Source organism: Mytilus californianus, unplaced genomic scaffold (genome assembly GCF_021869535.1).
Source record: "Mytilus californianus isolate M0D057914Y unplaced genomic scaffold, xbMytCali1.0.p SCAF_6, whole genome shotgun sequence".
NCBI classification, from domain to species: domain Eukaryota; kingdom Metazoa; phylum Mollusca; class Bivalvia; order Mytilida; family Mytilidae; genus Mytilus; species Mytilus californianus.
In genome coordinates, this window is record NW_026262712.1 from 79,801,407 (window position 1) to 79,873,495 (window position 72,089).

A 72,089-nucleotide genomic window follows, 5' to 3' on the forward strand; every position below is an offset into this window, starting at 1 on the left:
TCAGATATCAACTACAAAATCATACATTGCTAGTCTAGAATTAAAATTAAAAGAAATGGATGACTCTAATAGACATCTTAAAACAAAGCTCATTTTAATGCAGGATAACATTCCAAAAGTAACATTGGATCAACAACATACATCATTCCAACACGTATAGATATATATAGCTCAAATGACATTAAATTACTGCTACATGAACAGCGAATAAGACAACTTGAGAGTGAAAACATAAAGATCAGTGTACGTATGGAGAAACTAGAAACATTGACTTCACTGAACCTGCCATACACAAAGAAGCGTAACAACAAGAAGATGAAACAACATAATATAAAGAAGTCAAAAGAACCCACTTTACACACTGAGACTCATAGTGGTCAGGACACTAACCGTCTATCTGATACAATAATGGATCAAAATCTTAACTCGAATAGATCTTTGACACAAAACCTAGTCATGCAATCACCAGATATTCTTAGTCCTCCAAGCCAGTATAGCTCAGAAACATATGCCCCGGCAGCCAACTTATCACAGGGTTCAAATCAGTCAACCATGGCATACCCCAACAGAAATACAACAATACACCAAAATCATCCTTTTTTAGCGGGGCCTCGGTGGCCGAGTGGTCTAAGTAGTTACTACTGTAATCACTAGCCAGTCAACACTGAGGTTGTGAGTTCGAACCCCGCTCGTGCGGGTGCACTCGACTCCAATCTTAATTGACTAGGATTGTCAGTTTTCCTATCGAAGGTCGGTGGTTTTCTCCGGGCACTCCGGCTTCCTCCACCAATAAAAACTGGCCGCCACGAAATAGCCCAAAAGCGGTGCTTAAAAGTGGCGTTAAAATACCAAAAATCAAATCAAATCCTTTTTTAGCGACAGGGATGACTTAAATGAAACCACCATGGATACTGCCAACAACCTCTCAGAGCATCCCCATATCAGTGCCACGAACGGATCAACCGAAATTGCAAATGAGAGCATATCCAACACAAATGCCGATTGTACGCTCAGCTTTATATCATACAACATTGAATACTTCCGTAGCAGTAAACCGTATTTAGATAAACTGTCAAATATGGGGAATATTATAATACTCCAGGAACATTGGCTTTATAACTTTGAAAAATTTGAACTACAGGATTTTCTTCCAGGGTACAGCTGTTTCGTTAAGTGTGTTGATGATGCAGATCCTCTGCCTCCATCTCAGCGTCCAAGAGGGAAAGAGGGCACTGCTATCTGTTATAAGAACAACATTGCGCATTCCATAGAGGAACAACAAGATGGTAGTAGTCGTGTTACAGTAGTAAAATTAAACTGTGGGATAAAACCACTCATAATTATTGGTGTTTATATGCCCTGTAGTGGCTCGAAAAATGCAAATGATGAGTTCATAGCGGTTTTAGAAGAAATTGGAGAAATAATATATAAATGCAAGCCAACATGTGATATAATAATGGCCGACGACATAAATGCCTCAATAATGCAATAAACATGAACAGGAGAGACAAGTTGTTTTTAGCTTTTATGCATGAGATTGAACTCCACATACCAGAAAGTAATGAATGTGACACCTATTTTCACCATAGCGGGTATTGTTCGTCTAGAATTGACTATATACTACAAAGTAACCATCGTGTTATTGATCAGTTCGTGAACTTGGAAAGAGACTATATGAATACTTAACAACACGATCCTGTTATGCCTCTTGTCAGAACGATCCTATTATGAGTCTTTATCACTGCAAAACAGCATGGAGAAAACGACCATATCAGATCGAAAAAGATAAACTGGGAATAAGTAAACTTAACACACTAACAGTCTATAGTATCTGAAAAACTTCAAATACTTGATATTGACAATCTTGATGTTAACATTAACAACGTAAATATCTTCACGGAAATGCTCTGTAACATCATAGACACTTCAGCTAAGGAATGTGCGAAACCGAAAAAGCATAAAATCCGCTCACGAAAGAGATTCTGTCTTGATCAAATAAAAAATGCATGCAAAGAAAAAAAACGCCATTTCTGGAATTGGAAGGAGGCTGGACGACCAAGTGATCAGGAGAACGTATACTTTAAAAATATGAAAAATGGAAAACGCAAACTAATGTCAACCCAGAGACAACTAGAAGCGGTAGCCAGAAAACAAAAGTCTGAAAACATTATGACAGCTATGGAAAACGACAAAAAACTTTCCTTCAAGCTGGTGAACGATCAACGAAAACTGGTATGGAAAATACCTCACATTTGAAATTTAAGAACGGTACCTACGACAACCCTGAATCAATAAGGAAAGGGTGGGTTGATTATTTTGAAGAACTGGCAACACCTTTATGCTCTAATAGTGAAGATGCCTCGTACAACAACCAAGTGGAGCTAGACTGTCTGTTGTTTGAAGATATCTCAAAGCTGCAAACTAGAGAAAAAATATCTGTGACTGAAGAGCAGGTCGAAAAAGTTATTAACACATTAAAGAATGGTAAAGCAGCCGATTGTGCAAACTTGACAAGTGAATATTTAAAGAAGCTTTGATGTATGTTTAATACCAGTTTTTCCTTAAACTTGGTATAGCAACTCCGGTGTATAAGCGAAAAGGGAAACCACTAGATGATCCAAACTCTTATCTAAAAATTACTGTAACCAGTAAAATATTAGAAAAATTATATTTGGAACAGAAAGATGAAACACTCTAAAACATACAGAGCCCACTGCAAAGGGGTTTCACTAGGGGTATATCTGGTCTATATGCAGCCTTGATACTGAATGAATTAATTACAGAAGCGCATGACCTGCGCATTCCATTATATGTTGCCTTTCTTGACGCCCAGAAGAAATTTGACTTAGTTTGGCACACCTCATTACTACGAAAGCTTCTTCAAAGTGGTATTGAAAGTGACTCGTGGCTAATGTTTAAGGAATGGTATAAAGATCTACCATCATTCAAGAATAAAATGGGAAAGTGAGCTATCAAAAATCTTCTCTGAACATGAAGGGGTACGACAAGGTGGAGTTACCTCCCCTGTAGCATATAAACTTTTGCTTGATCATATAGAGACCCAAAATTTAGTTTATTGTGGCACACCAACAGTAGCAGATGATGTATGTCTGGTCTCAAACAACCTAGAGGATTTTCAAGCAATGTTTGACATACAAGGGGATTATGCAAGTAAAGAACACTACTGTATAATTAAAACAAAATCATTGGTGGTTCAATTAAATGACAAACAATCCAGAAACTTCACCATGAACTCAGAAGAGATTCCAACGTCACAATCTGCTGTTCATCTAGGTATTGAAAGAGATAACTGATCAAAGTTTGGCACAAAGAATGTTAGCAACACAAGGATCAGTGCTGCAAGAAAGGCAACCTATGCACTAATGGGAGCCGGCCTTCACGGTCTGAACGGTTTAAACCCCACTGTATTAATTCATATTATCCGTTCATTTGTAATACCAAGACTCATACATGGACTAAAAGTAGTTTGATTAACGGTTAGTGACACAAAAGCACTGTCATCTTATTTTAAACAATTACTAAAACGTATTCAACATCTACCAGAAAGAACAGCTGACTCAGCAACTTACCTTTTGTCTGACCAGATGCCGATAGAAGCGGAAATTGATAAAAGAACTTTTAACTATGTTCGAAAATATAATTAGAAATCCAAATACAGTGAAGTTTAAACTAGCACAGAGACAATTAGCCGTCAAGGACAAGAAATCAAAAAGCTGATTTATTTATGTGCAACAGCTGTTGGAGAAATATAACCTACCTTCATCATCGGTACTACAACAAGAACCACCAGGAAAATTCACATGGAAGACCCTAGTATCTAAATCTGTAAAAATATTTTGGACTAAAAAAAAACAATCTGAAGCCCGTGAAAAATCGTCTCTTCAATATCTAAACATTGATCAACTAACTTTCGATAAACCATACCTAGTACAAAGTGCAAAATTTGAACATTTCTCAATTCAGAGGGCAGGTATTAAATACAGACTTATGCTAGACACTTACTCCATAAACAAAGATTTAATAAGTATGAAGTAGACTCAACCTGTTTTATTATGTCATAACGACGCTGAAGATAGGAAAAAAAATTTATTCAATGTGTCGCTTTAAACAGTATAAGAAGTCCATTTTTGAAACTATTGCAGGGAAAAACCACTGAGGTGCTAAAAGATGTAAAACTCACTGATGTAATTTTTGAATAACCAGATGAATAATTGTCCTTGATTCTTGACTGTACAAGATATAAAGTTATCCCTTCATCTAGACATGAAGAATTTGAGCTAGTGACCAGAGGTTTGTGCTTTGCACTACATACTGAGAGGAGTAAAAAGATTAAGACTTTACAATAACAGACTTTGTTTCTAGCAGAAGTGCGACTTGGTGTCACAAGGTGACAGGAACATTACTTTTAAATGTATATAGGGAGAGTATACAAAGGGTTACCGTGAGAGTGACGGGTGATTATCGATCTCATTAGAGGGATTTTGGAAAATTTATATTCTAGGATTTATATTTTTACTAATTACTATCTCCCTGGACAATTAGTTGGTGTTTCAGTTCATATTTAAAGAACAGTAGTGGACGTATTACGTTGTGTATTCGACGGTTCTCCAAGATAGTGGAGGAATAGTACTAAACAAAAGCTTCTTCTGCAATATTTGGCAAATTTCAACAAAATGAAAAAGGATAGCAAATTGTATGACAAGTAAATGTGTACTTTCATAACTTCAAATATTTGCATAATATCACTGACCCTTCTTCTCATAGCAATAAACGAACTAACAAAGCCAGGCTTCAGAGTAACTGTTGAACTGCGTCCTCTAGTAGCAGTGTTAATGTGGATACTAAAACAATCCACAAATATGTTAGAGTACATACCAACTACGTTTCTTTCCTCATGCAACAATAATATAAAAACATTTGACTACTCTACCCTTTACGCTAGTATTTTCCATTCTAAACTTAAAGAAAGATTGAAAGAATTAGTTCAACTTTGTTTCATTAAATAGAATGGCTAACGTAGGTACAAATATCTTATTTTTTGACGGAATAAATCATACCTTGTAAAAAGTCACTCTGATTTTAAAATAAAAAAGAGTACTGTGAAACTGACGTCATCAAGTTGCTTGATTTTTCATTGTCAACCTATTTGTTACATTTCGAGGACGTGTTTTCAACAAATAATCGGCAATCCTAACTAACTAACAATGCTACTCTTCTTGCAGACTTGTTAATTTCTTCATATGAGACAGATTGTATACAGAAGCTTTTCAGGAAGAATGAAAAGAAGCTAGCATTATCCTTAAACTTCACGTTCCGCAATATAGATGATGTTCTCTCACTAAATAATGCAAAGTTTGAAGACTATGTTGAATGCATCTATCATAGCAAACTTAAAATAAAGAATACCACATAAACAGTTTAGTCTACCGCTGCCCGATCGCGGACCGGACAGTGTTTTACATAACACAAACATACACATCTGGACGGACATCTAGTACGAAAACCAAAAAGTTGAAGGGTTAAAATTTCAGTTTACTACGGGGATAGATCATGTGTGACAGTGACTGCAAAACCATTTTGTACCAAATGTAGGTACTTATATAAATCAACGAGAAATGTTTTCAACTCACAGCGACCTTATATAAAGCACACAGTGGTTGTATTAACATTATGAAATAGTTGTTTTAACTCACAGCCACTTCATATAAAGCACACAGTGGTTATATCAACATAATGAAATAGTTGTTTTAACTCACAGCCATCTCATATAAAGCACACAGTGGTTATATTAACATTATGAAATAGTTGTTTTAACTCACAGCCACCTCATATAAAGCACATAGTGGTTATATTACCATTATGAAATAGTTGTTTTAACTCACAGCCACCTCGTATAAAGCACTGTACAGTGGTTATATCAACATTATGAAATAGTTGTTTTAACTCACAGCCACCTCGTATAAAGCACACAGTGGTTATATTAACATTATGAAATAGTTGTTTTAACTCGCAGCCACCTCATATAAAGCACACAGTGGTTACATTAATATTATGAAATAGTTGTTTTTACTCACAGCCACCTCGTATAAAGCACACAGTGGTAATATTACCATTATTGAATAGTTGTTTTAACTCACAGCTACCTCATATAAAGCACACAGTGGTTATATTAAAATTATGAAATAATTGTTTTAACTCACAGCCACCTCATATAAAAGCACACATTGGTTATATTAACATTATGAAATAGTTGTTTTAACTCACAGCCACCTCATATAAAGCACACAGTGGTTATATTAAAATTATGAAATAGTTGTTTTAACTCACAGCCACCTCATATAAAGCACACAGTGGTTATATTAACATTATGAAATAGTTGTTTTAACTCACAGCCACCTCATATAAAGCGCACAACGGTTAAATTAACATTATAGAATAGTTGTTTCAACTCACAGCCACCTCATATAAATCACACAGTGGTTATATTAACATTATGAAATAGTTATTTTAACTCACAGCCACCTCATATATAGCACACAGCGGTTATATTAACATTATGGAATAGTTGTTTGAACTCACAGCCACCTCATTAAAAGCACACAGCGGTTATATTAATATTATGAAATAGTTGTTTTAACTCACAGCCACCTCATGTAAAGCATACAGCGGTAATATTATTATTATGGAATAGTTGTTTTAACTCACAGCCACCTCATATAAAGCGCACAACGGTTAAATTAACATTATAGAATAGTTGTTTTAACTCACAGCCACCTCATATAAATCACACAGTGGTTAAATTTACATTATGAAATAGTTGTTTTAACTCACAGCCACCTCATATAAAGCACACAATGGTTATATTAACATTATGGAATAGTTGTTTTAACTCACAGCCACCTCATATAAAGCGCACAACGGTTAAATTAACATTATAGAATAGTTGTTTTAACTCACAGCCACCTCATATAAATCACACAGTGGTTATATTAACATTATGAAATAGTTGTTTTAACTCACAACCACTTCATATAAAGCACACAGCGGTTATATTAACATTATGGAATAGTTGTTTGAACTCACAGCCACCTCATATAAAGCACACAATGGTTATATTAACATTATGGAATAGTTGTTTGAACTCACAACCACCTCATATAAAGCACACAGCGGTTATATTAACATTATGAAATAATTGTTTTAACTCACAGCCACCTCATATAAAGCACACAGTGGTTATATTAACAGTATGAAATAGTTGTTTTAACTCACAGCCGCGTGATATTAACATTATGAATTGTAATTCGTAATGTAAAGGATGGGGACATTAAACGAGTTCTGGTTTTCGCTTTACGAGAATTCAAATATATAAAAATAAGATGTCAAAATATACAAAAAGTTTTGTAAAGTTACATGTAAAGCAATATTACAGTACAATACCAATTTTGGTTCCTAGTAACAGTTTTAATAGTATTACATAAATTACTAAATCGTCAACTTTAAAAGGCGATTATCAAATTTTCAAAATAATTTTCTGTTTTCATTTTTCATCATTCTATTAGTCCAAAGTCAACGATGTAATTGAATTGTCGCTCTTTTTATTGAACTGTTGTCCTTATGGTGGATTTAAATCTAAAACAAATGAAATCAAAATATATCAATTTTTATTAAAAGATATTTAAGCGAGGTCATAATTTAATGTAAAGCAAAAACGTTGTCATGTAAAGTGTGTGGGTGTTCGTGTCAACTATCTTGTTCTAACAATATAATTAACTGTCTAGTCTGGATCGAGCTCTAACTTGTTTTATATCTTTTCCAAATTAGTATCTAGCTTAAGTGTGTTGGAGAAAAGACACCAGTAACAGGAGTGTTGACTCTAGTTTGTAGGATTATTTTACCATGCTTTTCACATATATTTCAAATTATATCTTTCTCTGTAACTTCTTTTTTTTTCCCCCGTTTTGGTCATATAGCTCTTAAAGTTTATACGTATTTATACATTCCTAGGGGGCTTTCAGATGTTAATCTTTGACGGCGGACCTGATGAATTAAGGTAAATCCAGAAAAGCGCTTCAGATGCGCTATATTTCTAAAGTGTTTATTTCATTTACTAGCAGTGGATCGATATCACTGCTGGTGAACTGTTAGTACCCAAGGGTATCATTGATCGATACCACTGCTGGTGAACTGTTAGTACCCAAGGGTATCATGGATCGATACCACTGCTGGTGAACTGTTAGTACCCAAGGGTATCATCAACTTCGGTACTGACATGAATTATAACATTCTTTTCTAAAAATTGCCCATTGATAAATTAAGAAATTACTAGTTAACTAAGTGTACAACTCCCTTACGAAAAGATGACCTTAGAAGTATTGGCTACTTTTAGGTCAAATTTGTTATATAGCTTCTAACGTGTATACGTATTTCTCTAATTCTTCGTCAATTTATCCCTTTCTGCACCCATCGTATAAAAACAAATTAATCAACGTGTGGTTCGTTTGATCTCAGTTCTTCATTGGTTAAAACCGATTATGGCGTCGAATTTTCTTGCTTTCCTCTGAATTTCCTATGTGACGGCATGAAAAAAGGCGACCATGCCTGATGACGTCACATAGAAAGAACACATATTTTTGCAGATCATTCGAAAAGAAGGAATAAATTTGCCTGCGTATTGTAGGAAAATCATTAGAGAAACAGATTCCACCACCAAATCTCGTGTAATACGATATTTATCCACTCTCGACAGTTAAATTTTAAATATTTAAAACGCTCGGCGAGCCTCGCGTTTTAAATTTGAAAATTTAACTGTCTCGAGTGGATAAATATCGTATCATACTCGATGCAGTGGTAGAATCTATAATTATACATCCCTGGCTTTATAACTTTTAGCTTTAAGCGCTCCGGATCCTGATGAAGGTAAATCCAGAAAAGCGCTTCGGAAGCACGAAATTTCTTAAGTGTTGTTTTCTTTTACTAAAACTTGGTCGGTACCACTAGTGGTTGATTATAGTCACAAGTGTATCAACCGCACAAAATGCAGTACTTCGGTAATGACATGATTTATGACATATTTTTTTCTAAAATTTCCCGTATATAAATTTAGAAATTTTTAAGAAACTAGAGTTCCAACTCCCTCAGGCAAAGGTGACCTTAGATGAATTTGAATATTCTTTTTAGGTCCCTGTTGGTCAAATGGCCTTTCATGTTTGAACATCCATAACTTTTAAATGTTTACCTTGGAGCTTTCTAGTTGAAGGTAAACAATGACGCACACAATTTCTAAAATACATCTTGTAGTTACTTTCTTTTAGTTTTACAAACTGCTGAAATCCCAATCAAAATAGCTATTATATATATATATAACGTATATAAAAGTATGTATTAAAAGCCATATGTTGTTAATCAATGCGACTGTAGTTGTCTCATCGGCATTCATATCACATCTCCTTATTTTTTTATATTGAGTGACAACTTTTCGCTACCAACAAAAACGTTGAACAAGACTGTCCATTAAATCCCCTAATAACGCAAAATGTGTTGCCGTACCCCTTAACGTTTTTATCAAGAGTATTCTCGAGAAGAAAACCCAGCCTTATCATCGGCGTATGAAAAATAACAATTTTATGAAGTGAAACTGCAATTTGGTTACAGCTGTTGGTTTCTCATCACTGGTCGGATTTTTATGATAATATTTATGTTTGGTAAATGTAATAGATTCCCAGTTTAAATAAATTTCCTCGCCTTAGAAGGTTTTGGCTGTTCTATTAAAGTCCTGTATAGTTTTGATGCCCTCAAATATTTGTTATGATTGACTTACAAACTTTTATTCTGGGCGTACTATATAGTGCCGTGAGCACTGAAATCAGCAGATAATATCACGTGCTATCACTGGTATTGTATGTTTTGTGACTCCCCAAATCTATAACCATCCATAAAAGTAGTCACAAAAATCATTAATTTTCAGATGATGAATTATGTGATTGTAATAAGGATGCAAAGTTAACAACATAATGCAAGGAAGCTTATTGAATTAAGGGCTCTGGTTGGAAAAGTTGAAGTTATCTCTTAGGAAGTTTTACTGGCGCTTTCGTGATCTGGTTCCATGGCCGGTATGAATGCCACTTACCACCGGAATTTCACATGAATTGAACAACACGACGGCCAAAACAAGATTTGCAAGAACTGTTAACCTTTCCAGAGCGCCTAAATTTTAAAAGTACCGATATTATATAGGGTTCGTATTACCTCTTTAGTTTTCTGTTGTGTTTTGTAGATATGCATTTGATCGTCTTTTCGTCGTTTTTTTTTTTTTTTTTGTCGTGGTGTTTTCTATCTGTATTTCTTCGAATTATTTTTTGTTGTTGTTGTCCATTCTTGCTTTTTTTTGTAATCTTAGTAAATGTCTGCGAGGAAGATTGATAATCCAACACCGGTGGAGAGTTGTCTCACTGGCGTTTATACCACATCTTCTTATTTTATATATTCATAAGGGAATACGCCGGCTACTAAAAGCGTTTGTGGTACAGAAATAATCCGTCCCTCTAAAGCTAACGTATCGTGTATACATTATACTATCCTATCAAATGACTATATGTTTGTGTTTTAAAATAATGCTTAAAAATAAGTATAATTTGTATAAACGATTTATTTCTTGTATATGCACAAATATCAACAAGTTTAAATATCTGATAAGATAACAGGAGGAGAAAGAGAGAGAAAAAACGAGACGACAGATAGATTCAAAGAAGAATTACAGTATGAATAAACATTCAGTTAGGAAGTTTGAAAAACTGAACACAAATGGTGCTAACGCGAGGTACTGAATGCTATAATCGTTGCTTACACGTATGAGTATTAATGCTTAACTTGAACATTTTCCGTCTATATCTAATATGCATCTATATGTATATATTTTTCAAACATCAATAATTTGTCACATTCGAATCAAACTGTGGCATTTCCATGGTCATATTACTATTGTTAAAATGTATTTCAGTTATAATTTAAATGTCAGCGACGACTGTGAATGGACACGTACATGTAGGTACTATGCTTGTCATAGAAAATTTCGTTTATATCCCTTTTTAGATGTAAACCAAAAAATAGCAAAATAATCTCACCTATTACCAAACATAGTCATTAAATATCCGCCTATATGTAAATTGATTTAAACAACAGAAGTGGAAATACATATTTTTTCGCAAAATTATCCCAAGTCAAAACACAAGTGTTCCAAGCTACTCTAACAATTGTCGTAACATCCAAATATTTGTACCAGAAAATTTAATTATCTCACCACATCCCTTTTCCCAAAAGATTTTCACGCGTACGTGGTGAACGTTTCAGCTGTGCAACTTCAAGAAACAGGAAAACTAGTTAAGCGATTTTTGTCTAGACATCGGTCAATGTTAATTATACTAGTGTTTCTAGAAAATTGTATGGCGTCGTGGCATCGTCACTATGCATAGAACTAAGTCCTGTGTCGGAATTTGAATCGTCGTCAACAACTTTGGCACAACAGTCTGACCGAGAATTATTGTTCACTGTAGCACTAACAAAACCATCATTTTTTAAGTGACATTCTGATCTAGACTTATAAGAATAAATCTCAGATTTAATTCGTTCACTAATTAAACTATCGTCAAACATTTTGCCATGTGGAATAAACAAACAATTCCGCCGGTGTCCATTTTTAGGTGTACTTTCTTTACTATACCCGAATTGGGAATCGTTAGATGTATTGTCTGTATCGATCGAAAATGTATCGTCGTTGTCAAGGAAACTCTTTTTAAAAGGATCAATTGTTTGACCTGATGCACCGGGTGCTGAAGCATAATCCTGACTAGGCAACATTGTTACAGTTTCTATGTTTGCATAGTCTGCAGAAGAGTTCGAAGGTAAATCTACTGCCCTATATTCTTGCATATCACTCGAAGCTTTGCTTTCATTTTCAAACCGGTCTAATATTTCCAGTTCCTTTTGAAGGGTTTGAATGGTCTTTTGTTTATCCGATAATACTCTATCACACGTGTCAATTTCACGAGCGATTTCAGCTGCCTCATATTTCTGCATCATATTAGCAGATACAATTCTATTAAGTTCGGCCTGTAAACTTGATAGCTCCGTTTCAAGTTCACTGTTACAGAACTCCTTCTCAAAAACATTATCGTCACCACAAAATGCTTGATTAAAAGAAGTTTCTTCATTGATTTGGTACGATAATTCCTCAACTATAGAATTCTCCTTTTTGATTTTGGATTCTAATTGAAGAACTCGTTCACAAAATTCAATATACATTTCTAAACTTTCTGGGCCAATCTTGCGAAGAAATTCGTCCATGCTATCCTCCAAACCCCCCTTTAAATAAGCATCTTGAACATAATCCGTACCATTTGCTTGCATTCGAGTCTGATGCATGTTTGTTTCGTACAATTCTATTTCCTTATCTATTCCTTCCAATCTATATCCCATATCGTGTAGTTTTCGTTCTTGTTTTATCACTGTTTTTGCTAAATCGTCAATTGATTTCAATCTTTCGGATGACTTGTGTTTATGGGCGTTTTCTTTGGGGTTATTGTTATGACCATCACGTGTTTTGTGACGCGATCGTCGCCGGTGCCTCCTAGCGTGCAGGAATTCGCCGTATTCATCAAATTCGTCAACATGTCTCATTGAAAGTTGAACATTTCTCTGCTCATCACCCCAAGCCTTCCATATTTTTAGAATTTTTGTTCGTCCTTGTAACGGCCTTTCTACATCTCGCCATCTCTCGTAAATTGTATATTTGTCTGTTCTTTCGTCTTCGTGTTTTCCGTCGTTGTAGAGTAGCGCATAAATGACATCATCGCACGTTGTTCGTTTAGTCAAACCAGTCACCCAGCGCTGAGTTCCAGTAAACCACACTGGTATTTCGGTAACCGCCTCAGCTCCGTCCATCTGTAAAAGATACGAATCATGGTTATATGTTTAAAATAATATCGGACCCTAGTAGTTTATTCTAGTAGTTACTATTACTTGATAGATATGATCATTAATGATTATATCATATTTTAAGACTAAGTTGGAGACGTACTTTATAAACCTATGCAAATCATATGCTTTTCTCGAAACTGGATTACCTGGCGCATTTTATTTAAAAGTCATTTTGTGTGAGAAAATTACGTGTGAACATTTTGAAATAAACGATGCACTTGAATTGTAGAAGTTAAGCTACACAAACAACTCTTCACAAAGCTGTAAAAATAAACATTAGCAAATAATAAGGTATTATTATGATTGTGCATGCGTACCGTTAAGCGTTAACTATTCAATATTAAGTAAAGATTACACCATGATGTTCACTTTTTGCCTGTCAAAAGCACAGCTAATTCTTTTATGCCAAATTCAATACTGTTCATTTGTATAGAGTGCTTTCAATACATGTATTTGTATGCCGTTTTATTCGGATTGTATAAGATACAGACCTGTATAAATACGGATACATGTTACACAACTGTTTCACTAATAAATTAGGTAAACAAGAAATGTTTACGAAACACACATTTCGAAAAACAATTTATATCATTTTTTTTCCATGAAAATGTTCATTAAACATTTTGAATCCGCAGTTCCCAAGAATAAGATACATGTTTTCTTTAAAATTGTGTTTCGCGTAATTATTGTTTTTTTTTTTTCCCTGTATAGACAAAATAAATCTAGATATATGTAAAACTGCTCACGTCTTACTTTGGTAAAATCCAGTAAAATAATTTCCGAATTCATATGTTACCATACATCAGTTCACGACTAAATGGTAGATTTCTATAAATGCGTGTGTCTATAATTATCAACGGCGGAGGGCTTCATTAAAACAAACTTTTATGTTGCTCATAGAGTTAAAAATGTCCCCACCTGAGAAAATACTGTGGCACAATGGACAATCTCAAATGTCACATACAATATACTGTTATGTATATTTAAAAACTGTTTTTCATGGAAAATAATTCTCCTCTTATTTTGAGGTTTCTTAATCTGTTCATATACGTAACAAATTGTTTATCTTTCTAGATTTCAATTTATGAAAAGTTGAACTTTAAATAATCATCTTACGATGATTTTTCTGTATACAAAAGACTCTTGAGTTTATTCAAATTAAAGTGAAATAACTTTTCTGTTTGAGAACTCGGTAATACATTTCGGTGGACTATAAGCATGATTAAATTTAGATTAGTAAATATTTAAAAGGTCAATTGAACAGGACTTTAATTGAGCAATACTGGAAGTTTTAAATTCTTACAAAACCTCAAATTTTTAGAGTACACTCGATCTGAGAACAGAGGGTTTATGTATATTTTGCCGACACATTGTAAATTGTAACTATGTTAATTATTTTTTCGTCGCTTTTTATGTTCATTTGTCAATATCAAAGGCATATCCAGAACTAAAGAATGTATGTACAAACAAGACCTAATCGGAAAAAATAGAAAAAATATTTAATCTTACTTCTTGAACAATAATTGATAGCTATATGTAGAATATTACCATATTACCGGTGTCACTTTCATGTTTAACTAACAGGATAATATAGACGAAAAGAAGATGAAAAATGATTGTTTCCATTACTTATGTTAAATTCAAGATATCCATTAAAATGTTGATTCTGTATGAACTAAACAAATTAGAATAAAGATATGTACGTCTTAATTTTCAACAGAAATACAAAAAGATTATTTTCAGTTACGGGAACCTCCTTTTGACAAATATTTGCTCTCTTTACCTACTTATATGCCAAATATTGACAAGTCTAGAAGCAATATGCCACTTGAAATTATATAACGGTGTTTAATTTCTATAGTCATTAATGTATCAAATTTAATTACAAACTCTGCATAAAATCATTATTATGCATGAGAGTAGAAAAGACTTGTCAAAATACACCGTAGTCGGCTATATGTGGAATATTACCATATTACCGGTGTCATTTTCATGTTTAAATAACAGGATAATATAGACGAAAACTGAAACTTAACAATTAATAATTCAAGTCAATTATACTCCAATAATATCGTTTACGTGCGGGTTTCAAAGGAATTTGTAAATAATGCAGCGCTATTTAGCGACTAGAAATCCTGTAGATGCCAAGGCCAAAATAGTTAAGTGTTTGATTTCAAAAAAAGAAATGGTGCAACCTATAACTGGAAGTTATCACAGTTTAAGATTTAGATACTCTTACCTGAAAAACTGGTAAATCTAAAACGTACTAATGGGAGATGCCAAAACTTCAACAATGTTTAGTCCAAGGTGAATGTTCCCTTTCCATACAATATAAAGATTTTTTTCTTGTACGATGCAAGACTGCATACGGCAACTTAGATCTTACATCACAGACTGTTTACTCGAGTGAGACTTTTCAACTACAGACATAGGTGATTGGTGATTTTGAATGGAAAACACAATTTGCCTGTGGGATTTATGTCAAATTTGGCATAAAGCATGACATATATTTATTGCATTAATAATCTGTTTCTTTTAAATGCAGTATGTAGCTATTTAATTTAATAGAAAAAATAGATTTCCATCAAGAAAAAAAAATATATTGAAACAAATTTGTTATCAGATTTTAATTTTCCAATAATAAAGTTCATAACTTAGTAACAAAATTGCAATTTTATTCAAATTGTAAACTTATTTCTTGATAAAATCGAAAGCAAATTTGTATTTTATTGGTAACAATGAAATTTTTTATTTTTTTTAATATACTATCAGACATGGAGTCAATAGGTCTATTGAATGATGTTATAAATCACTATTTACAAATGAAATTCAAGAAAAATTATTAAATAGTACTGAAGTAAATTATGATATTATTTTACATTGACGATAATTTTCTTACAAAGATGTGTGTCCACATTCCGCAATGTAGCCAATGTGCCCGATAATGGACAACAATCCGAGATACGTTTCACATGTTTTAAGTTCGAAAACATTTACATGTACATGTAGTCAATAACTTTTATTTGCGAACTCAATTAATTTTATGTGGTTTTGTTTGGTTGTAAAAGAGTTAACCGTATATATGTATATGAAGTGTTTCATACTAGAAATGTGTTACATAAGTTTCGTTAAAATAAATAAATGAAATTCGTTCAAAAATCCGTTTTTACGCATTCGACAGTCTTACGCGTTTTCATGAAAGCATGTGCAACATCCAAAGACATGCATTACTGAGTAATGAAACACCGATGTGTAAGGTTGTATTATAAGTGGCTGCTAATATGACATCCTTCACGTCGGTCATTTCCCCGACATTCTGTAACTAATATCGTTAGCTAGTTTTACTGTATTGAATAAATTACTACAGGATCATGCCAGTATTTGTTACATGTAGAAAAGTCGGAAAGGATTCAGAAACCTTTTGGAACAAAACAAACATAGAAACAACCGTCTAGAAAATATGGATGAAATATTTACCACTTGGACTAAGGAAGGAACTAAAAGTATTGGGAAGACACGAACGCTTTCGTTTCCCGTCTAATTCCAAGGGCCGTAACTTTGTGAAAAGGAGGTCATCCAAATCCAAACGCAAACTCAATCTGTAGCTGACTTTATAGTTATACACAAGCAAATTAAAAAGAATGGATCAATATTTACAGACATAACAAAAAAACTTTGAACAACTTTTGGATTTCTGGAGTAAAGAATGACAGACTGACGGACATCTGCAATAACATATACCTCTGTCATGAATGGTGGGGTATAAAAATCCATCACTCATTTTTAACAATAAATCTGAAATGTCATATCTACAATACGTTATGCATTTAAGGGATCAACTGGCATTAATTTAACCGCTCCTAATCACTTTATCTTCAAAGCTTATCAATCTAAAACCAAATTTTAATCCGATTTTGACTTCGGTAAGTATTTATTTAAAAAAATAATTCATAATATTTAGATTAAGGTCGACGAATCGTTAAAATCTAAAAACCTCATTTGCTTATAAAGTTACTTAAATAATCCGAAAAATCGTGCTTATGTGGTTTACCAAAATGCAATAAGAAAAGAATTTAATCTTGTTTTGCATACAAAGATTAAACACCTTGCGTGAAACTTCTGTGCTATTAAATATTACAATAGACATGCAAGTGGCGTTAAAATGGGCATGGCAAATTCAGTCGCTCCCGATGTGTACTCGAGTGCACAAAATGTACTTAATATATATAAGGGCGCAGTTATTTTTACTTATATACGTATTCAGCTTTTAGTTATCAAGCTATGGTTATTACAGTATTATTATTATTGGTTTATTTTCTCCTACAGTGTCACTGAATATATCTACCGCAGTATTAATGAAGATGTAACTAAGAGTTTACATGGTGCATTCTATTTACTTGTAAATTGTCAAAATGTTCATTTGAAAATTATTTACCTGCTTTTGCTTCCTTAAAGTCCCAGTATTTTGAATATATTATTTGTATATGAGGTTATATGTCTGAAACTTAGAACTTTAAATACTACCATGGGTTTTATCTACCACACGAATATTCGACAGTTTGTCCGCAGATGCTGGTAAATACTTGATGGCAAAAAATGTCATTACTTATTTCTTAACCTGTCTAAACATACATTGTAATATTTACCTTGGTAAATAAAGGTTAATTGGCCCCATATCCAAGTTCGCCGTAGGTCCGAGATCGATTCTTAGGTATTGTGACAATTCTTTCACCTTTGTACAAAGACTTGACTTTTTCAGATAATAAGAAATTTTATCTCACCTACCTATGGTTTAACAAAAGGACCATTTCACACCGATAGTATACCTAATCTAAATAATGACGAAGGATTTTTCCATAACCTTTTATTGTGATTACCCGAAAGATGACCCGATATGTAATTTATCTTTAATCGAGGTATCAAAAATAACAGATTAAGTTATTAACTTAACAAAACAATAGATAAACACCGAGATATACTACACTTCCTCCCCATTGTGTTCGGGTGTCAACGGTAATTTAGGTTTACAAGTTTAGACAATAATATTTTTGCTTCTAAATTGACAAGCAGATGATGTACATTAGAAGTATAAGGATTGTGTTTAATTCGCTCATTGTCTTAGGTGTTCGAAGACTATTGCTGGCGGATATAAACTTCTGCTCACTGGAGGCTTTTATTTGTGATTTTGTCTTTTTTTTATGGATATTTTTGAACAATGACTGCGTTCTATTATGCACAAAAAAATGCGAATAAAAAAAGAACCCGTAATGTGTTCTGAGACTACTCTGGATCAGTTTAAACTACTATAAATTATAGTCTCAGTTCTGCTCAATGGCATAGATTTATAAAATATATATATATAAAACTTTTTTTATCGCACAGATTTCCGTTATCTGCAAAAATAAGTTTGCATGCTTAATATTAATTCTTGTTCATGCAATAGAAGTATGATGAATTAAATGTTAAAAGTTTATATATCATAAATAGAAGGCATAGTCAAAAGAAAACTTTACACTGCACTGACTTGCAAACATATATCATGTTAAAGGAAAAAAAGGGTTTTATTTCAGCAACACAAAAGAAGAAAATAATCGAGTTGTATATATGAACCGTAGTCCAGTTAACGATGAAATAGTACACGTCTCGTATGCAATTACAATACAAAATTCAACATTTGATATCAAAAATAGTTAAATCTGATATACAACTTCAAACATATCCTTGGCGAAAATATGTAGTTATATTATTTTTCTATCTTATATTCTGAAATTTAAATATATATTTAATTGTTTATGTCCATGTATAAGTAATTATTCTGGTGCACTCGATTCAATGCACAGACACAAAAAAGATTTCAGACGCAATAGAAGGCGGTATTAAACAAACATTATTTTGTTCCGAAGAACAATGAGAGCTACGAAGATGACTATGACAATATTTACTTATTTACTTTGCATTGTTATAACCTATCAATTATAGGCAATATCTCCTTCAGATTTGATGGTACTGGGCTAATCTATTAAGTTTTTGTGTTGTGTTTTCAAAAATTCTTTTATATCAACGTATGATATGACGAAGCGAAAGATAACAATGTAAACAGGAGCCCTAACTCATATAACAGATAAACATGACCAAGGATGCAGCTCAGATGAAAATCAAAAAAATTGCATTGTACTATGAAGAACAAATTGTCTTACCTAATTTGTAATTCCCAATTGAATAGGGAAGAATTACGCGGAATTCCAGTTAAATCTATCTCCTTCGAACAACTTTTTAAAAATGCACTTCCCGAAGTTAGACTTGCAATCCTTGTGAATGCCTGAAGGTAATTGAACTACCGTATCAATCAAGTGATCGGATCAATCGATAACAACGATCTTAGCGATCCAATCTTGATCTTATTTGTTAAAAGAACCGCTATGATTGACCAAGAATTTGTAGTTTTAATGTTTAAATTAATCTTGAGGGCGTATACGTTTCCCTTTCCATTCATTGTTTCCTAATCTTCATTTATAGTCTGTAAACAACAGTACACGAGTAAATATTATTGCTTTTATTGCACCTACTTATTCCAGACAAAAGTTTTAATTATTCGTAGGTAATAAAAATAGTTCTAGTATTCTTATGCTTAACAGTTTTAGATTCTAATTATTCGACCATAATGCTTTTGAGCAACGAACAAAGGTTCATTAATTTTACGTATTTAAGCAAAGTAAAAATTCCTGCGTTCAGTTTAAAACATTTACTAAAACTTTTTTGTAATGACATACGTATTTTTTATACCTAAAGCTGCAATGAAACGCCAAAAAACCTCAATGTCTTTTGATTCTATCGAGTAAAGATACTCTGAAAGATCCCAACTTGTTTGCACCACTAACTTCTTTATATTGTTTTAATTGGTATAATGGGGTACATGTAATACTACAAAGACAACATACGTCATTGAAGCAACAAAGTGCAATATTATTATGTAATAACAAAACGTATTTAATATTCCATAAAATTCTCTATAATTATACGGATATAAAATGGTGTTTTCGCGGTCTTTTTATGGCACCTAGTTATGAAAATAGGTTATAAATCAATTTTGCATATACAATTTGTAAAGACCAACACTATTTTACATAGCCATAAATTTTAAGTGAAATCTTAAAATTTTTGTCCATAATTCAATATATAAGATAAATGTCTGAAATAATTTTATACAGTTATTCTAACAAGTTAAAGGTAGTCATTTACAAGTTGATATATGGAATGCCAACTTTATATAGTACATTTAGTTAACCATGCAGTTCTGAACCGCTGTTATGGATTTTGCAATGTATGTATTTTCAAACTTGGAGTAGGACAATCGAAGTCATTGCAACTCAAGTGTTTACATGCTTTAAAAAAAACATTACATTGTATTTGATGTTGTTTGGTTTCTTAGTAGATACTAAGTTTGGACTGTTGACAATATAGCTGAGTTGTACAGCTAGGCTCCCTAAGAGAGACAATAAAAGATTGACAATACATTAATGAATATTGTACAGTTAAAGTTGTCAACTTATTTCATATATGAAATCCTGACACTTGTACTTAGAAGTGACACCATCTTATACACATGGCTCGTTATAAATCTTCATATATGTGAAAGTTCAGCTTTAATTCATGTACGTTTAAATGAGAAGACGGAGAACATTATATTTATAGACTTTTTTGTTCAATCTAAGATTTTTTTCAAATGGCTCTTCGCAACACTCCATTACTTACAAAAGGTTGCATAAAGATGTTTTTTTTTTCATACTATCAGTTTTTACCCAACTGTAGTATAAATAAGATATAATTCAGACTGCACTAGGTTGATTAAACGTCGGGACAACGTAAAACATTAATGATCTACAAGGGAAAATATATACCGATGTATTTACAGAAAACAGTTTCTTTATAAAACGAGGAGATGTGGTATGATTGAGACAACTATCCAATTTGGTCAAAATGAAGTGGTAGTAAGCAACTATAGGCCACCGCACGATCGTCAACAATGAGAAAAACCCATACCGTATAGTCGGCTTTAAAAGGTCCCGATGTTTTTCTTATTTCTTTAAACTTTTTAAATACGTACGTAATTTAACTAAGATGGATAAAATGATAACTTCCTAAAACAGATGTTGGTTGCCAAAGACATAAAAAACAAGCTATTACATGACTGGTAAACATTAAGGTTCCCTGTTATACAAGTTACTTTACCATCAAATTGATTGGAAAAGACATAAACATGTCAAGAAAACTGCTTAAGATGGTGATCGATGGTTCAAGTAAACATTTATAGTCCAAGTGTCGCCCAACCTTTAAACTTAAAATTCAAAGTCCACATAAAATTTCATTGCATAAGAAAAGTTGTAACTATGAATGAAAAATTCGTGTCAGATTGTAAACTTTGAAAGTCATAAATACACGACTAAGTATGTACTTAACAGTCCTTAGACATATATTGGAGGGTTTCTTGTCTATTATTATCGAACAAACTATTTGAACTGAGGACCTATGAAGAAATGGGATCCAAATGTTCTTTACGTAACCATGGCGCCAATGCTTTCATTTTTATTACTTGGTATGACCATTATATTACTGCACAGTCCGTTTCCGTTGCCTTGGACAAACACGATTCGTATGCTGTATGCAGTTACAAAAATACCTTACTTTTAAATAAATAAGATGGCTGACCTTCAATGATTCATTTAAAAAAAAAAATTGTAATACTGCCCATCTTGTCACAAAATAGAAGTCTGTACAAAATAGAAGTGTGTACGAGAAAATTGATTACAAATGTATTTGAAAATCATTGCTTCTATTCAATTAAGTTTGACGCTATTTCTTCAAAGAATTGATTTTTTGCGTGTACATGTCATTTTCACTTATAATAGATTTTATTTATTCCTATCCATATCAAAATTAAAATAGTCGCAATTAATTCCTTTAGTTTATTTATAATACAATAAAATAACAATAATCGGTCTCTTGAAGTATTTTTACAGAAAATCTATTTTACCTTCTTTGATGTTTGATTTGTCAATGCAGAAATTAATTTATAACGACACAAAGTGACAGTTTTCATTTAATCATCTTAAATTATTAATGATGACATTTTAACAGACACGCTATGATTTCTCTCAATGAATAAAACAGATCGGATAATCAGTTTTTGTGTCGGTGTCCGCAGGCTGGGTGTCTTGGTTATTTTTTGTAAGGAGTGGAAATTTATCATTGTTGGTTTTATTTTTGTTATGTAATTGATATTAATTGGTGATAATATGACTAGAATTACTTGTTTTAACCTAGCTGTTTAATCGTTGGTCAAACCCAGTACTCCAAGTCGTTTGGGATCAGTCAAAATCTTCTTTCGTTTCCGTATTGATTGTACATTATAAATATAATTTATTCACAAATACACCTCTTTTGGTATATATACTGTTCATACTAAATGTCATGATAATTTTTAACATATATACATGTATATATAATGGCTTCCAAAATAAGCTTCCATTTTGTTTGGTACCATACAATTTTACTTCTTCTATAAAGAAGCACACCATTTCAATTGTACATCTCAACTTTACTGTTCTTTTATCAAATTTCCTAGGCTCTGTGATGCCATGTAATTGTCAGTTTGGTTGTTATTGTTGGGGTTATGCATTTTTGTCGTGTGACGAATGAGAGAGTTTCTAGAAGTTTAACATGCAATTTATTGTTAACGTTTATTGTTAACGCCCTTATCTCTCAAAGACAGACAAATCGACAAATATTTATTGACGGTTTCGCAAAAAATCGCCTGAACTTGCTATTAAGTGCGAGATCTTCATCTTTTTTTTTTGCTAAAGGCATTACAGGGATGAAAATATGAAGCGCAAACTGCATTTAACCTTTTTTATCTTTTTATTTTATCTTAGGATGGGGGATAGTTTTTCAAATAAAACTGGCGAGAATAGCATCTGAAACCAAAATAAATGCTTTAAAAAAATATTTCTTTATTCCCTATTGATATTTTGTTGGAAATGTCCTTTCTATCGATTTTTATGTCTTACAAATACTTTAAAAAAAATCATCATTTAACCAGCATACGTGAACATTTGTAACTTGGTTTCATGTGTATGAGAAATGGGACAAAATATATACACACGAATCGATGATACAGTGAATGTTCCTAGAGGTTTTAGGATTTAAATGAACCGACTGATAAAACAAATGTAGGGTATGCCTTACTTCTCAGTGTTTACTCTAGTGAAGTAGTTGCGCTATTTTCTGCGTTGCATTGTTTACTACACCACGTTGTTTTTGTTCTTACTGCAGTACATTCCAGACAACTACAACAACATTTTATGATTCATCAAAGAAATTTTTGAATGACCTACAACACAAAGAATCACTCTTATCAGGTCTCTTAACACCTTATTAGCATTTTCGATTGTTCTGCATTTAACCTCTAACCAAATTAGGATGTTTGGGTGCAAATTATCTGATAAGATAATAATCAGTTTTGTTTATCATTTGCAAGATCTGTCCTTTAAACATCTTATGTTACACAACAGTTTTGCAGTGCATTTTATGAGTGTATATTCAGAGGATAAAGATGCATGTAATCGGTCAGGATACAATACTACTTCTTTGATTTTTTACGTGAAACTTTTAAAATCTTAAAAATGGAAACGGTTCGAGAAATGTTTAATGTCTCGAATTAGGCAATGAATTATGTTGTCTCTACCCGAATCATTGTGCTAATCTATTAAAATAGATTATTGTTTAGTATAGGTAACCGATATATCATATTTCTAAAATTTTCAAACTGGATATCTTTGAAAATAGTTTGACGTATTTCGTATCCAACATCCATTGACACATAAATAATGGATATATCTAGCCTGCGTAATAATAATAAACTTAATAAAGGCCGTACGGTGATCACTAATTTCTAACATCTATGTCATTTGGTCTCTGGTGGAGAGTTGTCTCATTGGCAATCATGTCACATCTTCTTATTTTTATAAATTAAAGATGCTGTCTAGTACCTCTGGGACACGTTAACATGTCTAACAATAAATTGGCTTTTAACTATTTAATTTTCCTCCCCCTGTTTCCTCATTAGAAAACTACATCCGGTCCTGTTTCATTAAACAATTCTACTTTCTGCTATGCTGCATCAAGTTTGCATTTATCCATATATAGTCGATGGTATTCAGACAGGTTTATCTCATTTATCAAAGTCACGTGATGAATTGAATCACAAACTGTTCAGCAGTTATAGTAAAATTTGCATCTTAATTGTGTCACCTTCAATAGGAAATGCATTATGGTGCATAATTACAGATTGTAATTATAAAACCAAATAATTGATGTATTGTTAGATGCAGGTGATACAACTTGAACATATTGTGTTGGCATTATAGGAAAGCAATTTACGGAACAATAGTCAACCTGGTATATTGCTTAATCTCGCATAGATCCATGATTATCAATAATCTGAATAACAGAAAATAAAAATAAAAACTAAATAAGCATCTTACCTGAAGCCGGGTATTATTTGTTTTTCTAATTATCCAATATTACTAAGTTGAACAGCTCACAGCATTATTATCCCAAAGCTCAAAGCATTATTGTCGCACAGCTCACAGCATGATTGTGGCCTGAAATATAAAAGATCAGTTATTTCTTGATGTATATTCATTGAACTTTACACGTTTACAAATGTCTAATGTTATAATAATGAACTTGTGAACTAAAAAGATATAAACTAGTCGTCCATTGACACGATACCATTAGCAGATTTATAAATAAACTAGTCGTATATATAAACAGTCTTCCATTGACACTATACCATTGATATGATTTATATAAAAACAGTCGTCCATTGACACGATACCATTTACAGACTTATATATAAACAGTCGTCCTTTGACACGATACCATTTACAGATTCATATATAAACAGTCGTCCATTGACACGATACCATTTACAGATTTATATATAAACAGTCGTCCATTGACACGATACCATTTACAGATTCATATATAAACAAGTCGTCCATTGAAACGATATCATTTACAGATTTATATATAAACAGTCGTCCAAAGACACGATACCATTTACAGATTTACATATAAACAGTCGTCCATTAACACGATACCATTTACAGATTTATATATAAACAGTCGTCCATTGACACGATACCAATTACAGATTTATATATAAACAGTCGTCCATTGACACGATACCATTTACAGATTTATATAATAACAGTCGTCCATTGACACGATACCATTAACAGATTTATATATAAACAGTCGTCCACTGACACGATACCATTTACAGATTTATATAAAAACTAGTCGTCCATTGACACGATACCATTTACAGATTTATGTATAAACTAGTCGTCTATTGACACGATACCACTTACAGATTTATATATAAACTAGCCGTCCATTGACACGATACCATTTACAGGTTTAAATATAAACTAGTCGTCCATTGACGCGATACCATTAACAGATTTATATATAAACAGGCGTCCATTGACACGATACCATTTACAGATTGATATATAAACTAGTCGTCCATTGAAACGATACCATTTACAGATTTATATTATCTGTCTTCTCAGTTTCATTACAAAATTAAAGATGGCCGTCTAAATTATGAACTGCATAATATACATTTAATATAAGCGGTATATTTTAGATCCCCCCTCCCTTTCAAAGAAAAACTAATAAAACCCTTCAATAAAAAAGCAAACGTAGAGCTGCATAGGTTGAGATAAGCGAGTGACTGTTTACTCTTAGGTATGGGATACTGATAGATAAATATAGATAGATATTTGTATTCCCCCACCAAGAACCTACGATGGACATTGACATTAATACGATTATAATTGTTAAAACAAGATACATGTCCCGAGAACAATTTATTGACATAACATATCATGATAAATAAAATACATTTTATAAAGTGGCATTGAAAGTTTTTATGACAAGATGGTTACACTAACGAAAACATACAGAAGTACATATAATGTCGCTCTATGTGATCTTAAGGACAGATTTGACCAAGAACGCCTAGGCTAATATGCTTTCTGATATTGCTATGTTATTTAAAAACTACCCGACCTGCAACAACAGGTCGTGTAGTCATTGATGTAATGTAAACTGTCTGGCATTAACTAATATTTCATATTGTATATGACATGGACTTGTTTTATTCATTTTCACATCTTTATCATACAAGTTAAAGCATCTCATTGGCATCGCCTTTTACGACGTTTGACATCTGCATGTTTGCTTGAATTTCATATATTTCTACTTTGGATACTAGTATTATATGAAGCTTGAAACCCAAAATCAAATCAAATAAAATTCTTTATTCTAAATTGAATAGCCCAATTTAGAACATATAAATCAATGCAAATCACAAAGTTCATACAATATTCAAACATACAACACATTCATGAAGCTTTAAAGAGTACACGTGTGTCTTTGGACATGTTTTAAAGTTTTGCTAACTTCTGTTTACAATATTTTAGCTTATGAGCACTTGTTTGTAACTTAACTGTCAAATAAAAAATGTCAACTTCATTAGTCAGTATATATATAACAGGCTCTTCGTCAGTGGGCTCTTGCAAGGGTTGCGGAAACAAACGATGTCTGACTTGCAAACAAATACTGGTTACCCAGACTTTTAACAGTCACTCCACTGGTACAGAATACACCATATTTTGCAATGTTAATTGCAAGACTACAAATGTTGTGTATCTCCTACAGTGTAAATGTGGTAAACAGTATGTTGGCGAGTCAGAACAGCCGTTTCACAAACGAATGAACGGTCATCGTAGCGACTACCAATGCAAGCCAGACCTCCCTCTCAGTCGACATTTGAGATCCCCTGGCCACACTAAGGCAGATCTCAATCGACTGACCATTACAATCATTGACCACAACTCTGCTTGGTCTAGGGAGGAAAGACTCACTCGGGAAAGATTTTGGATAAGAAAATTAACAACTTTGGCACCAAATGGGATAAATGAAAAGATGTAGTTCGACTCCATGCAGTGCTTCACATTTGGGTAATATTACTTTTTATTACAGTCTCTGTTTCTATTTCTTTACCTTAATCATCTCTAAAATAAATCTGTTGAATATACCAATTTAAATTGCTTAATTTTTTGAGGGATGTAAAAGTACCAAGCCACGTTCAACTAGTTAACCTTAGTCAAAATTTATTATTATATTTTAACGGCCGTTTGTTTGCGATGTTTAAATACGCAGACTCTGTTGCAACTACTCTACCGTTGTCAAATTTGAAATATTTACAAATTTAGATCGTTCAGTGCTGTTTATTTGGAATTCTTATTGACGCAATCGTTCTTGTAACATCATAACTGTCGTCACCGTTAAAGCTTTAGAATTGTGCTAGTTCATATCGCACATTTTTATTTTTATTTAAAGCATATATTTGAACTCTCTGTTGTAATTAGTCATATAACCTATGTCGTGTTTAACACATATTTAGAATTGTGCAAGCGTCTTACCTGATGTTCGGTTTGACATTTTTATTGTATAAATTTCAAGATTGGTATAGTTTAATCTAAGTAGACTGATATATGATTCATTCAACATCACAATCATATTTACTGATGAAGGATATCTGTTATCCGAAATATTTATAAATAATTACATTTATAGTTCCTTTTTTTGTTATTGGTGTTGTTGTGTACACTTTTTAGGCGTTTATATAATTTATTTATTGTGTACGTGTATCGTTACTCGTAACGATCCAGCGCCCTCGTGGGAAAAATCGTTGACTATTATTCAGACGTTTTATATATATATATATATATATATATATATAACTGTAGTCATATTTAGAGATGTTAATTGATATAAACATGAATGCATGTCACTAAACTTTATTTGTTTATGTATATAAATTATTGTTCGTGCTTTTTTTCTTCTTCGTGTCATTTAAGGTAAATCAAAATTAATTCAGATGTCGTTGTTAAATTATGACTCTATGAATTCCGTGCTTCGTCGCGGAAATCATTCACATTTTTAACATTTCAGAATTAATTGTATCCTAAGTGACCGTAACTGTTTAATGTTATCAATGTTAATCTTATGAAAACCATGAACTGCAAATAAATCTTGTATAATTTACCAAATTAAAAAATCAATGTCTCCGTGGCCAATATTTACTGTTCTTTTGCCCAATAATATTTTGATTTGGCTACCGCAGACCTCAATTGGAATCGTACAAGACATATATTTGATAGTTCAAACTCCGATCGATTAGTACTTAGGTTCTAAAATTTAAAATGTAATGTTAGCTTAGTGATTTCTTGTGCAAATATGCTTTCCAATTTCCTTATTAATAAAAAGATTATACTACTTCACATAAGTAAACTGAAGCAAATTAAAGTAAACTTTATAGATAAAGAATAATATATTTGAAAGTAATACACAATTAAGACCTTTTAAAATCTTGGTTAAATACCCATGAAGACTTGAGAATTGGAAAGTTGTATGAATTTGAGATATACATAGTCCGTACGTATACAGTAAATCTGGACCAAATCGGCTGATAATTTCTTACTGACACAACCAGTCTAGTCATTGTCATTAATTTCTTATTATGAAAGTGACAAGTTTTCCCATAATGCACAAAGTTTTGTAAACAAGTACTGTAGTTTGACAAACATATCAAAGATTTCTCACATGTTTCGCGTCATTTATCGGGTTGGTATTCGGTATACATACATGTCCAATTAGGAAGGAATATACTGTAGAACATGCAATCTTCTGAATTCGCTAAATCGTGAAAAAATACCATTGATTTGGCAATAAGCTATGATCCAGGATTTTGAAAAAGAGGGGACTCCAAAATTGGCAATGTTAGGAGTTTGACATCTTAAAAGTCTATGCATTTACCATATATGTAGCTGCATAAGGAGCGACCGGAGCTCCCTGCCCCTCGCCTCTGGCATGTAAGAAACATTTGAATTCAAAGAACGTGTCTTTTTGTAATTAGAAAGTATCTTTTAAAGATAATAATTTATTTAAGTAACTCAGATACTGACAAATTAACTCTTCCTAATGGGAAATTAAAACGAAAGCTTACCTTTTAACGTTAATATAAATTTTAAAGCTTCCTTTAAAAATGGAACTTTTATAACGCAAAATCCATTTACTTCCCGATAATTTTAATAAATTCTTGATGCGTACAATATTTTCTTCTTTAATGACACATTTACTACCGATGATTGTGTTCCGGTGATTTGAAATATACATTCCAACTTAATATGCATTAATTAATTCAATAATAATTGACTTACCTTGGCCCTAAACAGAAATCCAATTAGTATAGAAACGACATAAATATGTAAATAAGTATACTTATTTATTTTATCTACACACAAATTTTACATAATCCAAACCATAACCTTCTATAGTTATGCATAGTATGTTCTACTAAAACTTGCTTGATATCGAAGATGAATGTTTGGTTATCCAATCAGATCACAGGTTATATTTTAACTTGTTTGAATTATAAAACAAATACTGGCTTTAAACCCAAGTAGCATAAAGTTAGAGCCGTTTTTGTACTTAGGATAAACATACATTGCATACATTGACATAAAATCCTTAGTTTATCTTGATCAAAATTTCAAAGTTTAAATTGAGGAGTACATTCAATGTACATTCACCAATAAAAATTGATCGAAACAGTCATTTAACTAGTATCCTTACTATACGTGTAAAAGTTAGTGACGTATTTATATATATCATGAACCTCTCGAACATTGATACATCTTTGTGTTAACATGAGAATTCAAATTTGGTATTTTGAGAGGTAAAAACTTGAGGAAAAAGAACCTGACAGAAAATAGAATGTTTGTCCGACGTCAGGATAAATTATCAATTAATCAATTAATTGATTGTCGTTTGCATATAACGTCCAGTGACAAATGTTTCATGCCAACAAATTGAATAAAAATTCAATTTGAGATAAAGGTTATGCAACGAGTCAAAAGGGATTAAGGGCAGATAATTAGCCCCTAGACGTAAACCTTGTGCTCAATATTCCTACCCCCCAATAAAATCATTTCAATATCTTTTTTGTTTGCAGAGAGCGTGGGACACTTCATACAAACAAGGAGTAGTAGGCGGTACTAAGAATGAAATAATCATCTTACAGATTCCAATTACTTATCCTATTTGGTCACATCAATGTACCTTTTTGTTGCTAAATACCAGAAGAAGCAAATATTTTTGAAAGTATAATGGCTGAATTCTTTCTTCAAAACATTTAACCGCAAACTGTTTTCGTTATAAAAATGACTTTAGGTTTACAAACGCTTTTAAGCTTTAGTGTATTAATTTTAATGGCAATTGTTTATTATGTCGCCTATACTGGCGCTTTTTGGTATAACTTTGATAAAGATGCAAACAATGGTTGTATGCCTGCACGAGATCGGGTACGATTAGGTCAGTTATACATTACGGACGTCAATATTCTGGAATGATTAAGAATAGGTTAAATAGTGAAATGAATATAGAACTTTATAAATTTGTTGCATCCGAAGCGCTTTTCTGAATTAACTTTCATCTGGAAAGCTCATACAAAAAACAATGAAAGCCAAGGATGTTTAACTACCTGAACAAGTGAACGATTTCAAGCATTTACAAACTTATCCGAAAAACAAGTTTCGCTGTCATTCCAGTATGCATCAACGGATTTCTTTCAAATCAATATGCTATAATCTCTTACTTGCAGAATATTAAAAAAAATCAAATTCAAATTGTATTTGTAATTTTCGATACTTCCTTGGATTTGCTGAGTATTTCGCATCATATTTCTGAACATAAGGTGTAAGCAATTATAGCCAACCGTACGGCCTTCAACAATGAGAAAAATCCATACCGTATATATATAGTCGGCTCAGGCCAATACAGTAAGCCTCGGACCAATAACAAGGCCAATACAGAAATACTCACGTAATAATACCATAAATTTACGAAAACAAATATGACAGACATGAAACACGACAACCACTGAACTACAGCCTCCTGACTTAGGACAGGAACATATAGAACACTTGTTAGTTTGATTTGGTCCTTACTTTACGTTCAATAAAAGAACGAACACATTTACTAATACTTGTAGACTCTGTTGGTATATTCAAATTAACAAATTCTGCCAACTGCGTCCACAATATTTCTAATCAGATGTATACCTCTCGAGTATTACTTCTTTCATAAATCAAAGTAGTATTAAAGTCGTATTAAATGCATGGTATAGAAAATATGCTTACAGGATATTCATTGGAGTTTTATCGGCCATGCTGCAATATAGTGCTTATTTAAAATGTTTTAACGTAACGCCTTGATATAAAATACAAATGATTATAAATTCACACCTGTCACTTTACAGTAAAAAAGGAGATAAATCACATTTAAATTTGAATGTTTAAAGGGTACGGATTTGATATTTTGTTGAATTTAAGCGACGGTATTAAGTTTATATACAGATTCACACTTTTAAAATGCACATTCAAGTATATATATGTGTACATTAAGATTCTTATTTTCCATTACGTGAAAGCTCTTCCCCAGTAAAATAGAGGGAATGTTGGAATCTTTAGGATAACTGTTTGATTTAACATTTTTCTCTGTTTTCTAATCATTGACTGCTGTTTACTAAACATCATGTGGGAAATTTTTATGCACATTCAGGACAAAAACAAAGGTCATGAAAAATTACTTAATCCAATGTGTATTGACAGGAATTAGAGCGAGAAATTTGCACGGAATGCCGCTCGAGGCGGATATTTTACAATTGTTCACTAAAGACTCCCAAAAGAATAGTTGCAATGGAATCTTTATGTTTTCAACTGAGATAATGTTTCATCTTTCAATCAATATCCAAGATATAAGTTAACATATATGGTGATATGTCTACAACATTTTTTAAGCTACCGATTTTTAACAGCCAACAGCCACAAAAATAATGCAGCATTATCATGCAGATATTGGCCAAATTAGGTTTGAAAGAACAACACAACGATACAAATGCAGATTATTTGATGTATATCATACAGGTTTTAATTTGCAAACAAACTATTCTTGAATATGAATATGAATATGTAAATTTTGGTGAAATCTGAACGTCATTTATGTCGATTACAAGAAAAAGTATTAGTTGCCTCTTGGAATGATATAAAGACATTGAATACAGGCCAGTCAAGTTGTAATTCGTATATTTTTAACATTTTCATATATTGTTCCTCAAATATAAAAAAAACAAAACAGTCTTAGTTATATAATATAATGAATTCTAAATGTCAATTTTGAATGGTTGAAAAAGCCATAACAACAGTTGAGGCTGCCTTGGCTAGTCTCATTTAGTAACGAGACCATTTTTGACCCTGTATTCCAAATTATGTTCCTTGTTCTACTTAATCGTCGTCCTGTTACTGTTAGTATAGCTTGACTGTACATGTGTTTAGTTGTGTGCTGTACTAAACCGACATATTGTCTCGACATGCAAATGGAGAGGAAATGTGTGCGCACATAAACTGGGTAATCCCACTACTTTTTATGCATGTACCAGGTCAGGTTGTCTGGCCCATGTGTTGTTCTTTTTTTGTGTCTATGTTTGAACGTCTATTTCCTCGGAGGTGTTGGGTGTTGGTGGGGTCTGTTGCAGTTTTAAATTTTTTTGGGGGGTAATTATTGTGATCATTTTTAGGTATTTTATATATAGTTAGGATATTTTGAAAATAATTAAAACTTTTTCTTTTATTTCATTTCTCCATTGATATTTTTCGAATTATGCAATTTTGGCTCTTTTTCAGACAATGACTCAACATTTCTTCACTTAAATAAGAAACGCAGTGTATGTGACTGGAAGAAAAGGCAATATTATGAAATTGTTGACAATTTTCTAATAATTTGATAATTTCCGCATTATTAGATAATGTTTGAAGTAATCGTTTGATCCATTTCCTTTAGGAATTTAAATTTTAAGAAGGAGCGCCATCCACTGTTACAAATTTTTCATAATGTATATGTAATATATAGGTAATTTTCCAGTCAATGCATTTGAGCTTTTAAGTCGTATACTGTTTGCGTAAACATTACCTTATTATCTCTCTAATGAGGACCCTATCTTAAACGTATTTTTGACATAATGATTGAAAAATATTTCATTCATTTTTCTTGTTACGACAGTTAACTGTATTAAAGGTCAAGAAGAAAAAAATCAATCCCTTTTTCAATCAGATAGCTCTTAATGTCTATTCTATTCATCTGATTCTTATTTTTAAAACGATGAATGATTTTATTGAGATAGTTGTTTGCTTTATTAATTAACGTCCATTTGCAACCATTTCATGCATATTCAGGACAAGAAAAAGAATCTTTAAAGTTGGAATACCTGGACGAGGACCTGGACATTTAGGCCCTCGCTAGACAAAGATGGTAATTGTGTGGGATAGGAGCAGAAGTGTTACCTTGCAACATGTAGGCTACGTACAGACCCTTGAAAGTATAATGTAAGGGGGTTTTATGGTATACAATTGTATTCTCCTCACAGTAGGCATCGGATTCAACGTCACGTATCTGTGCAATTATTATATACCCCGCATGACCAAACGGGCAACCTCTAAGCATGGGTTTTACTGCTGGACAGGATAAGTCAAGGTGTCCATATTTCTATATTATAGTCAACTTTTATAATGGTTAACAATGATGAGCATTTCAAAACTATTAGAATTGTCACTACATTTCAAAACTATTAGAATTGTCACTACAAAATATTCTATATTCTGTATCTATGTAAATGGTTTGCAGTTTGAAAATATAGTTTGAAGCTTTAAAGCCTATTAACCTTCATAACGTACGTCATTAAAATACAAGAATTACATTGTACATTTTCCTTTACTGATTTTACTTTGCAAAACATTAAGATTCGAAACGATTTAATATCAATAACAATCTTAAGAATCACTGACAGAATATTTTTGAATATGAAATTAAAGGAGAGCAACAATACTTCATTTTGTTACAAACAAGCATTAACGTCATTTTGCAAAGAAATAAAAAAAAAATCCCCAAAGTAATTCTCAAATGCAATTACCACCAATAATGCCTAAAATTTGAAGGTCATCTTATTATAAGTTTATCAACTCAAGTAATCGATTCCAAACTGATTGAAATCTACACTTATTGACAGAAATCAAACATTTTGATCGAACTATTGTAAATTGTGTACAATACATGGGGTTAATATAGGGTTAACGAATTCATATGAAACCCATTAATATATTTAAATGGTTGCGCTACATCATTTAATGAAATTTGACAGTTACCTCTTGTTTGACAGAAGTTTTGAACATACTACGAAGGTGTTAATGGCTGTTGAATAATAAATATCAGACCAGATATCCTTATAAATGGGATTGCAATGATTTATGTTAATCTTCAGCAAAAGTGACCTTGCATCATCATAAAAATATTTAAAGATTTCAATCCTTTACAAATGGATAACATGATATTTGATTTGTAAACAAGATTTGAAAATTTGCATATCTTAAACAAACTTGTGACGAAACCAGAGTATGTTGACTATAGAATGAAAGAGAAACTCAATATTTTTGTTATAGTAAAAAGAGGAATAAAAGGGAATAATTGAATGATGCACAAGTTATTGTAAACTGTAGTAATTTTAATAATTGAAAAGTATAAAGTGAAATTTCAGCTGGAAATCCAGCATAGTAATTGTACCATATCAACTAAATTTTTCTAATGTTTTAATGATATATCGTTTTCCTTTTGTCAATTTTTGTGTTAGTACACATCAAGGAAGTGTTTAGATTTCAGATGAAATATCAAACGTCAAGATACAAATAGCCAAAATGAATGTGGAAACAATTGGAATTATGTAGGAAACATCATCTCAAGTTATGTGTGCATTACACAGGGTAAACATCTCATGTTATATGTGTGCATTACACAGGGTAAACATCTCATGTTATATGTGTGCATTAGGTAAACGTCTCATGTTATATGTGTGCATTACACAGGGTAAACGTCTCATGTTATATGTGTGCATTACACAGGGTAAACGTCTCATGTTATATGTGTGCATTACACTGGGTAAACGTCTCATGTTATATGTGTGCATTACACAAGTTAAACATCTCATGTTATGCATGCATTACACAGAGTAAACGTCTCATGTTATGCGTGCATTACACAGGATAAAGATTTCGTGTTATGCGTGCATTACTCAGAGTAACATCTCATGTTATGTGTGCATTACACAGGGTAAACATCTCATGTTATGCGTGAATTACATAGGGTAAACAAATAATGATATGAGTTCATTACACAGGGTGATCATCTTTTATAATGCGCCCATTACACAGGATAAACATCTAATGTTATGCATGCCGCCATCACTTAACCTAAGATTCAACAGCCATGTCCAGTAGCAAATATCACAACCAAACGGTCATATTAAGAAATACATGTAGCATTTACGATAGTTAAACATGTGTTTAGAGTAAGGTGAAACAATGTTACGACCAACCAATTAGTTTTTGTGGTTACAGAACTTGTAAAGTTATGGTTGAAGACATGTTCCTTGTTATAATTTTTGAAGAAGTTGAAATAAGAGAACTCTCCCATTTAAAAGAAAACGACTCCTATCGGCTTTGGGAAAGGGTAAATATGTCGTTATTCCAGCAGTAGTTGTCAATAGAAAAACTAGTTATTAAATTTGTCAAAAAACATTGCGTTTAAGTTGTTCATCAGTGTCAATTTTTAGGGGATGGTATAGATATTTTGTCATGTTATTGTATAATAACCTTAATTGCACGTATCGGTAGTATCTAATATCCTTAATTTCAAGTTCAATAAGATACATGAGAATAATGTATTTTTTATTTAAATTGGTTTTATCAATAACCTAAATAACCTGCTTGCACAACGCATTGTATGCAGAGATAAAAAATAACAGTTTAGCAACGTGCATTAACACTTTGATAGTTAATTTTCATTCATATACATGCTTCGGTTGCACAATATATATACTAATATTGATCAAAATTAATGTCAAATAATTGTAACTTTAAACTATTCGTTTCTAGCAACCAGAGAATCAGAACGGATTTTATTTCAAATTGAAAAGAAACTGTCACTAAATTATTCATAAGGCATAAACACTAGTTACACTCATATATCTTACATCTTTCTAAATAATGAATTACTATCAAGAACATGCCGTATAAGTGAAATATTAAAAAAGACAATAAATAAATATTTTTCACTGTATAACATTTTCAACTATAGCTTATTCGTTTCTGGACGATTAAAGTTAATTTTATATAATGTTCAAACTGCTTTTTCTTTTCTTTGTATATATACTAGACTATGGTTGCTTCTTTTTGTTATTGTCTTATTAATGTCTTATATTGTATTATGCTCCTTGTGAGCCCATTTAATGGAAATAAAACATCTTCTTCTTCTCATAATCATGAAAATCCTAGCGAAACGAGATTCAAAACGACAAAAAAAAAAATCAAAATCAAAGTTTTAAAATTATAAGAAAACGGTACGTACCTTGTAAATCTGAAATATATCACCTGGTGAATTTTTATCATACAGGGTAATTGATTTAAGTATCTATAAAATATCCAATATCTGAATGACGTTAAATGCTCGAGATTTTATTACACAACGTGTTCATATCATATCGTCTACGATTTGTTTACGGAAGGCATGGTCTCTAAACAACTTTAAATATGATCAAATACAAGTGCAATCTGTATTCCATCTAAAATTAGTCACCGCCCTTTAGTAATCACTGATTGAAAGGTTAAACTTAAAGCAAACATCTTTAACTGATTTAAATAGAAACTCGTGATAAAACTTGTTTAAAATCACCGTTAAAACGGATTAATAAAATATAACTAAGCTACGTACATGCTAAATAAACTACTATCAGGATTAAGAGATTAGCCTGTATTTCCACACTTATGTGGATTGGGATAATTTTTATTTGTCAAATTTTGACACTTTTTATGATACAAATTACTATGTTTACAGATATAATACACTTTGTTAAACACATTTAGTGTCATACATGGTCAGACTTTTAGAGATTAGAGATTGGTCTTGCAGCGAAATAGGTATAATATGCGGTTGATTTAGTGGTTGACCAAAGTTAATAATAGTTAATTACAATTGCAGTTTTACAGTTGAATATTAATTCAACTTTTCCCAACAATTTAAAAAGAGGGAGAGAGCGTTTTTTTATTTGGTTTCTATATTCAACTAGTCAAATTCCTTTATCAAATGTTTACGTACACGTATTTAGCATATAGTTTCGTAGTGTCTAACAATACTTTCAAATCTCTTTAATGGTAATTAAAGACAGTTTTATCAAAATTTACTTAGAAGGACTTCCCGTTATACCAAAATAAGCCAAATAAAGTCATATTAACAATCTATGAACTCTGTTTCATAATTAAATTGAAGACACCGAAAATGGTGACAATGTTATATTACTAAGTTTGTAAAGATTTTTTATCTATATTTACCCTCTGCATGCGCAAGTACATTTACCGGGCCGATAAAGTTAAGTAATGCCTCATGACTATTCTGTTCAATACTAAACACACTCATTGCTATAGTGAAACGACTGTCATATATTACCATGACATTAAAGAGTTTGGAGTGTAAAACTAAATTGTTTGTAATACATTATCAGATGTAAAGAAAAGATGTCAAAACCGCGGAAAATCGAATAAAAGTTTTTTCGATCAAATTTACATTATTCATTTACGTGGTAACAATAATTGGGATATTTAACATTCTCGTTACAGTTACATGTAGTTTTTCATAAATTCAGAATTGACTTTACAGTTGAATAAATACAAGGGAATTCTGTATCTTATTTGAATTCAACCTCCAATAAAAATCCCACCCCACCCCCACATACACACACAAGTCCATATACCATATAAAACAGATTATTTTTATTTTATTTTGTACAATTTATCTCAAGAAATTAGAAATCATTTCAAACATCTGAATAACAGAGTTTTAGCAAACTTATTGATTATCGTTTTCAAACAAACCGAGTACTAGAATGCATATTTTCGTTGACATAGTCAAAGCATAGAAAAGTATTATATAATATTTCCATAGACAAAGTTAGAGAAACAAATGACATAGATTACATAATCGAATTTTCTGAAACACTTTTTTGGTCGATCTGATGAACCATTTTGATTCTTAAATAATTTTGTTCAACTAAAAGTCAATACCAAATGTGAGATGAATTACTGTTTATATTATACATACCATCATCTAAAGGGAATGCTCGGCTGAAAGTCAGGAAATTTATAAAAGCACCGAAAGTACCTTGACTTTTTATTGTTAGTGACTCTAAAAGTATCACGTTTAAATATTGTCACTCTAATGAAAACTATCATGTATATTTCTTTGTGTTTTGGAGACAAAATATTTGTCTTTTGAGCGGGCGTGAAATATAAACACAAATAATCCTTTATTACCCTGCTTAACAAACAAAGCACAATAATTAGAATGGTAAAGTATGTATTGACATAGGACAAATATAGGTAATTGGGAAAATCTTTGATGTATTGCTTCTATTAATATTCTTTAGTCCAAATTCGTGTATCTTTAATATAAACTATAATTTTCAAATTTGACACTATTTTTAGATACAAGGAGCTAATTGAGTCATTTTCCTGAATACTTTTTTTATTTAAATGTCTTATTATCTGAATTTATTCGGACCATTGAACGAATTTACACTACTTGATTGAATGGGTCATTTTATGGCTTAACTCTTCATTGATTTATATGGGTACAATCTTGTTTGACGATGTAATTTGATTCACAATGACAACAAGGAAACCACAAAAAATGATATCTACCCACGCAATATGGTACAAATAATATCGACGTACTTTCCAGAATAAAAAAAACGAAAGGAGGAATTATATGTTAATTTAGCCTTGAAAATGAAACGAAAAAATCTATGTTTAACACGCATAGAAGATGAAATATAATAGCAAATATCCCAAGTCTGTTATGACTTTAGACAAATTTGGCTATGCTTTTTAGGCTCCTTTCGGTCGTAAAGCTCATAACGTTTCTATGTATTAATACACCCATGGATTTCAAATGTTTAGGTTTCAGCTTTCTTGATAAAGAAAATCTAAAAAGCATATAATTCAGAAATAAATTGTTATTTTCATTTGACCTTAAACTGTTTTAGATTACTTTTGATTTTATACTCCTATACATTGTATATACTTTGCTTTCTTAGCCTTAAGTCTCGATTGTTACATGTAATAATATACACGTTATTACAGAAGAACGGGTCGTTAATGGAATGATGAATGCATGTGTTGACGTCCAGTAACAAACATTACATACATATTCAAAATCAGGAACATCTTAAACAGATACGAATATGAATTCTGATATCCTGTACAAGATTGAAACACCGAGTCGAATGTTAAACAGTCCACACGAAGACGTGTCACCTGAACCGAATTCATTATTTTCAATTGACCAACCAGTCTTTGTTTGTACTTTTCGATGCTGCGTGCTTAGCGGAGGAACAGCAAATACCAATTATAGATATGAGCTTGCCGTGGACTTAACCCATTGCATATAGAACTCGAGGTGAGTATATATGCGTCATGCTCACTGACATTGGTATACTTTATAAAAGTTTTATTAACTTTTTACGATAACAAATTATTATTTTAATATTCATGGTATAATGAGTTTCCCAAGTAAACGCTTAGGCTATAAAACTTAGCTTGACGACTTTAGTCCTATATCTCAAACAATAATAATGATAAAGTAATACCCAAGACCTCTTTTCCAGAAGATTAGATCATTGTAAAACGTTTTAGACTACACGTGTTAACTCTTTTTCAGTTAAAAACCATGCCACGGAAGAAAATTACGAGCACGCAATAAAAATATTCAGATACTTTATAGTCTATACAGGTTTTTTTTTAACTTTAATGTTATTTATATGAGCAAATGCTTATGCTTCGTTTTAAATTTTGATAAAATAGATTTCCCTCTACACATGTCATTTCGATAGATAACCATTGTCTCCCAAACTGTTGTTGCGATATCGAAAAAATGGGTGTCTAATGTCATCATCGATATAGATTTGATTTCGACATCTGAATTAGTCTGGGACATTTGTGATGTAAAGACGTTACTTTTACAATATATGAAGCCATAGAATATTGCTTATATCAGGGAGGTTTGGATATCCTTGATATTACTAGGTGCGATGCTGCTGAGAAAAGGGTACTTCAATTTATTTTTTCCGGCAAACTTAAATTCGGAAACCTGGTATATGATCGTTTTAAAACAGATTGCTTCAAATTCCTTCCTTCCTGACGTTATATGACTTTTACAACACAAAACATCCAAAATGGATGTACCATTCAAAATAAGTGAATATTATAGAAATACTGTTTGCAGGATATATATTCAGTTTATGAATATACAGGTCATATATTGTATTAGAATTGAAATGTTGTGCTATCATATTAACCCTTAAATCTTTTCTATCCCATATGGCATTATCAAAGCAAGTTTGATAAAAGTTGGATATATGGTTAAAAAGATAAAAAAAATCCTGAAACCAACATTTTGCAAATATGCCAGTCTTTTAATAGCTGCTGCAACATTGACCTGTACAGCTTATATCCGCTAATTAAAACATTTTTAATAGTTTCATTTTCAACCTTTTCTATATCAGCATCAAGACATTTTAGAACACATAGATTACTAGAATACCAAGATGACATTTTACATTTGTGAGCTTCCATACAGGGTTTGTTTCAAAATACAACCATCTTCTCAACTGTTTATATATGCTAGCTCAGGATTATTCATTGTGATTCTATCCCGTTTGCCTCTTTTTATCAATATTTTGGCGTATAATGTTGCACCTTATTTAAATCACTGCTACCTATAACATCGTTTGGATCATTAAAAAAATCAGACGTCATGTTCAATAACTGTCATAGTTGGTTTAATAATTCGAAATAATTGTTATTTCAGTGAAAATCGAAGAAAATGTCATTGGCTAATTACTCAGACTTTCCTGTTTTATAGGCTCTGTCAATCTAATTAAAAACATACAAAGACCATTACAGTATTTTTTCACAGCAGTTAGGTAATATACTCGGTTTCACATGAGTTTGAACCTTCATTAGTTGATTAGAATATCCTCAATGGTGTTTTAGTATGATACTGAAGCACGCAAAGAATACAAAAATGGTTAACAGCACTGTGACAGTCACTTTTAAATTGAAATCATTACGCGGTTCGATTCGTCCCACGTCGTGTTTAAACACTGTATAAATAATGTTAGAGCTTATTAATGAAACATGAATGCAAATTGATTTCATCAAACCTTAATTATTATTAGATTTTATCAGGACGGATGACAGTTCTTTATGCAGTAACATTTACATACTAAGCAATGAATCAATTTGTGAATATATTTAACAGATATACTACATATAGGCCCTTTTAATTCCTCTGGGTTAATGATTGGTGCACCTGCTGGTCTACTGATGTCGATCAGGGTTGGGGTTTCTCGGAGGTCCGTAAAATTATTTTAGTCATGTTATAATAATTGATTTTTGAAAAGAATATCAATATATTTTAACAAACACTACTTCCGAACATGATATATTTTCACACAATTTCGCGCGTAAAAATCGGAATGAATAATACGCTACACATATTCGTTCCCATGCTGTAGAGAAGCTTTTCTCAGGTGTTGAACGGATAATCAGATTACATAATACTACAAACTATTAGAACTCTCCATTCATATGTAAGAGTAAGGTTAAACATACATGGATCTTAACTGAAGCAAAAATGGTATTGCATTTGGTTACTAGGTTTCCAAATTCCCATTGATAAAATGTGTATTATTTTCTATTTTATTGCGTTTTTGCTTCTAGAATTCATATTGAAACATTTCTTTATCGCTCTTTTCGATTATTATAAATTAATCTCACAGTTTGGAGTCAATTTGATATTTAAGATTAAGATACTTGCATCAGCTAGTCAGATATATATCTTTGAAAGGAAAATTAATAAAAGACGACTAAAACAGCTGTGTAAAATGAACAGCTTTAATATAAAAAAAAAAAAGGAAAACGAACATATAATTGAAAATTGCAGCTGTACTCGTTTAATGAAAAATATAATATAACTAGAGGCTCTAAAGAGCATAGGACGCTCACCTTGATTTATGTGCCTTTTCAGCATTGAAGATTAAAATATAGTTCATGAATAAGATCTCCTTTTTGTTCAAATTGTCTTGCTGATCATTTTTGGTATAGTTCTGGTCAAAAATGCAAACAAATGTTAGAAATCGTCTTTTAAGAGCAATAATTCCTATAGAGCTTATCCTAATGATAGTATTTTCCTTTTCAATGTCTCTTTACTTAAGGTATAATGGTTTTCAAGATAAGCAACTAAGTCGAAAGCAATACATGTAGTGATACTCGTCATTTAGGGGAACATATATACATTTGTCTTGCTGATCAGTTTTTGCCATTTAAAGATTTTATTCATCATCCATCGCGTTTAGTTTTCAAGATAACAGGCAAAAACGCAAAAATAGTTGGTAAAAACTAGTTATTGAAGGACAACAGCTCCTACACGGAGTCGACCTACTATTTCGGACATGTTGACTGATTTATGGTATTTAAAATTTCTCTCTATCTTTAATAATTGTTTTAAGAATTTCAAATCTATAGCCAAACATTCAAACAATTGGGAAAAATTGTTTTTAAAGAAAAATAACTTCTATATCAAGTCGTATAAATATACCATTTCAATGACATTTAATGTATTCTTTCTTTTCTTTCCTTCTTACATTCGGAAGAATGAACAGAACTATTTATTCAGTCAAAAACAAGAACAATTATCTCATACAAGATTGGCAATATCAAGATATTGCGCTTCGTCCCATTTGTTATGTTTGGACATCACCAGAAGAGCCGGATACCGAGCTAAATTAACTTCGGTCTAGTTAACTTCATACAACCGGATACCGAGCTTAACCTCGTTCTGGTTTCGTTTTGACATCAACAGATTACTGCATTCAAGTCGGTTACCTTATTGTGTAAACTCTTTTATGTAATGACGACAAAGACCAACTCGTTCGTTATGCCCGTGTGTGTAGTGATGTCATAGATTTTAACGAACGTAATCAATGCATCACTGGTAAATTATTAAGTCAGGGATTTCGTTACCATAAATTGCTTAAAACTTTTACTAAATAGATACAAAGATTTGATTAGAAAATTTGGCTGTACCTGTAGAAAACTTATTAAAAACGGTATTTCACATCCTAAATTTTACAGTAATATTGTACTAAAAGCGCGGAAATCACTATGTGATCTGTGTAAACTCATCGAACCTTTAAACAAACTTATCAGTAAAGGTTATCTTACCAATGTTGTAATTAGATCTTTGAATATAGTTTACATTGGCACAAATATCGATTTTGTCATCAGCAAATTAAAACATAACTAAATTTGTATTCTTTTCAAACGGTTTCTTGGGATGTATGAATACACATCCACGTTCATTTTCTATATAGAAATTACTCTATCTATATATTACATTAGACTTGTATATATTACATTATACATATTTATTAACAGGTTAACTCCTAACTATCCTACTGCCTGTCGATACTTTTATTTTGGCATGCGCAAGTCATGTCTTCTTGAACTGAACATGACGTTAAAACACTAAATCCGTGGGATGTGTTTTAGTTGATTTTAGTCTCTGATGCATGATTTTTTATTATTAATTGTTTTAGGCTTTTAACTAGCTTTCAGTAACTGCCAGTACTCTCAAATTGTACTTTCGTGTTAATTTGACCTGTTGATACAATTTGTAATGTATTTTTGTTATTTAATGTTTACTTATTCAGTGTTTTATCTAGTCTCACTAATATATACCACCTTTGATAAGTGTTTAGTATGACGATAAATTTTCACTTTTGTTCTCGTACTAGGAACAAAAAAAAATATGTATTTTGTAAAAATTATTTCTGTACTCCATGTTATGGTTGTCTTTTTGATATTGTTTTACGTCTAACCCCCTTGTTTTATTAATTTTGTATTTACATTGTGTCATAGATCAAATTTATTCGTTCAGTGTATGTTCACTTGTTTTTGTTAATATGTCTTCTGATTTAAGCCATTTCAATTGATATTTTATAGCGTGTCTTTCTATGTTGTGATGTTACACTATTGTTTCAGGTAGGGTGAAGGTTGGCGCCTATTAAAACGTTTAAACCCGCTGCATTTGTTTGCACCTGTCCTAAGTCGGGAACCTGATGTTCAGTGGTTGTCGTTTGTTGATGTGGTTCATAAGTGTTTCTCGTTTTTCGTTTTTTATATAGATTATACTGTTGTTATTTATGTATTATTGTCATTTTGTTTATTTTCTTTGGTTACATCTTCTGACATCAGACTCGGACTTCTCTTGAACTGAATTTTAATGTGCGTATTGTTATGCGTTCACTTTTCTACATTGGCTAGAGGTATAGGGGGAGGGTTGAGATCTCATAAACATGTTTAACCCCGCCGCATTTTTGCGCCTGTCCCAAGTCAGGAGCCTCTAGCCTTTGTTAGTCTTGTATTATGTTTTATTTTAGTTTCTTGTGTACAATTTGGAGTTTAGTATGGCGTTCATTATCACTGAACTAGTATATATATTTGTTTAGGGGCCAGCTGAAGGACGCCTCCGGGTGCGGGAATTTCTCGCTGCATTGAAGACCTGTTGGTGACCTTCTGCTGTTGTCTGTTCTATGGTCGGGTTGTTGTCTCTTTGACACATTCCCCATTTCCATTCTCAATTTTATTTTATACCGTTGGTTTTCCTGTTTGAATGGTTTTACACTAGTCATTTTTGGGGCCCTTTATAGCTTGCTGTTCAGTGTGAGCCAAGGCTCCGTATTGAAGGTCGTACTTTGACCAATAATGGTTTACTTTTACAAATTGTGACTTGGATGAAGAGATGTCTCATTGGCACTCATACCACATCTTCTTATATCTATATAGAGACTAAGCAAACACACAAATGATTGACATTCATTATTCAACCATGTGTCCAAACACTTTAACAACTAATTTTATAACTTATTAAGAAAGTTTTATGCAAGTTGATTTCCTCAAACCTTAATGGCATTAGTCTTAATGATGACAATAAAGTATACATACATAAGCAATAAATCAATGTACAGAATACTTTCATGGCATATCAGGGACATAATTTTACTCCTATTGAAAAAAAAATATGGATACGAAACAATTCCAATTGGTTTGTCGTTTACTACATTATTTATAATTTTATACAAATAAGAGTTAGATCATATAGAAAAAAAAAGGAAATCTAAAAATAATGGAAATGGTAGTTAATTCCCCAAGTCCCGTTAGGTTCTCTTTTCTTGTTGTAGAAGCGACTTATCTATATGCAATTTCAATCAGATTTCATTATATATTTTTCCATGTGAAAGTACTTTAGGCCTCGAACTAACGTCTAAAGATTTCAATATCCTGCTCGGACAGTAATCAGTTATGTTATTTCCTAAAGTTTGTACGTAACGAGATATAGGAAGATGTGGTATGAGTGCCAATGAGACAACTCTCCATCCAAGTTACAATTTATAAAAGTAAACCATTATAGGTCAAGGTACGGCCTTCAACATGTTTGTGCCTATCATAATTGTTTCTCCAATGATATTTTATCGTTTGTTGGAGCCAACTGCTCTCACAGCAACATTGTAAAGGATCGATGTTGTCCATTCAAAACAGACAGCAAGCGTAAAATATATTTACAATGTAGGTAGATAAACATATGCTTTAGAAAAGTATAAAGAATTCGTGATTTTTTTTATTTTTCAATATTTTTCAATATATATTATGCCAAAGCAATGCCTATACTTATGTAGATATAAGAAGATGTGGTATGAGTGCCAATGAGATAACTCTGCATCCAAGTCAAAATTTATAAAAGTAAACCATTATAGGTCAAAGTACGGTCTTCAACACGGAGCCTTGGCCCACACCGAACAGCAAGCTATAAAGGGCCCCCAAAAATTAATAGTGTAAAACCATTATGGTACATTTAATGGCATTGACCCAAGTTTCAAATGTTTTGTTTTTTGTGTATATCAGAAGTTCTGTTCTTCAAGTAATAACATTATTACACTGATAATTGAACACAATTCGCTGCTCTGAATTCATCGGGAAGTATACGGAGGCGATGGCTCATTTTAAGGAGGAAAAAACAAAACAAATCAATGTCAACTTCCCAAACAAACGTTTTAAACAAACCTTGTTTTTGTGTGTGAATTAATCATTTTCTTTTGATTTAGAAACTAGTATATAAAACAAAAGCGTTGATTCATATTTGTGTATGGATTCTATGACTCCAACACCCCCAGGATGTAATTTTTCTTAGAATTGCAAATTTTAACAAATTTCTGTGTAAATTCCATATTAAGTGTTGTAGAGTTATTATCTTAGACCTCTTGCAGTGATAGTAATAATTTCATTTGGTTTGAAGATTTCCAATATCCTGCTATAACGACAATTATTTGATAATTGATAACAGGCTTAAACAGAACAATCGACATATCCAATTTTCATAATTTTTAAGATTAGATTAAGCCAAAAACTTTTACTGTGATATTAATTATCTGTTACATTTACAAGCAATGGTAATTTGGTTTACAGCTTTTAATCATCCTGTATACAGCAAGTTAACAAGCAATGGTAATTTGGTTTACAGCTTTTAATTATCCTGTATACAGCAAGTTTACATTTGACGTTTAAGTTTCAGTGGAAAAGTTTTGTTTGTTTGTTACAGTAATCTTGTTATCAAAGCTAAAAAAAAGCTAACTTTGGTTTAAGTAATTTTGACCAGTCTATGAATAACAAGTGTAACCTTCAAGTATATAAATTAAATAAACATTCCTTCGGTATAAATCATAATCTCTTTTGTTGTTACCATTATAGATGTATTCGCAGTCATTTAGAAGCCAGAACAGTCGTTTGATCTGTAAAGTTACCGATAGTGTCTTATTCCCGATTGTGAGATTTTGATTGAATGTGCATTCTCATGGCGGGTAATGCATTCAAAGCAAGAGACGCTTATCCTGTTGACCCACCTGGTCTCGCTGTTTTGTGGAGTTCATGTTATCCCCTCAGTTTTTTGTTTATGTTTTTTGCTTTGATTGTTATCTTAACGGATTTATGAGGTTTGAACATCGATAAACTACTGATGCCTCTTATCTATTTGTACTTTCGGAGACGTAAGGTTTAGTAACGATAATATCGACCGAAAATAGTTATCAAAACTGAATGTAACTTCAACGGCTTGAAAAAAAAAACTAATCTAGTAAGGGGCCTGTAATTAAGTCGTTATCGTTGGCTGCTGTATGCCAAATTATTGTTCCGTATATTGTGTGTATAGAAAATTAGGCAGTTAGTTTTCTCTTTTGAATTGTTTCACATTTTGTCGCGCCGGAGTTTCTTGTAATTTTCTATATGCTATGGCTCTTAGTCTAGTAGCCCCTTTTTCATTTGTTTACATCCACGTCATTTAGTCTCTGCTGAATAGTTGTTTACATCCACGTCATTTAGTCTCTGCTGAATAGTTGTTTACATCCACGTCATTTAGTCTCTGCTGAATAGTTGTTTACATCCACGTCATTTAGTCCCTGCTGAATAGTTGTTTACATCCACGTCATTTAGTCCCTGCTGAATAGTTGTTTACATCCACGTCATTTAGTCTCTGTGGAATAGTTGTTTACATCCACGTCATTTAGTCTCTGTGGAATAGTTGTTTACATCCACGTCATTTAGTCTCTGCTGAATAGTTGTTTACATCCACGTCATTTAGTCTCTGCTGAATAGTTGTTTACATCCACGTCATTTAGTCTCTGTGGAATAGTTGTTTACATCCACGTCATTTAGTCTCTGCTGAATAGTTGTTTACATCCACGTCATTTAGTCTCTGCTGAACAGTTGTTTACATCCACGTCATTTAGTCTCTGTGGAATAGTTGTTTACATCCACGTCATTTAGTCTCTGCTGAATAGTTGTTTACATCCACGTCATTTGGTCTCTGCTGAATAGTTGTCTCATTGGCAATCACACCATATTTCCTTACTTTTATGTTATAACAAACAGGACTATCGGGACCTTGCCTTCAGACATTAGGAAGAAATTACCTACATATATGTAATACTGATATATTAGTATATTTCCTTATAGTATTTTTTTTTATATGAAGGGATACTTTTCTTACACGAGACAGTTTAGTTTTGAAAATCTGACAACCAATACGATAAAAATGAATATTAAAGTCTTACCTTTCAAACGACGTGGCATTGAAGACTACATAAATTAGAACGGCCTTCAATGAATCCAGAGGTGATTGTAATGTACAAAATCAAAATGACTAAAAGTAATAAAATTTATCTCCGTTATTGGACAATAACGGGAAGTCCTTTATCATTCTGTGACGAAAGAGCCAATAAAGAGCTGAAGCTCATTTAGTCAGAGTTTTAATATTTTCAAGATCAATAATGTTAGAGAAACCACAATTTTTATACAGGACAGATTTATGGTAAATTCTGATACAAAAAGCCGGTTTTTATTTGCTAGAGAATTTTTGCGGATTAGTGTGAATCGATTTATTGGGAGGTTTAATAGCTATTTCGTACGATTAAAATTCAAAGTTTAAAAGATATTTTACAGTTAGATCGGCGTGAAGCTAAAGAGGCTAATGAAAAGGAAATTTCTTAAAAGTGAGATTTTAATGGATATTTATACGCCTCATTTGTTATCTATGTTCCTCTTGCACATTAAAGCAAATATTTGCTTTGTAAAATAAGAAAAGATATGGGTTTTAATGGTTACATAACTTAAATGTGTCATCAAGACATCAAGGTGGTTTGGTGAGAAATATGGATTCTGTTAAAAAAAAAAACACCAGAAAAAACAAGATTGGAAAATAAGTAGGTGGGTCAATCTGGTGACCATGAACGCATTCTGATGTTTTTGACTGCATTAAGTTAAAAAGCTCATACATAATTCAATGTGAATATGTGAATTTTAAGGATACACATATATTTGAAAGAATCTTGAGTTTTAAAGTAAGCAAATAATTATCAATTAAAAAAACTGATACAATTACAATTATCTGCAATTGTATGTTTTAGAAAGAATTTAGAGTAGATTGATATAATAGAAAGTTTCAAAAAGATCTGAACTATTTCTGTGTTACATTCTATAGAAACTTTAATGTACAAACGCAGACATCATTTAGAAATGAAAAGTTTCTGCAAGCTGGAAATTGGACTGCTACGGAATTAGGAGGTTTGTTGGTGAGGGACAAATTTTGCCATGCTACATATCACATACGAACCACTCATGGAATTAGTGCAAAGCGTCTTAAGCGTGCAGAGCAAATTCAGATTGGATATGACTGCGTATTTATACCCCAAACCATTTTCAAACAAACGTTCGTAATCATCTCATATAGAAATTTGTAAAGACATATGATATAAAATTAAATCAAAGTGTGTGATCTACATACTTTACTTCAATTACTCATAATATACATTCGTTGTTAAGATCAAATAATTATATAATAGAGTATTTGATATCAACTTAAGTTTATATCAATATATATCATATTTTAAAATCATCTTATACGGGTAAGGAGCATGTGAAACTTACGACGAAATGATATATGACAACTTTTATGTGACATTGTTATATAGTTGTGTCAAGAACTTTTTGACAAGTTGCTCTGTATCTCAGGTCCGAATGAAGTGTATAAACAAGAAATAGTAGAAAGGGCTAACTAGAGCAATTTCTAAAACGAATATAATTATCCTTTCAACTGACTAAAACAAGGGGAACTTGAAATTAAATGTTAATTGACGATTTATAGCAAGATGTGCCTAATTTACGAACTAACTAAACTTTAAATGCAAATAGTCCTATGAAAATTAACAATTTAAAACCACAAATGTTGCTCTTATCCATTTACTTTTTGGCTTTTTGAAGATAGGAGCACATTATCAAACTGACAAAAAGAGAAGAAATATATTTGTTTACATCGTCGTTCTTTGGACCCTGGTGGATACATCTTATTGGCAATCATACCACATCTTATTGGCAATCATACCACATCTCCTTATTTTTTTCATACATGTACTTTAAAATTATCCAGATAAACGCACATTGTCCACCCAAAAGTTACACCTATGTATTCCTCTTATATGCTTCTTCACATTTATTCTGTTAGAATTTATTCACTAGCACAAGTGAATGTTTTAATAAAAGTTAAACTATGGTATATTTGACGCCACCTCTAAAGTAAATATATCTTCTAAAGGATATAAACGATATGACCGTTTCCTATTAAAGCATAAATACCTATTAATACGTACAAGAACCCTTTGTAATAAGAAATTGAATGTCATTCGATACGATTGATAGATCAATTACAAGTCTTTGAAAATTTTATTGATAAGTCAATTGAACTTTCGACACTTATAAGTATCTGTCCATAGACCACAAAACTTAATTATTGTTAGATGTACTACGAGCTCTTCCCACAAATAAAATAAAAAATCCAAATCATAGAAAATTGGCGATGCACAAAAGTTTAAATTAATTTCTAAAGTCGTGTAAATTTAATCACCCCCTTCAGCATAAGACAAAGTCCTTTTCTGTACTTGAAATCAAAGATATACTAGGAGGAGAGCAATGCCGTTTCATGTAGATAATTCTTTGGAAAAAAATCACTAAAGATACCAGGCTTGAAATGGTAATTTAATATGCCAGATGCGCGTTTTATCTACATAAGACCCATCATGTTCGTAATGTTTTGAATAGTTTAAACGTTTTACAAACAGCAATTTTACAGAAAATGACGGTATCAATGAAATTTCATGCGGGCCCAGGAACACGGACTACTTGGCTTGTGATACCCTTGAAGACGATATTACGATAACCAGCAGTGGCATCTTCCTAATGGTTGTAAAAACCTTCAAAGATATAAGGCTTAAAAATTCAATACACCAGGCGCGCGTTTCATCTACATAAGAATCGTCAGTTGCGTTTATATCGAAACTGTTGGAAAGCCAAAACAATTACAACGTTGAAGAGCATTGAAAACAAAAAAATCCAAAAAGCTGTGCCAAAGGTGACTATGGACATCTATGCCTGGGGGTATAAAAAATATATATATATACATATAGTGTTTTGAAAGATTTTATCGTTTATTAAAAGTAAATTTACAGACAGCGTCAATGATATTGCATATAAGAACAGGAGCACATACTTATACTTTTCTTTTGTTAAATAGGCAACCCTGTTTGGAAAAGTCAATTAAAACGATAATGGTTTGGTATGAGAATCTATGAATATTTGTTTAATCTCCGATCGTCCCACTTTAAAATTTTTATTCTGATTGTCCCACATTAACAGTTCTGGTTGTACCTCATTTTGTTATGGTATTTTCCAACTTATTTGTTGAGTGTGGTAGACTGATATTTTAGCAGCCACTGTGCATCACTACTGGCCGACTTGATTTTGGTACTCATATGAAGCAGATTTCATACAGAACCACGAAAAAATATCTAGCAAATTTCTTTAATTTCAATTTTAGATATATTGATGATGTTCTATCACTCAATAACCCACATTTCAATGAGTGTTATTCATACATATGTATCCTGATGAATTTGAAATTAAGGATACTACCGAAAGCAGAAGATCTGCTTCCGATCTTGAGCTTATCGTTGATACTGACACAGATGGACGACTACAAACTAGAATATATGATAGACGTGTGATGATTTCATCTTTCAAATTGTTAACTACATTTCTCAGCAGTAACATAGCCTGTGCTACATCGTATGGCGTTAAAATATCTCAATTAATACGTTACGTTTGTGCATGTTTACGTTATAAGAACTTCATTAACAGGGCTCCTTACACAAAAACTGTTCCGACAGAGTTCGTAGGAGGAACGACTGATATCGACACTACATACGTTGTACGGTCACAGATGGGTTCACCCATACGATGTATTCGTGTCGCAACTCACTAGCGGCATGTTTTCGTTTTTTTATATCTTCAGATACCAGTATTTGATATGTAATTTTACCGATTGTGACCTATTTTTATGGTAATATTTTGTATGAAAGCATAGCTGATGATGTATGCATAGCAGGACACGCTTACCTGGTCGACACGCTCTTTCTAGCATCCAAACGATTCCACCAGTTTTTGTCCGTTGCCTTGATTTGTTAATTCCTAATCGAGTTGAGAGCTTTGAATATGTATACTGTCGCCTTAATTCCAATATCAAATCATAGTTAATTATTGCATACTTATACTTTTAGTTGCTATTAATTTGATATATGTGAAAATTGATATGATATGTTAAATAAATCATCAGCTAAGATACTCTTTTACTTAAACAATATAGCATTACTAAGTTATACTAGATATCTTTATGTATGGTTTATTTATAAAACGATAATATATAAATGTTAGGATTTTTAATTTCAATATCTTTTTTATTTTTAAAAATAAAAACAACACGTCATAATGTAAAGTTTTGTTGAAATTTTAGACACATGTATTTAATTTTCAAACATTAAATTATTCACACTATTCAAGACTGCTTGCCTCCAAATGTCAGATTCACTTGTACCTTGAACAAAATTCCTTGATAACGAAGCTGTTGTTTTTTAGAATACTGCCAGAGCATCCTTTCCAGGAATCACAATGAAAGGTTGTTTGCTATGTAATTGACACAAAGTGCCATCAACAGCCCTTTGCATTAACTACAAAGAAGAAGTTCAAGAACCAAACATTCACCAACTCGTATGCTTAGTAGCAGTTCTTCCTCTTGTAAAACTTCTGGTTTCATGCACTTTATAAGTCGAAAATCCGACTCAATAGTCAACACAACTCCGTTTACTAACTATATCACCATATGCAGGGTTAGAAACCTCAGAAAACTATGGAACCAGTACCAAACTGAAGGACCAAGGACGACAACCTACCCCGAAGAATGGCACACCAACATGACGAAGATGATTCAAGTACCACACCAAAACATCAACACTCTACTCAACTACCCTATTAAAGAGCAGACAGCGAACAAAGTGACCATTGTCCAGTATCAAGCCGGAATACGATCAACAAATAGAAGAAATCGTACATACTTCTCAAACCGCGACTGCAGAAAATTAGAAATGCTTACAAAATGAAGTAGTACGTGTGTAGCAGTATGCTTATATTGCCTAATATTTGTTACACTTGGACAATTTACTGCATACATGTGATATGATGTACCTTATGTATCATGTGTTGCATTCAGGCTGATATCCAGTTGAAATAAACAAACGAAATCGAATTCTTTGTTAGAGAAAGTAAAAAAAAGGCTAAGTTGGTATATTTGAATTGTTAACATCTGTTTCTATAGGCTTTAAAATTTTTAAATAGGTCCATAATTTAGGATTTTATGCATCTTATATACTCGTTTTTACTTAAATTATAGTATCGGGCTTAGAGATATTAGGATATTTGTAAACTTTTAAATTAAAGACAAATCTAAAAAAAAAACAGTCGATTGTGGTAGGTGCAAAAACACATGGATCTTTATTGTGTATAGGCATAAATTCCGTTGAAAAAATATCCCACAGAAACATAACATATTGATCTTTTTAAAGCATTAATTTGCATCTCTGCCCCCGGCAACAGTTTGTTGAGAAAAATTTTAAAAATGGGTAATAACGTCATCGAAAAGAGAAGCTCGGGTACACCTTTTTCTGTTCAGGCCTGTTTGAGTTGACTGTTCAGTCTTAAAACGTTTAAAGCAGAAATATTTGATACATCATATCGCTTCAGATTCTATTATCTTTATATATATATATAGGCTACAGGTTGATATAAGAACATTAAAAATTCACAGTACTAAAAATGAAATATATGGTTCAAATGAAATACCTTTCGAATGAGTCAAAACAACAGAGTAGATGTGTTTGTATAAACAATTTTCATTAAAAGTACTTGACAACAGACCTTAACTTGTGGCTTTTTTTGTGCATCACTTCACAAAAAAATATTAATTTTATGTGTGTGTTATCATGAGTTATTATCATTGTTACATAAAAGAAAATTTCCTACGTAGATACACGTTTCTTGTCTCAGGGAGGGATAAATCGTACTTTGTAAAAAATCACTCTGATTCATACAAAAAATTCTTTGAAACTGACATTATCAAGATGCTTGATTTCTAGATTGACAACATATTTGTTACGTTTGGAGGACGTGTTTTTCAGCAAACAATCGGCATTCCCATGGGAAACAACTGTGCTCATCTTCTTGCAGACTTGTTCCTTTTATTCATATGAGGCTGACTTCATACAGAAACTTCTTAGGAAGAAAGAAAAGAAGTTAGCAGTATCCTTTAACTTCACATTCCACTGTATAGATGGTGTTCTCTCACTAAAAAATTCAAAATTTGGTGACTATGTTGAACGCATCTATCCCATCGAACTTGAGATAAAGGATACCACAGATACATAAAAATCAACCTCATATCTTGACTTACATCTAGAAATTGAAAATGATGGTCGGTTGAAAACAAAACTTTACGACAAAAGAGATGATTTCAGCTTCCCAATTGTAAACTTTCCAGTTCTATGTAGCAACATTCCAGCAACGCCTGCATACGTAGTTTATATCTCACAGTTGATACAATATTCCTTGGCTTGTATTTCCTATCATGATTCCTTCATAGAGGGTTGCTGCTCACAAGGAAGCTATTAAACCAAGAGTTTCAAGTGCTTAAGCTGAAATCATCCCATTGTAAATTTTACAGACGCAATCACGAGATGGTTGACCGTTATGGAGTATCCGTTTCACAGACGACAACGGATATTTTCCAGTTGTCGTAACGACAATCCCGCCCCCCTTCTCCCCGAATGTGACTTTCCGAATTAGGCTGATCACCGGGTTTGTACTAAAATGAGCAACACGACGATTGCTACATGTGGAGCAGGATCTGCTTACCCTTCCAGAGCACCTGAGGTCACCCCCAGTTTTTGGTGGGGTCCGTGTTGCTTAGTCTTTGGGTTTCTATGTTGTATTTTGTGTACTGTTGTTTGTCTGTGTGTCTGTTTTCTTTTTTTGGCCATAGCGTTGTCAGTTTATTTTCGACTTATGAGTTTGAATGTCTCTTTGGTATCCTTCGCCTCTTTTTTTATTAGTCTTCAACCTCTGAAAATTTTTAGTCTGCCCTTCCACGAAATATTCAATTGTATTTTTTTCAAATGTTTTCAAACTTCCCCGAAAATTCCCAATGACAACCGACCAGACAATAGTTTTAAGCTGCCATAAGCCATCAAAGTACCATTATAATGCTTAAAAGCTAGTAGATACATTTGTCTTTTAAAAAACAACTATCATCTGAGGATCGTTATAATGCTATGTGGATAAATTTTTCGATTTTCAAGAGCTAAATTGACAGCGCGTCATCCCTAAACTGGCTGCCATTTTTACGATTAAAATAGGTGGCGTAATAGGGAGATAATTTTGACGAAGTAGAATTCGGGCTGCATTGTTGTCACTTATGTATTATATGTGTTGCATTGTTGTACCTTATGTATTGTGTGTGCTTTATTGAAACTGTTTATATTTTGTGCTTTATTTTATTGTAACATTGTATTATATGTGTAATTTTCCTTGCTCCTGATTGGTATATTCTATTTTTATCAAAACCATGTATCAATGTAATGTTCGAGCCTTAAAATAATCATGTCTCCACCGTATTCTATAACTTCAGTCTTTTGTTTTCTATGTTGAGTTTTCTGTACTGTTGTTCTTTTTCTGTTTTTAGCCATGGCGTTGTCAGTTTATTTTCTACTTATGAGTTTGAATGTCCCGTTAGTATCTTTCGCTTCTCTTCCTAATGAACTGAATACCATGGCATATGAAATCCCCATTTATAATTTAAAACAACGAGTTTATTTTTAGAAATTTACGCTCATCTTATTCAGGGCATTGATTAAGATTTTTCGAAACATCGTACACTGTAAATCAAAGTTTAACAAAAATCCTTGTCTTTCCGATACGGAGCGAACTGTACAAAAAGGATTTCATCATATATTAAAATGACCTAAAAATGTTGATATCATATTTAGTTTAATTTTGATAAAAGGTAGCAATTATTACAATTTTACAATTTCGCTTTTCATACATCTTAATGAGGAAGACGCTTTTTTCTAGCCCCAAAAAACATGTCATTTTAAAGAAAAAACTTAGCCTCGACCTTGAAAGTTATGTCCCCGAGGGTATCATCAGCTCAGTAGTCAGTACTTCGGTACTGACTTGATTTATAACAAACTTTTCTAAAATTGTCCGTTTATGAATTTTGAAATCATAAAGAATCTAAGGTTTCAACTTCCTCAGGCAAAGTTGACCTTAGATGAATTTGGCTATTTGTTTTAGGTATCTTTGTCACATAGCTCTTCAACTGTTTCGGTACTTATACATCCCTCAGATTTCGAATGTTTGGCATTGAGCGTTCCTGATGAAGGTAAATCCAGAAAAGCGCTTCGGACGCATTAAATTATTAAACGTGTTGTTTTCAATTTTTTACATCACTGGGTCGATACCTCTGCTGGTGGACTATCAGTCCCCGAGGGTATTATAAGCTCAGTAGTCAGTACTTCGGTACTGGCATGATTTATAACAAACTTTTCAAAATTCATAAACGGACAATTTTAGAAAAGTTTGTTATAAATCATGCCAGTACCGAAGTACTGACTACTGAGCTTATAATACCCTCGGGGACTGATAGTCCACCAGCTGAGGTATCGACCCAGTGATGTAAAAAATTGAAAACAACACGTTTAATAATTTAATGCGTCCGAAGCGCTTTTCTGGATTTACCTTCATCAGGAACGCTCAATGCCAAACATTCGAAATCTGAGGGATGTATAAGTACCGAAACAGTTGAAGAGCTATATGACAAAGATACCTAAAACAAATAGCCAAATTCATCTAAGGTCAACTTTGCCTGAGGAAGTTGAAACCTTAGATTCTTTATGATTTCAAAATTCATAAACGGACAATTTTAGAAAAGTTTGTTATAAATCAAGTCAGTACCGAAGTACTGACTACTGAGCTGATGATACCCTCGGGGACATAACTTTCAAGGTCGAGGCTAAGTTTTTTCTTTAAAATGACATGTTTTTTTGGGCTAGAAAAAAGCGTCTTCCTCATTAAGATGTATGAAAAGCGAAATTGTAAAATTGTAATAATTGCTACCTTTTATCAAAATTAAACTAAATATGATATTAAATAATATATTACACGTGTTGTTTTTAATTTTTTTAACGAGCTGAGATATAATTCTATATATAAAGGACTGTAGATTTATATGATCTCCACGTGCACACTTACGACTAATAGTAATCTCTAGTCGTTGTACTGTCTTCACTAAAATATTATCTTCAGCACTTGTAATAACATGTAGTTTTAATTTTAAAGTTAACATCTTTTCGAAAGAAGGGGACATAACCGAAAAAGTAGCTTCTCTGACTGAGGACTTGATGGCATAGTACCAGGTATATGTTTTAACAGCTTAAGGATGATGCGAAATCAGTTTAAAAAGGTAACTAAACGAATAATACCTCCAAAGAGTCTTACCTATTACATATGTTCCCAGTAATATATTTCAGATCATGTGGTTATTAAATATTCAATCATGTCTTTTATAGTTCATCTTTTTCTAATTATTTTCTTTTTCTATCTAGAATTTTATGGATTGCAATAAAAGGGAGGTAATTCAGAGTAGATATTTGTATTTTCATAGCGCAAAAGTATCTACTAGTTTAAAAGGTTGTATTTCCTTATAATTGGAAATGTTAATTGCTATAGTAGCGCGTATTGCTCTTTCACGGTGACGATTCACATTAAAGATTTAAAAAGACAAGGTCTATCAAAAACAAATATATGAATCTAACCAAAACATGCTTATGTACATGTACAAACAAAATTGAAACATAAAAGAGGACTAAAACGTAGTCATCAGTTTTGTCAATAAAAAAGGTTTAATTCAATATGATACATTTTAGTTTTAGGATAAATTTCCTATTTCATAGAATGAATTTCAAAGAAATTTTCTCCGGCACTTTGGAAAAAGATCGAACATGTTATTTCTATTATTTTACTTCTTACTGATATCGACAAGGTCGATACATTCATAATTCATAATTCCACCCCTATTCAAAATGTCACGATAGGGATAGGATACAATTGGTAAATTTATAGATCAGACGACTATTCTGATATTTTAAGATCTAAGACCGCGAAACGTGTCGCTTGTGAGTTGAGACACTATACCATCGTATCGGTATCGGTCAACCAGTTCGGAATAGTGACCGTAAAACGCTGGTAGTGTCGATTTCTGTGGTTCTTTTTGTAAGCACCATACGATTGAACAGAGTGTATGTTTCTGCTGAGAAATGGAAAATTAAAATCATCACGTTTGTCATAAATTATAGTTGGAAGTCGTACATCTTTGTCAATATCAAAATAGAAACCAAGATACGAAAAAAGTACAATAGCAAAATACCAAACTCTAGGGAAAATTCTAAACGAAAATTCCCTTATCAACTGGCAAAATCAAAAGCTCAAACACATCAAACAAATGGCAAACAACTGTCATATTCCTGACTTAGGACAGGCATTTCCTTATGTAGAAAATGGTGGATTAAACCTGGTTTTATAGCTAGCTAAACATCTCACTTGTATGACAGTCGCATAGAATTCCATTATATTGACAACAATGTGTGAAGCAGAACTTCTATTTTCTGTAGTAAGCTTAATCTCAAGTTCACTGGGATATCTACGATGCAAACACTCACTGCTATAATGGTTATTGAGTGCCAAAAGATCGTCAATATATCTGAAAGTGAAATTGAAGGACTTTGCAAGATATTTTTTTCTTTTGTCTCTAAGAAGGCTCCATATGAAGTTTGTTTTATATGAGAACCAAAACTGTTTGTATCAGATAATAAAGATCATATTTTGCTTGCCACTGTCACCTGTCTACGACTATGCTCCCAATACGGCTTGGTATTCATATATATAAAAAAAACTACTGTATCTGATATTTTAATATTTGTGATAAAATGGAGATTTATATAAATTAAAGTGTTCCTTAAACTTATACCTTCAATCAAAATAAGGCAAAGAAAGGAACATGATTTACAAAAAGAAAAAAAACTAGTGTTTTGATTTATGAACACTATTTACAGAAAATGACCCTATCATTTATATTTCATGTCAGAACAAATTGTTGACTTCTGGTCATACCACTGGTGACAAAACATACACCAACAGTGATATCGACCCGGTGATTGTGAAATACATAAAAGATATCAGGCTTATAACTTTAGTACGCCCGTTGTGCCTATTAAAGATTCAATAGTGGCCCAGGAATTATTTTCATCCTAGCAAAAAAGTGCCCAAAAACCCACACCAGTCAACAATTTGATTTTCTGTTTTATTGACTGCATATATGTTATGTGTTTGACGAATATTTCAATAGACAGTCTACATTCTTAAGGAAATCAACAAAGCAATCTCCTCTTTCCGGCTTGATACCATAAAACGCATGAACATCATGATCATGACTTGGTTAATCGTGACGGAATATGTGTGTTACAGATGACCATGAATTTATTACATTTCTCGTAGGCACAATCCCGTCCTCTTTTGATCTTGTATGACTTATCTAAGAATATGACATAATTACTGGACTTTAACTTGCATGAGCAAAACGACGTACGTCACTAGTTGAACATGAAATGTTTACACTTTTTATGTGATAGTCAGATTAAGAGCTTTTATTCATTCATAATTCTCATTTTATTTTTATAGTAATTACAAACAGAATTAATTTGTTATATTACTGACAATGTTTTGTTGCAAATTCTTATAAATTATTATCTTTATATAGACTGTCTACGTGCTTCATATGCATTTAGTGTAACCGTTTTGTATGATAGAATTTTGTATTCTTATAACTATTCGTGGGATACCAATTTTCTTGTATTTCTTTAATACAGGTGACCCCCGAATCTAAATGTTAAACGAAGTACATTTTTTTCATAAGCTTGTATGCATACTTCTGTAAAACCACGAAATCAGATAGCCAAGAAAATCTAATTTATCCATAATACACGAAAATTGGTACCCACGTATATAATAATCAACCCACAGTATACGTTTTTATATTTGGTGACAAGCTCACCAGAATGTATGTGTAAAATAACTGTCAATATGCCAAATATAAATACAATTTTCCTTACTTACTTACTTTGGTGTTTGGGTTGATCAATCTAAGTGTTCTATGTGTTTGGTGTTTGGGTTGATCAATATAAGTGTTCTATGTGTTTGGTGTTTGGGTTGATCAATCTAAGTGTTCTATGTGTTTGGTGTTTGGGTTGATCAATCTAAGTGTTCTATGTGTTTGGTGTTTGGGTTGATCAATCTAAGTGTTCTATGTGATGCGGATTTATTTTTGTATTTTACCTTTATTAATTCTTCCAATAATAATTTTTATTGCCATCCAGTTATCTTTTCAATTGATAAATAACGGCAACAGTAGCTAACCCATGTTTAAATTTCATAAACCGATAAAGAATACAAACCAATATAACAAACAAAACTGAGGGAAACGCATGAACTCCAAAAGAAGCGAGACAAGGAGTGTCGACAGACTATACAATGATCACCTTTCATGCGAATCTACACTCAGTCAAAATATCAATATCGGGTAGAACGCAATAGGTATAGTAACAGTTCAGACGACTTTTCTGGTATCTAAAGATCTAAGATTGAGAGTTGAGACACAGCCATATCGTATCTGTCAACCAATTAGCGATGTGACCTTAAACTTATGTATTATCAATTTCAGTCATTCTTCCTCATAACTCTGATGGAACATTTTTGTGTATGACGCAAATCCTTTCTAATAAAGACCGTATAGTGTGAACATACACGAACGTAACGCATCAACTGAAAATTGGCAATTGGCAATTCGAAAGTTGAAATCAGTTTTTCGTAGATTCTAGTTTGAAGTCGTCCATCTGTGTCGATATCGAAGATATGATACACACCTTATTGTTTCGATATTCTCCTTTATCTCAAATTCTCTGAAATATACATTTATGAGATGCAAAACACTCACTGAAATGTAAGTTATTGAGTGACAGGACATCATAAATATATCTGAAGTGAAATTAAAGAACCTTGCAAGATATTATTTTTTTTCGTATGAGATTTGCTTCATATGATACGTAAACAAGTCGACCAACAGGGGTGCACAATTAGTACCCATTGGAATACATAATGTCTTTTGAAATGTCAGTCCACTAAACTCAACAAATATGTTGTTGACTAAAACGTCTAGCATTTGGATGATATTATCATCGGTGTATTTGTTTTTTTTTTAAATCATGCACTGATTTAAAAAAAAAAAACAACAAATACACGAAGTAAAATGTATACCTCATCACAAGCCCTCCCATATCTTCTGTACTAGTGAGTGAATAACGGACAAGGAATGTAGCTGACATAAATGTTTCTCTTTTAAGCTCACCTGATCCAATTGGTCACATGAGCTTTGGCTTCTATCTCAAAGAAGAAAGTCGTTCGGGGTAGCCTGACAGGATAAAAATGATCAATATCTATCTGCCATCACATTGTTAAACGAAATATATTAACCATTGTAGAGTTATTGCCCTAGAAATATTTTTTGTTGTTGTTGGAAATTTCACAGTTTGTGGTTATAAGTGTTATTGCCCTTGAAAGAAAAATTCATTATTCTCATGTTTTTTGCAGAAAATAAAATAGATCGAGAGAAACTTTTAATGGCACAAATGTTCAATTAAATATGATCTACAAATAAGTTAACATGGTAAAAATCACCAATTGACCCTTTATAGGAGTTGTTGCCATTGAAAAACATTTTTTACTCATTTTAGAGTTTTTTGTCAAAAATTCTTATAGATAGAGCGAGATTTTAAATAGCATGTACGTTCAACAAAATAAGATCTACAAATAAACCCGCATTCACGAAATTATCAATGTTCCTTTGAAAGACGTTTTTAACCCTTTTTTTTTAGTTTTTTCGATATCAGATGCCATTTTCAGCAACAAAAATAACCTAAAAAAACACAAACATGAACGAAACTACTACATGACTGCTAAAGAAATGTCCTTTCATCTGTATTTTAAGTAGAAAAGCACAAATGAAAAAGCCATGGCGTCGTCAGTTTATTTTCGACTTGTGAGTTTATGAGAATGTTCCGTTGGTATCTTTCGTCTCTCTTTGCCAATTAATTCGAAAACAGTAGTAACTGTTAATAAACTTGAGAATGGAAATGGGGAATGTGTCAAAGAGACAACAACCCGACCAAAGAGCAGAAAAGACGTCTTTACACTAAATCCATTGGATGTTGGATGTGTACTGATTGATATTTTAGTCTTAGATACATGATTTTTTTCTTCGTTGTTATTGACTTTAAACTAGATGTTAGTAACTGTGATTACTCTCAGATCTGTACGTTGTGTCTGTTGTGTTGTGATAGATTTATAAATACCCTGCCACGTCCGGTCTGTGTTTTTGTTAGATGTTTTTCTGCTTTGTATCGATCTGAAGAGTTAAGGCCTTTTCAGGTGATTTTTTATAGTTTGTTCTTATATGTATGTTGTACTGTTACACCATTGTCCCAGGTTAGGGAGGGTTGGCGCCTTCAGACATGTTTAACCCCGCTTCTTTCTGTATGTGCCTGTTCAAAGTCAGGAGCCCGTTAGTTCAGTTGTTGTCTTTGGTTTATGTCTGTCATATTTATTTTTCGTAAATTGTTTTGTTATAAATAAGGCCGTTTGTTTTCTCAATTGATTTTTTTTTTCATATTTTTCATGTCGGGGTCCTTTATACTATACGGTATGGGTTTTTTTCATTGTTGAAGTCAGTACGGTTGCCTATAATTGCTAAAATCCACTTCATTTGAACTTTGGTGGATAGTTGTCTCATTGGCAATCATACCACATCTCCTTATTTTAATATAGATGAAGTAAACTGTAAACAGCAAAAATTATCTTGGATGTAAGGTCTACAAAACAAATCCAGGTGAGCGATTTACTCTCTTAGTAGCCTCTCGTTTTTTGTGTGTTTACGTGTGACTATTTACTTCAGGTTTTTGCTTTTTCAAATTTTTCAAAACATTGTAGAGATAAGTTGGCTTGTTCTATTTTTGATAGTTACAATTTTATTCATGCTTAAAAATACAGAACTAAAATTTTGATTTAACAAAATTTTAGTGTTGTATTTCTTACAATATCAATCATTGGTCCTAGTGCGTTCTAAACTTTTCTCTTGGATGCATGTCCACCAGTAGTTTGCATCCATGGCAATAGCACACTCTCCTTATCTCCTTAGATACCGATATTCGTCGTTTGAGGAGGCATTGGTTTTTTTTAATTTTGAATAAAGAGTTTAATTCTGAATCTATTAAAGCAAAATTCAAGTCGGAAGTGAAAAATTGTTTGTTTCCATTAAAATTTAAGGAAATCAATAAATACAACATCGAGTTTAAGTCTTTGGTTAAAGTAGGAATAAAACGGGGAAAAAGATGAATGGACGGTGCCTTATAGAAGGGACATTTGCGCACTTAATAAGATTACAACAAAGGAAATAAATATACAAACAAATATGTTTACCGTTAGCTCAAACATGAAGTTGAAATATTCATACTTTAATGTATCACTTGAATGAATTAAATGAATACTGAGAATCTTAAAGGGAAGGAATCACCTTTACATTTTAGACAAAATTATCGTTGATGTCGAGTTATCTCTCTTCAGTCAATATTTAAGAGTTCGTTTTCTTGCATATAAATGACAGATATTGTTGGGAAAAGTCAAAGAATAAAACAACACATCAGAATAGAGCAAAATAAAACGACAATTAAACAAGTCGTGTGTAAAGTAAAACGTATTGAACATCCGCGCTTCATACAAAATGTACTTCGGTCAACGCTTTTACACCCCAATAAATTTACAAAAAGAAGCATTCAATTCTTAAATGAAAGTACTTCAGTTAACTGTGCATGTAGAATTTTGGGCAGTGCTAGAAAGTGGTGAAAATTCTAAAAAGGCAATGATTATTCCTATGGGCTAGGAAATACTACCGTGCCATCTTAAGGGGGGGGGGGGATTTTGCGCCAACTAACATGTTTTACCCTGCAGCATTCTTTATTTGCCTGTCCCAAGTAATGCGCCTGTAATTCAGTGGTTGTCGTTTGTTGCTGTATATCTTATTAGTCGTTAGTTGTATATGTTGTGTTTTGTGTATTGTTGTTTGTCTTTTCGTCGTTTTTCGTTTTTTGCCATGACATTGTCAGTTTTTTTTCGATTTATGAGTTTCGGAATATCGCTTTGGTATCTTTCGCCTCTCTGATATTTGTTTTTCGTTGATTGTTTTGTACATGATACATGCCGTTAGTTTTCTCATTTGATCGTTAGTTTTATGATTTTAATTGTTTTACATTTATTATTTCGGGTTCTTTTATAGCTTACTATTCGTTTTGGGTTTTGCTAATTGTTAAAGGCCGTATTGTGATCTATAGTTGCTAACTTCTACATCATTTTGTCTCTGGTGGAGAGGTGTCCCATTTGCAATCATACCACATCTTCTTATTTTCATATATATGTGTGTCAAATAATAGCATAAAAGGAAGCCAGTGGTTTCAATCCGTATTTATTCGAAACTACTGCATTAAAATCAAAGTATTCTGCGTTAATTAACATTGAAAACAATATGTTGCTTTCTTGCTAAACATATTTTCTTCATAACCATCCCCGTTTGATGAAATGATTTTCTACCAAAGTATTTATATGCGTCAGCTTGAATGACAGTGGGGTGCATTAATTCCCCATAATTATATTCCTGTAACGATGCAACAGTTTGTCATACAAAAACAATTAATTTTCATATTTTCATATGATATTTATTGACTTTATTGATAAAGCATTACAAATGAATAAATATATTTTCTATAGTTTTTTCTGTCTTATAGTTCATTTATAGTTTAAAATATTTGTATCATATTTAAGACTACTGTTAATTTTTAGAGAATGCCCATAATACAATGTTCGCCGAGCTATATTGATACATACAGATATACTCATTTCTTAGTGAGATTATGTATGATACATACATGTTTACTTTTTACATTCGTATTGCAAAGTTAAACCAAGTCCTTCAAAAAACATAAACGTCCTTGCATTTATATCTTGAAAGTGTTCACATGGTCAATTATGCAACAAATTTATTAAAGTGTAGGTGGTTCTTACTTTGATAATATAAAGATCGATTGGCGATATACATTTTCTTCCTAGGAATTAATTTAATGCTTTATTACATCGCTGTTTATAGAAAATAAAATTGAGAATGGAAATGGGGAATGTGTCAAAGAGACAACAACTCGACCATAGAACAGACAACAGCAGAAGGTCACCAACAGGTCTTCAATGCAGCAAGAAATTCCCGCACCCGGAGGCGTCCTTCAGCTGGCCCCTAAACAAATATATATACTAGTTCAGTGATAATGAACGCCATACTAAACTCCAAATTGTACACAAGAAACTAAAATTAAAAATAATACAAGACTAACAAAGGCTAGAGGCTCCTGACTTGGAACAGGCGCAAAAATGCGGCGGGGTTAAACATGTTTATGAGATCTCAACCCTCCCCCTATACCTCTAGCCAAGAATGGACAAAAGTCAATTAATTGATTGGTTGATTTTTTGATTAACATTTAGTGACGAATATTATATTTGATATATCATTCCTATTCAGGATGAGAATAAAATAAATGTTAGGCTTTGGGCGTTCCTGATGAAGGTAAAATGGTATCGGACGCAACTAATGTATAAACTGTAATTTTCATTTAATACAATATATTGACTGGGATGAAAGGGGGAAAGGGGTGGGATTGGGGTTAAGACTGGCTATTTGGAAAGTGGCATATTGGATAGGGACAATAATTTCCCTTGGAATTGGACAGATACGGACCCCTCAAAGAGTTACGACAAGGGTTATTTAACGTCTAGAGAGCGATACATACTCCTTACACAAGCCAATGGATTTGAGTCCATTTTACGGCCGAACATGCTATACATATTTATAAAGACAAAAGTTGGACGCCCCTATTGAGCACGAGTTTTAATGGTGGATATGAAAATTCCAGGTGGCCATGTTTTCACATCCCAGTCAACCTTCAGTGTAAATATAGAAAGAATGAAATGTTTATATGACTTTAGGAAAACAAAAGAGTTAATTTCTAAGGTACCACAATGATTGCAAAAATCCATGCAAGTATTCAATTTTAATAAGATGATTTGTTAAAATGATTAAACTGTCATTTTGTTTTTTAGTGGTGTCGTTGCCAATCATATCACATCTCCTTATTTATATATTGATTGAATTAAACGGGTAATTCTTCAAATAGACGAATGGAATTCCAAAAGGAATACATCGTGCCCTGCTGACTTTATCTTTTACTCCTTTGAATAAAAACACATCCAAGTCATATAAAAAATAAATATAAAAAATATATTAGCCTAATCCTTAAAAATGTTTAGCTGTCTTACTAGAGGCTGAGATGAAACGATATTTTACCGAATTTTTGTGTACTTTAAAATGAAATGTATTTGCATAAAGTGATGATCTGAATGAATTAGAAATTAAGGATAACAGTGACACTACCGGAAATTTAAAAAAAATTAAGATACACTATATTATATAGGACGTTTCGACACAAACATATTTACAAACGGAATAGTTGAAGTTTCCTTACAGTGAATTCTGAAAAGTAGCATATTTTTGCAAAACACCGAATATTATTCTCGGTTTCGATTTCGGCTGTCTTACCAATGCAATAGCTTAATAAGCTTAAGCGCTCGCTGTTCTAATCGTTTTAATTTTGATATTCTGTACACCTGTCTGGTAGCTATTATTTGCCTCATTTTGATAGGTATCTACTGTAAACAGAACCAAACAACAACAAAACAAACAAACACGTGAAGATATAAAGTCATAACAAAAAGTTTTGATTATGTATACCTCCATGACTACATATGGTAAACATAAAAGGAAAGGAATTCACTTTTAATGACATCTTACTTTATACCTCAATTTCCCCTCCTTTATTTCAGGGTGACATTATATAACTCGGTTCATTGTAAAGATGATATATTCAAAATGCAACCCTATCGCAGACGACATCAAGTTACCAAGCACTTAACTCAGCTGCTCAATTTTAAGTTTTTTTTTGTTTTTTTTTGTTTTTTTGCCTAGTTGTTGTCGGTCCACTTTGTCTTCCTTTGTGGAGTCCAAATGTACTTTACACGACCTATCTGTTTGCTGTTTAATCAAGAACAAAATTTTATAGAGCTAAATTATTAGCAGTAATAAATACACGTGACATACTGTGTGAACTATTTAATGCACGAAAATCTAATTAGACCTGGACAGATTGTCTTAGCAAGTTGTGCTTTTCACTTAAAAGTAGAAAAAAAATATAAACTTTATTCATTATAAATATAATGACAACATATGGTACAATGTATAATAAAAAAAACATATAATACAAAAACAAGTAATATGTTATGGCAAACGTTCATCTATATGAATCATACTCAAGAAACTAACTATTATTGTAAGCTCAACTATTCTGTGATATATTATTCATTCTTATTAAGTTTGACCCTTGAAAGACTGGTTCGTTTCAATTCTAAAAAATATCCGGTGCATTTCGTTTGTTCAATAGAAAATAAAAGGATATGGAGTAAATGTACATGGGACAAAATCGCACACAATACATAGAAAAAATAAAAAATTATCAATGAACAGGGCTTTTATTCCTGTTTTTCACCTTGACAGTTGATGTAGGGTCTTCAACAATGAACGAATCATTCATACCCTATAACAAGGTCAAGACGGCCCCTAGCGTCGACTTAAGCGTTAATATTGATAAAAATAAACCACAGTTCACCTTCTTTGCTCCCCATCCGCCTCGGAGTGCCAAATTGTGCGATGCTTGTGTACGACGGTTCTCTAGTCGAAAGCACCAGGGATACAAGTGCAGTAACATCGATCGCCGCTAAAATATGCTTTGAAATTACACATGTTGGGAGCGGTCAATAAATTACATAATTTATAATTACGGGCGAGGTTTTTCAACATATATTTGTCATACATTGCCCAACAAAAGACCAATACATTCGAAACAACAAATGATAGACAATACATATAAAACTAAACAGCAAATGATAGACAGCACGAGGCACATCGAAATATATGTAAGAAAACCTAGCAGTTTAAAATAGTATGAAAGGGCAATATACAAAACAGATGACCAGACCAGTATTTTGAAGAAATTAAGAAAATATTGAATAGCCAAACATGCAATTTTGACGGTGTATTAATATGAGAAATTCTCACATGAACAAACACACCATAACTATAAATATTATATTTATATAAAAAAAATCCGATGCATATCTTTTGTTATTTTGACATTTAGGTGTAACAAAAGATATGCATCGGATTTTTTTTTAACAAATTTTTCAATTACCAGTTCCATAATATCTCGTTGTATTTGTTATAATGTCGAACGATTTTTCTGTCTTTAGCTCTTTAAGCGACATTTTGATAATTCATCTTACATTGTATCCCATTAATTGCTATATGCTTATTCATGTATATGCTGTTCCGTATTTGTAAATTCATGCGCAAAAGTTCGAAAGTCAAGCGCACAGTTTAAAAGTAGAGCGCACGAGATTTAAAGTCGAGCGCACCAGTTTGAAAGTCGTGCGCACGGATTTTGAAACGCAGTTAAAGTCTTTGGCAAACGAAAATATTTATTTACCATGGGACTTATATAATGGGATCCGTAAATCTTAACTTTGATATTACCGCTTATCTCATTTAAATCAAATAAAAACAGTTACAAATAGGATGAACAGTTGTACACAGGAAAGTCTGAATGTAAAATAAAATGTGTTCAAACCGAAGTTCGACCCAGGCGTTTTTATCATGAAGTTTCTTTTTAAGACGACTGTGTTGCAAATTGAACACGTGTTATAATAGTCTCAGTGAAAACCTTTATATTTAAAAAAAAATCTAAATGTATAGCAATTACTTATTTTCATGATTTTTAGGATTAAATGAAAATGCCTACCTAAAATATTAATGAAAATGATGAAAACCACGTGTCTGTAGACGTTCATGCAGTAAAAACAAAGCTTGTTTATCAAGAATGAGCCACTTATATAAAAGAAAAGAAAATAAGTACCTAGTTTCTATCCGTCTGCATTCAGTTGATGTGTATGTGTTAGACACTCCGACCGACCGACTTAGTTTTTATTTCATTAATTTTGCTATTTTTACGCATATTTGGCGGATTAGAAATGTTAACTTTAAGAACAACAGAAGTAGTTATAATTCCTGTTTTCTTCTGATACATAACTGTATAATATGCATGTGTTGATACATAACTGTATAATATGCATGTGTTGATACATAACTGTATAATATGCATGTGTTGATACATAACTGTATAATATGCATGTGTTTTTTATAATATACGCGGAAAATGCGCAAAATATTTTTTTTTTATAGTGATTTAAAAAAAAATGTGCAGTTTCTACTTAAATTTCTGTGAATAGAAATCAATAGAATTACTAAACGACATATACTGTAATAATGAAAACATCGTCAAATAATATATTTATCTGATTTTCACCGATTGTTAATCCTTTAACAAATAGTCTCATTTCAGTGTCAATTTATATTACAATTGTACATCTAATAATCTTTAGAACAGAAAATTTATGGTAGTATTATATTATTCAACTTCATAATTACATTTCAATTAACTGTAAAACTTGGGCCATCTGTGACTGAAGTATGAATGTTTCCAGTAACGTAAAACGCAACAGCTGATTAAAAACTTAACAATTCCTCCATTTAAATTCATTCCACTGTATTGGACCGCGACGATGTCTGTTTCATTTACTAATAATTAACGTTTTTATTTGGATTTTGTATTTATTTATCTCTTTTATTATTCAAATGCTTGCTGACTCTTGGCTGCAAATGCATACATTTTCATGGTAACGCATGTATTTGTTATTTAATGAACTGGACTGCAATATTTGGATGCAACATCTTGTTAGACTTATCTCTTTGAATTGGTTCTGTTGGCATAATAATTCTGATAATTAATTAAATCCGTTTGAAAAAATACTTAAAGTAAGGATAAATATTTATCATCTCGCACACGTGGATCTTTACTGCAGACCGATTAAACTAATCGCTGTGTCTATATTTATTAATATTTCAATCTGAAATACCTTTTTTCCATATATGTGAGTTTCGATCGTCGCTCCTGTTTTTTTTTTTTATTAAATTCTATCAAGTAATTAGAATATATTTATGATTAGGGTCTATATCGAAAATGTCGCAAACTTCCTTATCCTCGATGTATGCTTCTTTTGTATCTTATATATTGCTTCTACTTTTTAATAGCAACCCTATGTGTCTTATACTCTCGTAAACACAAGGGTAGCTCGGGCAAACAAATACATCTTTCTAGACCTCGTCTCTCAGACGGTAGAATTATTGCTGACTGATATCTGTTTTGCTGTATTGAATGTATAAATACATGTCCAGTCTGGTTCGGAACTTTTACTCGACACTTTTTGGAGATTGTCTAGTTTTATTGAAGAACTCATGAAACATTTGGAGGTGTCTATAGGAATCATTCCGTAAGCTTACTCCTTACTTTAATATCTGAACAACTTCTTTAAAGATACCAGACTAATAATTAAGTACGCCCAATTCGTTTACACAAGACTCCTCAGTTCGAGCTCAAATCGAATCAACACAGTTAAAATGCCAAATCTATAGCAAAGTTGAAGGATTCCACATATACAGTTAATATAAAGATGAAGAGATGTTATATTTATGCCAATGAGACAACTATCCACCAAAGTTCAAATGAAGTGGATGTCAGCAATTATACGCAACCGTACGGCCATCAACAATGAGAAAAAAACCCATACCGTATAGTTGGCTTTAAAATGCCACGACAGGAAAATTTTGAAGCAATTCAAATTGAGAAAACTAACGGTCTAATTAATAATAAATTAACTTACGAAAAACTAATATGACAAATATGAACCAACGACAACCATTGAACTACAGTCTCCAGACCTGGGACATATAGAAATTGACGAAGAGGGCTGGTTGAGAACAACACTTTACAACAAATTACATTACTTTGTCCCATTTCTAATTTTCAATTTCTGCGTAGCAATATTCCTGCAACTTTTACATATGTTCTAAAAGCTGTATTCAAATTGCAAAGATCTTTATCATCTTCCAATCTAAGTATTTCTACTCTATTACATATATATGACCATACAATAAAACCCATTTTAATGTATGGCAGTGAAATTACAGGTATGTTTAAAACTAGCTCTGCAGCATGCCAGAAAGAAAGTGAATATTTATTACAGCACATTTATATGAATGATTTTTTAGATAAATCCAATTTAAGATATATGAAGTATATATTAGGTGTAAATAAAAAGTCTTCTAACCTAGCTGTGCTAGGAGAGCTTGGTAGATTACCTTTATATTTTTCAGTTGTATTATCAATGCTGAAATATTGGTTTAGAATAAAAAATATGAAAGATGGTTTACTGTATGATACCTATATGTGTAACAAAAACATGTTTAATAATAATATTGAATGCTGGTAT

General features: G+C 32.3%; 1 protein-coding gene across 4 annotated transcripts; it reads right to left on the bottom strand.

Moving 5' to 3' along the window:
• Positions 1-10,651: 10,651 nt before the first annotated feature.
• LOC127704198 (ras association domain-containing protein 9-like) lies at positions 10,652-36,849 on the bottom strand. Of its 4 annotated transcripts, none has more exons than XM_052208135.1 (3): positions 36,646-36,849; positions 24,537-24,656; positions 10,652-12,960 (listed from the first exon to the last, which is right to left on the bottom strand). In XM_052208135.1, exon 3 carries the CDS (start codon positions 12,958-12,960, stop codon positions 11,437-11,439), a length of 1,524 nt encoding a protein of 507 aa, XP_052064095.1. In that variant the 5' UTR covers positions 24,537-24,656; positions 36,646-36,849; the 3' UTR covers positions 10,652-11,436. The 4 variants fall into 4 exon arrangements, with proteins under 4 accessions (XP_052064095.1, XP_052064096.1, XP_052064097.1 ...); XM_052208136.1 differs by lacking the exon at positions 36,646-36,849 and adding an exon at positions 29,355-29,518; XM_052208137.1 differs by lacking the exons at positions 24,537-24,656; positions 36,646-36,849 and adding an exon at positions 23,239-23,362.
• Positions 36,850-72,089: the final 35,240 nt, after the last annotated feature.

What these genes read in the sequence shown, in the direction of transcription:
- LOC127704198 (XM_052208135.1), bottom strand. Translation starts at nt 12,960, where the DNA reads ATGGACGGAGCTGAGGCGGTTACCGAAATACCAGTGTGGTTTACTGGA.